Consider the following 60948-nt stretch of genomic DNA (forward strand, 5'->3'; position numbering starts at 1 on the left):
GGTCGGCAATGGGGCGATCCCAGCTGGATTGCTTATGGGCTTCAGAAGGCGGTGGTTGGGGTGCTGGTCCTGCGAGAGAGACCCATTTGGTTGTGCAGTCTGTAAAGCTGGGATCATGTACCCCTGCCTGTTGAACTAGGTGCTCAGGTAGGATTTCCTTCACCAAGTTGTCAGACCCCACTGAAGAGGACAGGAACACTGGTACAGCAATTTGTGTTGCTGTGCGCACGCCAAGGCCCCTGAGTCTGACAGGAAGGGAGGCCTGTTTCCACTGTAAGTCGCTGAGGGAAAGATTGAGGGCTTTTCCTAGTGTTGATTTCAGCAAGCTGTCGTACTCTTCTAATTTAATATTGTTGAAAGATGGCGAACATCTTAGAAAGTAGGTCAGCCTGGGGAGGGACAAGTATCTGGAGATGAGGTAAAGTGCATCATGAGCATCGATGTCTTCAATCCTCTCGTTCATCCTCTTCAGGTCAGTGATCTTCTTATCAAGGACCCCGTCGATGGCATTCCTTCCAAGAGGAGCACCTAGGAGTGTGCTGTCCTCAGGGTTGGTTGTATGAATGTCAGGCAAAACGACCTTTATTTGCTCTATTATGTGCTGGTTGGTGGAGGTTATTTCGCACTTGGAAGGGTTCAGAGTGAGGCCTAGGCTTGCTCCTTGCTCCTGAATTATTCTTATGTCGTCCAAGAGTGAGGCTGGGGAGCCGGCTAGAGTACCATCGTCCAAAAACCAAATGTTGAGCTCACTGGACAGGTTATTGGTGACTTCCTTGATAACTAGGCAGAAAAGAAAAGGAGCAAGGGGGTCACCCTGTTGGACACCTTCTTGTGATTCAATTTCATGTTCCCCAAAAAGCAGAGTTAGATTCTTGCTGTAGCATGAGTTTACAAACGGGTAGAGGGAAGGAAAAAGGCGATGAACTGCACTGAGTACTGCATCCCTTGTAACCAGATTAAAAGCATTTTGGAAGTCCAACTTTATCAGGGCTTTTTCATCCGTAATGTTGGCAATGTAGGCTCTAGCTGCATGTGCCACTGCCTCACACCCTTGGGGAATGCCAAACCCAAGCTGTTTTGGCTTCAGCATGTCGGCTGCTACCTGACTAACTGCTCTAGCAGCAGCCTTAGCGACGAGACGCCGGAGTGAATTGCCCACAGCTATCGGTCTGATTCCTCCATCTTTTTTCCTCGGGGCACAGAGGGTAGCGCCAAAAAAGAGAGGCCGTATGGTCTCTGGTATGTTGCCAGCTAGACATGTGTTGGCGAATCTAGTTAGTTCCACCAGGAGGCCCTGTGCAATGTCTCCCAGTGCAGGGTTGAGCATTTGTTTGATGTGGTTGGGTCTTAGTCCTGTGAACCCACCTGCTGATCCTGGTGGGAAGGATAAAGCTGCTTTATGCACCATGGATTCGAGCACACACAGGGGTTCTGCTCTGGTGACACCGACTAGGGGAACACTGTCGTCACGAGGAGCTCTGGGTGGGTGTTTTTCCCTCAGGGCTTGTGCTGTATCGGCATCCCTGATGGCAACTGTGTCTTCACTGGTGATGACTCTGATCGCCCCTATTGTGTTGCCTTCTTCTATTTTCTTGCAGACTGTTGCTCTGATTTTGGATGCCTCGGGTCTGCTGTTGATACCTTTCCTGCCGTGGGTGTTTTTGGCACCCACGGTTTTTGGTTATATATCTATATATATCTATATATATATATATATATATATATATATATATATATATATATATATATATATATATATATATATATATATATATATATTATATATATATTTGAGTCTGGTGTTGACAAAGGCTTTAAAAAAGCCGAAACGTTCACCTCATTTCATATTTCTCTGTGGATTTTCCGCATAAAATGATCAGTGTTTTGTGATCGTCAATTGCATATATATATATATATATATATACATATATATATATATATATATATATATATATATATATATATATATATATATATATATATATATATATATATATATATATATATATTGTTGAATATATCGTGGTTCACCTCCTGGGATATCAAGTTAAGAATGTAATCTTAAGTTATCTGCTCCTGGCTGAGCATCTGTACTAAAACATTTCTTACGTTGACGTTCGAAACAATTACTTTTATATATATATATATATATATATATATATATATATATATATATATATATATATATATATATATATATATATATATATATAAATATATACATAAATATGTATATATATATATACATGCAAACAAGCCTGAATGGTCCCCAGGACTATATACAACTGAAAACTCACACCCCAGAAGTGACTCGAACCCATACTGCCAGGAGCAACGCAACTGGTATGTACAGGGACGCCTTAATCTGCTTGACCATCACGACCGGACATAAGGAAGTGATAGCCTAAGCTATTTGAACCACTTCCCTGCCGGCACTCGGATAGTAATCTTGGGCATAGCATTTTATCAAATCACCTCATTCTTTGGGGCAACACGTGAGGAACACAAATGCAAACAAGCCTGAATGGTCCCCAGGACTATATACAACTGAAAACTCACACCCCAGAAGTGACTCGAACCCATACTGCCAGGAGCAACGCAACTGGTATGTACAGGGATGCCTTAATCCGCTTGACCATCACGACCGGACATAAGGAAGTGATAGCCTAAGCTATTTGAACCACTTCCCCGCTGGCACTCGGATAGTAATCTTGGGCATAGCATTTTATCAAATCACCTCATTCTTTGGGGCAACACGTGAGGAACACAAATGCAAACAAGCCTGAATGGTCCCCAGGACTATATACAACTGAAAACTCACACCCGAGAAGTGACTCAAACCCATACTGCCAGGAGCAACGCAACTGGTATGTACAGGGACGCCTTAATCCGCTTGACCATCACGACCGGACATAAGGAAGTGATAGCCTAAGCTATTTGAACCACTTCCCCGCCGGCACTCGGATAGTAATCTTGGGCATAGCATTTTATCAAATCATCTCATTCTTTGGGGCAACACGTGAGGAACACAAATGCAAACAAGCCTGAATGGTCCCCAGGACTATATACAACTGAAAACTCACACCCCAGAAGTGACTCGAACCCATACTGCAAGGAGCAACGCAACTGGTGTGTACAGGGACGCCTTAATCCGCTTGACCATCACGACCGGACATAAGGAAGTGATAGCCTAAGCTATTTGAACCACTTCCCCGCCGGCACTCGGATAGTAATCTTGGGCATAGCATTTTATCAAATCACCTCATTCTTTGGGGCAACACGTGAGGAACACAAATGCAAACAAGCCTGAATGGTCCCCAGGACTATATACAACTGAAAACTCACACCCCAGAAGTGACTCGAACCCATACTGCCAGGAGCAACGCAACTGGTATGTACAGGGACGCCTTAATCCGCTTGACCATCACGACCGGACATAAGGAAGTGATAGCCTAAGCTATTTGAACCACTTCCCCGCCGGCACTTGGATAGTAATCTTGGGCATAGCATTTTATCAAATCACCTCATTCTTTGGGACAACACGTGAGGAACACAAATGCAAACAAGCCTGAATGGTCCCCAGGACTATATACAACTGAAAACTCACACCCCAGAAGTGACTCGAACCCATACTGCCAGGAGCAACGCAACTGGTATGTACAGGGACGCCTTAATCCGCTTGACCATCACGACCGGACATAAGGAAGTGATAGCCTAAGCTATTTGAACCACTTCCCCGCCGGCACTCGGATAGTAATCTTGGGCATATCATTTTATCAAATCACCTCATTCTTTGGGGCAACACATGAGGAACACAAATGCAAACAAGCCTGAATGGTCTCCAGGACTATATACAACTGAAAACTCACACCCCAGAAGTGACTCGAACCCATACTGCCAGGAGCAACGCAACTGGTATGTACAGGGACGCCTTAATCCGCTTGACCATCACGACCGGACATAAGGAAGTGATAGCCTAAGCTATTTGAACCACTTCCCCGCCGGCACTTGGATAGTAATCTTGGGCATAGCATTTTATCAAATCACCTCATTCTTTGGGGCAACACGTGAGGAACACAAATGCAAACAAGCCTGAATGGTCCCCAGGACTATATACAACTGAAAACTCACACCCCAGAAGTGACTCGAACCCATACTGCCAGGAGCAACGCAACTGGTATGTACAGGGACGCCTTAATCCGCTTGACCATCACGACCGGACATAAGGATGTGATAGCCTAAGCTATTTGAACCACTTCCCGCCGGCACTCGGATAGTAATCTTGGGCATAGCATTTTATCAAATCACCTCATTCTTTGGGGCAACACGTGAGGAACACAAATGCAAACAAGCCTGAATGGTCCCCAGGACTATATACAATTTTTTGTGTTCTATATTATGTGTTCCTCACGTGTTGCCCCAAAGAATGAGGTGATTTGATAAAATGCTATGCCCAAGATTACTATCCGAGTGCCGGCGGGGAAGTGGTTCAAATAGCTTAGGCTATCACTTCCTTATGTCCGGTCGTGATGGTCAAGCGGATTAAGGCGTCCCTGTACATACCAGTTGCGTTGCTCCTGGCAGTATGGGTTCGAGTCACTTCTGGTGTGTAAGTTTTCAGTTATATATATACATATTTATATATATTTACGTATGTATATATAGTGGGGAACTAATGTAGTGTGAATCGCCTTATATGGAAGGTAATATATACTGGAACCAAAATATTGAAATTAATGCCATTGAATCTCGAGTTTATTGTTATAAATAATAAATATCATGGAATAACATGATGGCATGAAAATATACAGACTTCATCCTCTAACTAACGAAGGAGGAGTTCAATCTCACAATTACACCAAAACTCTCTCCGTAGCGTGTAGCGTGCTCTTGACCCGTCGGTGGTGGTAGGTAGTTTAGGGAATGACGGTGATATCGACAGCCATGGACTCAATGGCACACTCGTCAGTGCCTCGCCTGATCCTGAAGAAGCCGTCCTCGCCCCAGTCAGAGCCCCACGAGTTCTTCACCGTCCAGAACTTCTCCCCCGTGGTCTCCTCCACCCCGTAGCCCACCAGCAGGACGGCGTGGTTCACCTCCTGGGATATCAAGTTAAGAATGTAATCTTAAGTTATCTGCTCCTGGCTGAGCATCTGTACTAAAACATTTCTTACGTTGACGTTCGAAACAATTACTTTTATAAGAGGTTCCCAACAGAATGGATTTTATTTGTATCATTCTGTAACATTGAAAGGGAAATGGATTCTGCTGAATTTAGTTCCCAGTGATCTTGTGTGACCACTAAAAGATAACAAGGAGACAGGAGAAATGAGGCCCATGACCCAGCCTCAAGGAGACATGTATTCAGTTAGTTAAGGTCTCAAGACGATCATGACAAACTTAAAATTTAAGTAAATTCAAACCTGACGGAAGCTGTGATGACATGAATGCGTCTGGAGAAAAATATACTTCATACTGGGGGAAGGAAGTATTGTATAATTGGGCTAAAACTGTGCCTAAATGTCTTAACAGGTCTTAAGGTGTTCAACACAAGTCTTAAGGAGGTGTTCATCACAGGTCTTATGGAGGTATTCAACATAGGTCTTAAGGAGGTGATCAACACAGGTCTTAAGGAGGTGTTCAACACAGGTCTTAAGAAGGTGTTCAACACAGGTCTTAAGGAGGTGTTCAACACAAGTCTTAAGGAGGTGTTCAACACAATTCTTAAGGAGGTGTTCAACACAGGTCTTAAGGAGGTGTTCAACACAAGTCTTAAGGAGGTGTTCAACACAATTCTTAAGGAGGTGTTCAACACAGGTCTTAAGGAGGTGATCAACACAGGTCTTAAGGAGGTGATCAACACAGGTCTTAAGGAGGTGTTCAGCACAAATCTTAAAGAGGTGTTCAACACAGGTCTTAAGGAGGTGTTCAACATAAGTCTTAAGGAGGTGTTCAACACAATTCTTAAGGAGGTGTTCAGCACAAATCTTAAAGAGGTGTTCAACACAGGTCTTAAGGCGGTGTTCAACACAATTCTTAAGGAGGTGTTCATCACAGGTCTTAAGGAGATGTTCAACACAAGTCTTAAGAAGGTGTTCAACACAGGTCTTAAGACCTGTTAAACGAGACAGCAAAAGTTCACTTCGTGGAGTTAATTCCTTGAGTCAGCAAAAGACAGTTTCCTGGGCAGTACCTCGCAACTTGTCCTTCTCTCTAGATAGTAGTTTTGTAACTATGTCCAGCATAGTACAAAGATTGACGTACCAAACAATTAGATAGTAGAATTTGGTGCTATTCACTTTATAGAACCTCAAAAAAATTAAGCCAAAAAACAACTTAAATATTCCTAGGCCTAGAATAGTAGCCATATGTACTATATTAGGCCTTATATATCGTGTATTAGGCCTAGGAAGGTTAGGTTCGGTTAGTTTGTCTTTGTAACAAAAATATAAAAAAAATTCCAGTTTGTCTAAATTCCATAGTACAGATTTCTACTTTCTAATTGCGTTGTACGTCAGTATATGTACTATGGTCCGTATCATTACTGTAAGTACTACCAAAACAGGAGGATGGGCTGTACGTTGATTACAAAATGTTTGTTAATAATTTAAGGAATTGAATGAATTATCAGGGAAAAACGCCAAGCCATTACTAATATATAGCCCTGGGAAGGGGTCAGGATAAGGATTTGGGATGGGACCTGGAGAAGGAATGGTGCCCAACCACTTTGATGGTCGGGGATTGAACGCCGACCTGCATTAAGCGAGACCGTCGCTCTACCGTCCAGCCCAAGTGGTTGGACAAATAATTTAAGGAGTGTGTCAAGTCTTACTTCAAAAGGATTGAACTCGTTCTTCAGGCCCGTATGGTGGTAGATGCCGCCACTGTAGCTGGAGAAGTCGTCGAAGACCATGTAGGAGACGGACAGCGGGCCGTTCTCCACCAGGGCCACCAGCATCAGCTCCTCGTTGCAGGCTCCATAGTACCCGCCCAGGTACTCGTACCAGCTGACGTAGGTGCGGGAGCAGCTGGCGTCAGTCACGCAGGGGTCATCCTGGCAGCGAGCGGAGGCAATTCAGGTAATGTTCGATATTAAAAGAAATGTGATTATGTGAAATGCAAGAGTTTTGTGAGGGCAACTGTGTGCTGAAGGGGCGAGGCAGTACGGTAAACTACATGATAAAGCCCAATATTTCTGCTCTCAGTTTGCTTTTAAATTGTACAAAAGTCATAAGCATTTTCTGGTGTTAATTTGTGAATAATGAGTAATTATTATGTATGATCTGACGGTGAGACCTTAAGAGACGTTAGAGATAACTGCGACGTGTGTTGCTCATAAGGAGAGACTACCTTAGCGGTGTAAGGGTTGCAGGTGTCGGCGACAACTCCTTGGTCCTGGGCGTAGCGGCCAGCGATGAGGTAGTTGAAGCCTCCATCACACCCCTGGTCCAGCACTGTGCACGACACCGCGTCCTGAGGGCGACAACACCACCATTTCACTAGTGATACACATTCTCCTGCCTCACCACCTCGTATCTTGTCTCACCCACAACGTGCTTCATACAACAAAGTCAAGTTTTGCAACCAAACGCTCATTTTTATTGGGTGTTGTTGATAACATTACTGTTTCACCTCTCAGCTGTTCTCGGAGGGTAGCTAGTTGAAGGTGATAGCTACATATTACGCAGTTCAACTATTTACTTCTGGTTAATCAGATGACTCTACACAATTTCAGAATTATTGGGATTTTTACATTTTTTAGATAAAGCCAATTTCGTGTACGAAATTGTGTTGAAAAGGTCAAGGAGGTCACAGAAAGTTACTCTTTGTTGCCCTCATTCTCGGGTATTTATTATCGAAGGTCTGAAGCTACTTTAGCTTAATTAAAAAGGAATTGTTGTGATAGGTAGTCAAACACATTGTAAATAACAGTTGAAAATAGTATAACAACTCCAGTATAACCATTTTTCTGTGTTACCCATAATGGTTTGACTATTTAGCTTATACATGCAAATAATATATTAATAAGGTGCTCTACCTTGAGAAAACTGCCTGTGAAATTGGAGAAATGACACAGAAGGATCTTCAATTATTGTTCCTGATCTAGTAAAAGCATCCTGATATGCAGGACACTGTCATGGGATTTAAAATTCTCTTATCTTTTTTACAAAGTGACGATAATTAAACCTTTAATTCACACCTGTGTAGAGAAGATATCTTGACGCTGGTTGTTCGTCGCGAGTCTGACACGAGACTCCAGCTGACCCATCGACCCGAAAGTGTAGCAGGAGCCGCAGTTCCCCTGGTCCCTGACCGCTGTGACGTAGCTCTCGCCGTCCACATCACGCCAGTCGAAGTTCTCCGGCAGGAGGGCTGCACGAGCCTTCAGTTGGGGGGTGGCTGGGGCGGGCGAGGGCCGGGCCGTCAGCACTGACCCAGGACCTCCTTGGCGCCGCAGCATCTCCAGCTGGGTGTATCTGGTGGCGGTGTTGACGTTAGTCTAACCAGATAATAGTCTGGGAATTGTTCAATAGTCTGTGAGTTGTTCAATAGTCAATAGTCAGAAATTTGTTCAATCTGTTCAATAGTCAATATCCAGAGATCTGTTCAATAGTCAATATTCAGAGATCTGTTCAATAGTCAATAGTCTGGGATTTGTTCAATAGTCAATAGTCAGAGATCTGTTCAATAGTCAATAGTCTGAGATCTGTTCAATAGTCAATAGTCTGTGATCTGTTCAATAGTCAATAGTCTGTGATCTGTACAATAGTCAATAGTCTGAGATCTGTACAATAGTCAATAGTCTGTGATCTGTTCAATAGTCAATAGTCTGAGATTTATTCAATAGTCAAGTCTGTGATTTATTTGTTCAATAGTCGATAGTGTAGGATTTTTATCAATAGTCAATATTCAGTGATTTTTCCAGTTCAGCCACACTATATATTGTCTAACAGCCACACTATATATTGTCTAACAGCCACACTATATATTGTCTAACAGCCACACTATATGTTGTCTAACAGCCACACTATATGTTGTCTAACAGCCACACTATATGTTGTCTAACAGCCACACTATATGTTGTCTAACAGCCACACTATATGTTGTCTAACAGCCACACTATATATTGTCTAACAGCCACACTATATGTTGTCTAACAGCCACACTATATGTTGTCTAACAGCCACACTATATGTTGTCTAACAGCTACACTATATATTGTCTAACAGCCACACTACATGTTGTCTAACAGCCACACTATATGTTGTCCAACAGCTACACTATATGTTGTCTAACAGCCACACTATATATTGTCTAACAGCCACACTATATGTTGTCTAACAGCTACACTATATATTGTCTAACAGTCACACTATATATTGTCTAACAGCCACACTATATATTGTCTAACAGCCACACAATATATTGTCTAACAGCCACACTATATATTGTCTAACAGCCACACTATATGTTGTCTAACAGTCACACTCTATATTGTCTAACAGCCACACTATATGTTGTCTAACAGTCACACTCTATATTGTCTAACAGCCACACTATATGTGTTCTAACAGCCACACTATATGTTGTCTAACAGTCACACTATATGTTGTCTAACAGTCACACTATATATTGTCTAGCAGTCACACTATATGTTGTCTAACAGTCACACTATATGTTGTCTAACAGCCACACTATATATTATCTAACAGCCACACTATATATTGTCTAACAGTCACACTATATGTTGTCTAACAGCCACACTATATGTTGTCTAACAGTCACACTATATGTTGTCTAACAGCCACACTATATGTTGTCTAACAGTCACACTATATGTTGTCTAACAGCCACACTATATGTTGTCTAACAGTCACACTATATGTTGTCTAACAGCCACACTATATGTTGTCTAACAGCCACACTATATATTGTCTAACAGCCCCACTATATGTTGTCTAACAGCCACACTATATATTGTCTAACAGCCACACAATATATTGTCTAACAGCCCCACTATATGTTGTCTAACAGTCACACTATATGTTGTCTAACAGTCACACTATATATTGTCTAACAGCCACACTATATATTATCTAACAGCCACACTATATATTGTCTAACAGTCACACTATATGTTGTCTAACAGCCCCACTATATGTTGTCTAACAGTCACACTATATGTTGTCTAACAGCCACACTATATGTTGTCTAACAGCCACACTATATGTTGTCTAACAGCCACACTATATGTTGTCTAACAGCCCCACTATATGTTGTCTAACAGTCACACTATATATTGTCTAACAGCCACACTATATATTATCTAACAGCCACACTATATATTGTCTAACAGTCACACTATATGTTGTCTAACAGCCCCACTATATGTTGTCTAACAGTCACACTATATGTTGTCTAACAGCCACACTATATGTTGTCTAACAGCCACACTATATGTTGTCTAACAGCCACACTATATGTTGTCTAACAGCCCCACTATATGTTGTCTAACAGTCACACTATATGTTGTCTAACAGTCACACTATATGTTGTCTAACAGCCACACTATATATTGTCTAGCAGTCACACTATATATTGTCTAACAGTCACACTATATGTTGTCTAACAGCCCCACTATATGTTGTCTAACAGTCACACTATATGTTGTCTAACAGTCACACTATATGTTGTCTAACAGCCACACTATATATTGTCTAGCAGTCACACTATATATTGTCTAACAGTCACACTATATGTTGTCTAACAGCCACACTATATGTTGTCTAACAGTCACACTATATGTTGTCTAACAGCCACACTATATGTTGTCTAACAGTCACACTATATGTTGTCTAACAGCCCCACTATATGTTGTCTAACAGTCACACTATATGTTGTCTAACAGCCACACTATATGTTGTCTAACAGTCACACTATATATTGTCTAACAGTCACACTATATGTTGTCTAACAGCCACACTCTATATTGTCTAACAGCCACACTATATATTGTCTAACAGCCACACAATATGTTGTCTAACAGTCACACTATATATTGTCTAGCAGTCACACTATATATTGTCTAACAGTCACACTATATGTTGTCTAACAGCCCCACTATATGTTGTCTAACAGTCACACTATATGTTGTCTAACAGTCACACTATATGTTGTCTAACAGCCACACTATATGTTGTCTAACAGTCACACTATATGTTGTCTAACAGCCACACTATATGTTGTCTAACAGCCACACTATATATTGTCTAACAGTCACACTATATGTTGTCTAACAGCCACACTCTATATTGTCTAACAGCCACACTATATATTGTCTAACAACCACACAATATGTTGTCTAACAGCCACACTATATATTGTCTAACAGCCACACTATATGTGTTCTAACAGCCACACTCTATATTGTCTAACAGCCACACTATATATTGTCTAACAACCACACAATATGTTGTCTAACAGCCCCACTATATGTTGTCTAACAGTCACACTATATGTTGTCTAACAGCCACACTCTATATTGTCTAACAGCCACACTATATGTGTTCTAACAGCCACACTCTATATTGTCTAACAGCCACACTATATATTGTCTAACAGCCACACAATATGTTGTCTAACAGCCACACTATATGTTGTCTAACAGCCACACTATATGTTGTCTAACAGCCACACTATATGTTGTCTAACAGCCACACTCTATATTGTCTAACAGCCACACTATATATTGTCTAACAACCACACAATATGTTGTCTAACAGCCCCACTATATGTTGTCTAACAGTCACACTATATGTTGTCTAACAGCCACACTCTATATTGTCTAACAGCCACACTATATGTGTTCTAACAGCCACACTCTATATTGTCTAACAGCCACACTATATGTTGTCTAACAGCCACACTCTATATTGTCTAACAGCCACACTATATGTGTTCTAACAGCCACACTCTATATTGTCTAACAGCCACACTATATATTGTCTAACAGCCACACAATATGTTGTCTAACAGCCACACTATATGTTGTCTAACAGCCACACTATATGTTGTCTAACAGCCACACTATATGTTGTCTAACAGCCACACTATATGTTGTCTAACAGCCACACTATATGTTGTCTAACAGCCACACTATATGTTGTCTAACAGCCACACTATATGTTGTCTAACAGCCACACTATATGTTGTCTAACAGCCACACAATATGTTGTCTAACAGCCACACTATATGTTGTCTAACAGCCACACTATATATTGTCTAACAGCCACACTATATATTGTCTAACAGCCACACTATATATTGTCTAACAGCCACACTATATGTGTTCTAACAGCCACACTATATATTGTCTAACAGCCACACTATATGTGTTCTAACAGCCACACTATATATTGTCTAACAGCCACACTATATATTGTCTAACAGCCACACTATATATTGTCTAACAGCCACACTATATGTGTTCTAACAGCCACACTATATATTGTCTAACAGCCACACTATATGTTGTCTAACAGCCACACTATATATTGTCTAACAGCCACACTATATGTTGTCTAACAGCCACACTATATATTGTCTAACAGCCACACTATATGTTGTCTAACAGCCACACTATATGTTGTCTAACAGTCACACTATATGTTGTCTAACAGCCACACTCTATATTGTCTAACAGCCACACTATATGTGTTCTAACAGCCACACTCTATATTGTCTAACAGCCACACTATATATTGTCTAACAGCCACACAATATGTTGTCTAACAGCCACACTATATGTTGTCTAACAGCCACACTATATGTTGTCTAACAGCCACACTATATGTTGTCTAACAGCCACACAATATGTTGTCTAACAGCCACACTATATGTTGTCTAACAGCCACACTATATATTGTCTAACAGCCACACTATATATTGTCTAATAGCCACACTATATATTGTCTAACAGCCACACTATATGTGTTCTAACAGCCACACTATATATTGTCTAACAGCCACACTATATGTGTTCTAACAGCCACACTATATATTGTCTAACAGCCACACTATATATTGTCTAACAGCCACACTATATATTGTCTAACAGCCACACTATATGTTGTCTAACAGCCACACTATATATTGTCTAACAGCCACACTATATGTGTTCTAACAGCCACACTATATATTGTCTAACAGCCACACTATATGTGTTCTAACAGCCACACTATATATTGTCTAACAGCCACACTATATGTTGTCTAACAGCCACACTATATATTGTCTAACAGCCACACTATATGTTGTCTAACAGCCACACTATATATTGTCTAACAGCCACACTATATGTTGTCTAACAGCCACACTATATGTTGTCTAACAGCCACACTATATGTTGTCTAACAGCCACACTATATGTTGTCTAACAGCCACACTATATGTTGTCTAACAGCCACACTATATATTGTCTAACAGCCACACTATATGTTGTCTAACAGCCACACTATATATTGTCTAACAGCCACACTATATATTGTCTAACAGCCACACTATATATTGTCTAACAACCACACTAAATATTGTCTAACAGCCACACTATATGTTGTCTAACAGCCACACTATATGTTGTCTAACAGCCACACTATATATTGTCTAACAGCCACACTATATGTTGTCTAACAGCCACACTATATGTTGTCTAACAGCCACACTATATGTTGTCTAACAGCCACACTATATGTTGTCTAACAGCCACACTATATATTGTCTAACAGCCACACTATATGTTGTCTAACAGCCACACTATATGTTGTCTAACAGCCACACTATATATTGTCTAACAGCCACATTATATATTGTCTAACAGCCACACTATATGTGTTCTAACAGCCACACTATATATTGTCTAACAGCCACACAATATGTTGTCTAACAAAAAATAGAAATAAAGGTAGAAAATAAGTAAATCTAATATCAAAATATTTTCGTCCGTGTTTAGAATACATTTCGATTTATAAATCGTTTGCTCATCACTACAGTTCGTAGTTATGTGCATTCTCAAATTATTTTGTAGTACTGTTTTGGCCCAAAAATGTCAATCTGGTAACGGTTTATGAATGTATAAGGAATCAATATAATTACAATAAATATATTTATGAAATAAGGAAAAGAAGGATTACGGGAAATTATTTAGCCCTTATCTGGTGTTATGGCCTGAGTCATCAGGAACTTTAAAGTATTTTTGTAACTTATCACAATATAGTCAGTCACTTGAAGTACTCACAAATTAGCTCTCAAAACTAAGATGACTTTCATTCAACAAAGTATTTTCACCGTAAATTGTTATCTGCTTCCAGAAAACAAAATTTATATTGCATTCTAACGCTGTTTTCAAATCAAAGTCAATTGAGAGGATAACAAAAAGATAAATAGGGAGACCCATCCAATTACAAAAAAAAAAACGACTACTGACTGCTCGTGTTGAGGGTAAGCCTTGGCCCTCCAGGAGCTTTGGGCGGAGTTAATCTTGCGTATCATCTCATGGTCGTTCCTGTACGGCTGACGCAGCTGCGCCGCCGGGACCGTCAGCTTCCTGGTCTCCCGCGGTACAACCTACAGAAGGGCATTTGTTGTATTAAATACGTTTAGTTCATTGATTATTTCTCAGACGTGCATATGATGGGATTATTTGAGAGTCGAGCAGCTTTACAAAGCTGAGGCGTCGTGGAGGTGAAACACAGGAGTGCTCATTGAGAAGTAATTAGCTAATCTAAAAATGTATGGTCGCCCACGAGTGAATACAGCGTTAGAAATTAATTATATAATTAGATAAGTCACAAAAAACATTGCCTGGTTTGTGTTCATTCATAAGTGTTGTTCTGTTCAATTGCATATTTACTGTATTAAATTTTATACTTATTTTGTTATTTTGTACCTGGTAAAAAAAATTATAAACCGTAACTAAGCTGGTCACTGAGAACATTGTTCACCACTGAACATAAATATTTACATTTGTGATCATTATAAAGTACCAGCTACAATATGCTTGATTAATATCATGTCTAATCGTCAGTGTTCCTCCAAGAATTAACTACTAACCTCCCTATGACTCCATAGCACTTCGTAGTCCTCCCTAGCACGCACTAGTCCTTCATAGCACTTGCTAGTCCTCCCTAGCACTCACAAGAAGTCTACAGTATCATTGACTGGAGGGCCCCAGTCAATGATACCAGCGTTCGTGTTGTCTCTGTGATCAGGAACTGGGCCATAGTCTCTAACATTACATTATTGTCATGATACCTGTCAAATATGTCGGAATGAAGTGGGTGAAGTTGTACAATGACTTCGTCCGCTCTAGTGTTCTTGTTTATAGTCCCCCATTATATATGTGAAGTTCTAGTGCTAGATTATAGACTTCGTGATTGTCTATGACGCTCCTGAAAGTTCTTTCAGATATGCCAAACGAAAAATTGGATAATGCCTGGTCTTAGAACAGTTATTTAGATCATATAACTGACAATGACCCAAAAAATTAGTGACAGTCTACTCAAGTCCTTTGTTTCTGCACTTGCTATGCATTATACCTATGTCTGAACAAACCTACTTCTGTAATGAAACACACAAGATGAATTTCTTAATTGTTACCAGAAAGAAAATTATTAAACTCATAAAAAAATTAAAGCCGAACTAGTCCCAAATGCCCTATTAGAATGCAAGAACTAGTTAAATGAACCTATAACCTACATATTTTATAAATCATTAATGTCGATCTTGGTACCTAAATCATGGAAACAGGCAAATGTTTTGCCAGTATTTAGGAAGAAGAATAGATAACCTGTGTCAAACGTTTGGCCAATTGATGTCTATTGTCAAAAAATTGTTTTATTCAATAATTGCAAAATTCATTTATCTACATCTAGAAAAACATAATGCTCTATTGTTATATCTGTATTTATGAAAGATTTAGCATATTTGAGTGACGAACGTAACTTGTAACCTATACATATAGGTTATATGTAACATATATTCAACATTTATGCAAATATATGTTAGAATTTTTTAAGGGAATATTCCTGTGCGAGCCCTAAGCAATGAATAATAACATATAAACACTTATATGCTACATAATATTTAAAATGTTAGCACATCTGCTACGTGATAATTAACATGTGAACTCATGTATATCGCATTATAAGTAACATATACATGCCTGCAACGTGATAAAAAAAATTAACTACATACATGTTACTTGATAATCACATAATATGAAATATTACATGATATATTATATGATTATATAATCATATAATGTGATACTTAACATATGAGTACATATATGCTACATGATATCTAACAAGTAAACATATATAAATGTTTAACGATTACTAACATTACCAACATACCCGGGACATGCAGAGAATAAGTCACAATACGATGGCTAACAACAAATAACTCAAACATATGTAATGAAAGGAAAGTTATATTCTTCAACTTGCTATGCAAAACCTTATCTGGCTTAGCCATTTGCCTCTCTCTCTGCTTTCTTATCTCCTCTATCTCTTCCTCTTGTTTCCTTTACTTTCATTTTCTCATTTTTTTCCAGTTTCCTCTTTTTAGTAATTGTTTTCGGATCTCTACTTACTATATTTAGATTTTCCTTTCTTCTTGATTTCCATACATTATTATTTTACTTACTCTCAATCGTTTATTAGCTTCCTTTTCGTTTATTTATCGGTCTGATTTGATGAGTCTAGGCGGGACCGATACGTTGTAACTTTCCTTTCATTTCATATCTGTGAGTTGATTTTTAACATGAATTAGCAACGAAAAATATTTAGTATAATGGATAGTATACCTCTGTGTTTTTCTGGGCACTGAAGCAGGACCAGTTCCTGATGGTCTTATCTCGTGACCAGCCATTGAATGTTCGGTCACAATAAGACGTAGATGACGTAAAGTCTCCCTCGTAGTAGGAGAACGCGAAGTACGACCGTTCGTTGATATTCACCTGAAATAAAGTGAAGGTATTTTTAAGCCTTAAAGACTCAAAATTGTCTTATACTATATATTTTTTATGTAAATCATATAGTTAATTGTGCTTAACAAATGGGTGAAGTGCCCACCTCGAAGCCCTGGTTGTAGATCATAGTCCAGGTTCCCTCGTTGCCATACTCATCAGCAGCAGTGTTGGGGAAGCTGAGGGTGAAGGTCTTGGTGTGGACGATGGGGCCCAGCTCGTCACAGTTGATGGTGTTGTCGCCCGTCCGCTCCGTCTCCGCGAAGGTCCAGGTGCCCTTGATGTCCTCGTAGAGGCAGTTGGCCGGCGTGTCCGCCAGGGCCGCAGCCACACAACACAGCAACACGACTCCAGTCTTATGAAAACAAAATTTTATACATATATATATATATATATATATATATATATATATATATATATATATATATATATATATATATATATATATATATATATATATATATATATATATATATATATATATATATATATATATATATATATATATATAACAAAAAACACAAACAATCAAGTTGGGACCACCCACTAGTAAAAAATCATTTGATGCCATGCTCAGCGCTGCAACATCAGACAAGGAGAAAGCCCACCTCAGAGCAGTGCGTGCCCCCCCCCCCCCATGCAGGAGACTTCCTCCAGGCAGTACCCACGTCGGCATCGGGCATGCACCTAGATCCATATTCACTTCGTGTAGCAGTGGCCCTCCGCCATGGTGCCCCAATTCACACTGAATACAAGTGTATTTGCAACAGGATGGAAGCAGACCAAAATGAACTGCATGGGTTGCACTGCGGAAGCACAAAGGGCTGGTATGCAAGATGCAAAGAGGTTAATGACATCATCAAGAGGAACCTGGTCTCAGCTCAGTGCCCAGAAGAGAGAAAACCTCGCCTCCTAGAGGACCAAAATCCGGATGACCCCGCACTTCACCTAGATGGCATCACAATATACCCATGGAAAAGGGGCAGACAGTTGGTGTGGGACTACACATGTGAATCCACCCTGGCGTTCACTTATATACACTTCGGTGCTGATCAAGCAGGTGGGGCGGCCAACCACAGGGAAACAGCAAAATCAATCATGTACAGGCGACTGGATGGTCAATACACCTTTATTCCCATAGCATCTGAGACGCATGGCCACTGGGTAGGAGATCCTAGGGATTTCTCAAAGACTTGGGTTCCAGGCTCATTGACATCACCAGAGACCTAAGGGAGACAGAGACCCAGAGACCAGAGGGAGGTAATAAAGTCCATTCAACAAGGTGTAGGAGAGATAGTAGAACAAAGTAATCCGAGAATAGTGAGAGCGGTATGAAGAAAAGACAAACAGGTGAGTAGAAATTGGAACTGAAGAATAAAAATCAGAATTATTAAAAAAGTATTTTCTATGCTTTCACTTAATGATATATAACATAAACTTATGGGCTCCCTCCTGTTGTCAAATAATTGACACAAATTGAACCAATCCACGAGAGACGCTCTCCGGGGGGAGTCAGCCAAGACTGCCAAGTTAGAATGTAAACAGAGGCAGGCATATTGAGTGGTGTTGTGAACTTGTCGGGAACTTGTCGTTGTTGGGAGTCCGACAACAGAGGGCCTCCCACAACACTAATTTACTCCCACCGTGTCCTAGAAAGCAGTGTGACACCTAATTAGTCACTATTTACTGCCGAGTCTATACAACTAAAGAATAAGGGAAGATCAGCTTTCGGTATTTCTATTACACATAATTTTGGCCATTATTAGTGTCGGAATTTATCGTTATGCTGTAAGGAGACAACACCCACAAGGGTGAGCCTCATTTTAACAGCAACCCAAATTTAATGTGTCACACCTGTACTTTACATGTTATTGAGAGTTTTTATGGTGTAACTTGTTGGCAGGTAAATTGTGATCCATGAAGAAATTCCAGACAGCTGGCTACCTGCAAGATATTGTTCAGACGCCAGCCTTACTCTAACAAAGACCAACAGCCGCCATTACCAGGGCCACGACGGTCCACATGTGGCAATCCAAAGTTTGATGTTAGAGAGCCAGCTTTCACACCACATTACAGCAGAGAACAATTTAACCACTTAACTAATCATAGTAGTTGTAATACTAACCCATTTTAACAATAACATTATTCAGTAGTTTATTACAATTATCATTTATTTTATAAATAGGCCATGTATATTAATTTTGTAGCTTATCAATATCCACTATTTGTGGTATAAACTATAGGTACATTTAACCCCCCAACTTGTGATCAGGTAAACACCTAGCAGAACAACTTTAAAATATACAGTTCACTTTGAAGTAATAAAATAATAATGTAAAGTAAATTAAAGCAATTCAAGAAATCAATATTTAAACAAGGATAAAAAAAACAATTAAATGCCTGCTAGGAGATATCACACAAAAGTTATAGTTGTTCTTATAAACAAGATTAATATTGAATTTTTTTGTTAATGTGAGAGTTTTGCTAGATGCTGCTAGTTTTGCTGTTAGGCAGAACCAATCATTTTTTGAACACCTAATTGGTTTTCGGTGCATTATTCTATAAAACTTTTATGCATGTCAGAGACGTGTCAATCGCTGAGCTAGGATACTGCAACTTCGTCGTGATTTCACAGATCTTGGTAATTTCCTTGTCAATAAATTAGGGACTACACGTACTCAAGGCCCTGAGAAGCATTGAGGAAAATATTGAATTTTTGACTCTGATGAGATGACTGGAGACTTACATCTCAACGTCTAATCAATCGTTAATTAGACGTTGAGATGTAAGTTTCAGCCTAATCACACACTCAGACCGTGATAAAGCACTCAGGAAAGTGCGAAAGACTTGGTGTAAATTCCTTGCATAAATTTCACAAATACAAAAGTATGGGGGTTTTATCTTATGCTATTATACTTATGAGAAGACATTACCATTACTAATAACAATAATAGTAATAATAGTTTCTTACATAGATAAAATAAACATTAGAGTATTAAGTAAACAGACTGGAGACCAGAGAAGAAACTCACCAACATGATGCCAGACAATGGTGAGCCAGCGCTCTCCCTCTCCCCTTATATAACCAGGACCCACCCTTACCCTACCCTAGGGGCACCACAGTGCTCTTCCCTGCCACAGGGGGCCCCCATGAACACTCCTCCTCTCCCAGGGACCACGTGCACACCACACCCCTTTCCCCCCACAACGTCCCCTCCCATCGCCCAGTTGGATGTGGGAGCCTGCAGGTGTCTGAGGCCTGGACGCCAGGCTATCAGCTCCCAGGTGTTGTCTGTCTATCACCGGGCGCTTATCACAGTGCACCAAATATAACAGTTTTTTTGGCACGAGATTCGTTGTTCCCTGGTACATTGAACCGTCCAAAATAGAATGGGAAAAGAAGCCCTTTCAGTGCTATTAAAGCAAGGCGATGGCTTGTTCTAGATTTTAGAAACAAGCCATTTTAGAAATAAACCATTTTAGAAACAAGCCATTGAAATATACCACTCAAATTTGTGTGATCTGTTGCAATACAAACGGTAGGATGGAAGGTACAAAACTTTAGTAATAAATCACAAAAGCTCTACGAGCTTCATATATTTCCGGGTAGCGAGACCGGTTGAGCAAGCTTCGTGTGGAGTGGTACCCAGTGAGGCTAACTGTCGCCTGTTAATGCGAGGAGCCGCAATAATGCCAACACCTTCAGCAACATCACCCTGATGCATAGTGGGACATTCCAAAATGTAAACAAATACTCATCATGAGCAAGGATTGTACATTGGTATGGAAAAGGTCACATGCGATGGTGTGCTGTCTGCATACAGAAGGGGGTCTTTAACTTTAATTTTTAATTTATTGTGTCACGGGACAGGAAGCCAGAGAGCATGCATACCCGTTGGGCTTATATCGAGGTCCCCCCCTACCCCCCCCCCCCCAGGTCGACTTACTGACCCCGCCAAGGAGGCCCCCCACAACAAGCTGACTAACTCCTGAGTACCTACTCACTGCTTCACTGCTAGGTGAACAGAGGCATTAGGTGATAGGAAATGCACCCAACCATTTCTGTACTTGTGCTCGTGATACTCGTGATAAAGCAATCAACACAATGTATTAACAAATACAACCATTATTAAGGTTGAGTGTGAAGCATGTTTTTTTGTTTTTTTTGTTTTTTAGTTTAATTCATTTTATGCACCCCATACCCATCTTGTGGGCGGTAGTGGAAAGTGTTACAGAGGCACATAATGGGCTCAGGGACTGAACCCCACAATTCAGTTACCTAACCAAGTTACAATCTTGATGAGCTATTTATAAACTTTAATGCACATCTTCCCATCAACAACGGGCTCGAGACCGACCACAAGTCCAGTTTCTAAATTTACCAACTGACATATGTGGAGACTTAATGTCATAATGTAATGTCATCTGACGTGTGGAGAGTGAGTGTCACATCTGACGGGTGGAGAGTTAGTGTCACAACTGACGGGTGGAGAGTGAGTGTCATAACTGACGTGTGGAGAGTTAGTGTCACAACTGACGTGTGGAGAGTTAGTGTCACAACTGACGTGTGGAGAGTTAGTGTCATAACTGACGTGTGGAGAGTTAGTGTCACAACTGACGTGTGGAGAATTAGTGTTACAACTGACGTGTGGAGAGTTAGTGTCACAACTGACGTGTGGAGAGTTAGTGTCACAACTGACGTGTGGAGAGTTAGTGTCACAACTGACGTGTGGAGAGTGTCACAACTGACGTGTGGAGAGTTAGTGTCACAACTGACGTGTGGAGAGTGTCACAACTGACGTGTGGAGAGTGTCACAACTGACGTGTGGAGAGTTAGTGTCACAACTGACGTGTGGAGAGTTAGTGTCACAACTGACGTGTGGAGAGTTAGTGTCACAATTGTTGTTTGTCCTGCACACCGCCCCCACGCCCAGTGGGCTGCGGTGGATGTGTGTGTTTTGATGAGGTTCTCAATTGGGAGAAGAGTGTCACACTCACACTGGAGATAACACAGTGCGGAAATGACTATACAAGTCATGTCAGTCAGGGATTCTTCCAAAAAAGTTATTTAAATTCAAGATGGCGGCCAAATTTCAAAATGGCAGACTAAATCTCGGAAATTTTATATATTTGTGGTATCGTTTCAATTTTTATTCCATAAATTTGTTTTTAACTATTAAAACGTTTATTTTCATACATATGCGTCTAAAAAAAAGTAAAGAATATCGCTATAAAATTAAAAAGGTATTAATTATGTCAATTGATTTTTTTTGACTAATGGAATGATTTATACATCTAGCAATGTTAAGACAGATTCGTTTTGTATTTATGTAGCAAAAACCAATGTGCCCAACTCATATAACAGAAATCCTCATCATATAATTCACTTTGTAATACTTTTGCATATATCACTTTGCTGGAACTGAACAAGAAATCATAAATGAATAAAATCAATGGTCTTGATGTGGATCTTAAACATTACAATGTAGTATCAATTCCCTCAAACTGTTCTACTATTGGTGGAGTAGACGTTAAGCAATTTGCCCGTTCACAGTTGTGTACATGGGACGGTTGTATGTGCACAGCTGCAGTGTGACTGCCATGTACAGCTGTGTACATGGGACGGTTGTATGTGTACAGCTGCAGTGTGACTGCCATGTACAGCTGTGTACATGGGACGGTTGTATGTGTACAGCTGCAGGGTGACTGATGACTTTTGTTCGAACGAAATAAATGCTTCACCCGTGTACTACAAATACAAATAATCGCCAACAGAACCTAAACACCTAACCTAACCTATGCCTATATATGCACAATATGCTAATATATAATAATATTAATTAATATTTGAGAAAATTCCTGTTTTGAATGAACAGCAAGTTAAAATTTATGAATATGTCTGTGGGGTCGACCACTGGATGCAACCCGTCCTCGATTCAAGTCCATTCCATCAATATGTTTGTTCTCATATATAAATGTATACATTACTTTTCTTCGTATAGTTGGGATAAGTAAGGTGTTTTGGTTCTTTGGGCGATTATTTGTACTGTATTTGCCAACCTGTCCTCGACTCAGGTCCTTTACATCCAGCGGTCAACCCCACAGACGCATTCAACAATTTTAATATGTTGTTCATTCTAAACTGGAATTTTCTCAAATATCAATTAATATTATAATATATTAGCATATTGTGCTTATATATATACGTATAGGTTAGGTTATGTGTTTAGGTTCTGTTGACGATTATTTGTATTTGTAGTACGTGGGTAAAGCATTTACAGCGTTGTGGTTCGAACAAAATTCGTCAGTGAAGCACTTGTTCCCAAAGTGTTCGAACGTCAACAGTTGTGAGCCGTGTGTAAACCGTTTATCAGTCATACACAGCGGGTTTGGCGGGTGCATGGAATAATTTTTGGGTCTTTGTTTAGAGGACGGGCTGCTGGATGTAATGGACTTGAGTTGAGGACGCGTTGATATAAATGCTTCACCCACGTACTTCATACACAAATAATCACCAACAGAACCTAATCACCTAACCTAACCAATGCCTAAATATGCATAATATGCTAATATATAACAATAATAATTCATATTTGAGAAAAATCCTGTTTTGAATGAACAGCATCTTAAAACTGATGAATGCGTCTTTAGGGTCAACCGCTGGATGGAATGGACTTGGTATGAGGACGGGTTGCATTTTAGACCACAACTTTTTTTTGGGGGGGGGAATGTTCCCAATATGTCCTTGGCAACAGAGTCATTCATCAACTTAAGTTTAGAAAGTGGACTTTAACAATAGATTGATTTCAGTTAAATTTTAAAATCAGATTGCTTTGCTCTCCGAGAAATAAGATTGTAACTCCATTCGCAGGGGAGAGAGAGGTGCCCACACTTGCTGCACAATTTGTAGTTTTCTAGTATGTTGTCTGTCATCATGTACCCCACTAAAGTGTTCAAACATGTTTAGGTTTTTTGTCTCTGACCTCCCATTCCTAGAGCTCCTGTTTCATGTCAAACGAATTGAGTTTGTTCATGAAACAAATCACTGGTGAACTTATTTTTTGAAGTCATAATTTAAAAGTGTTTTGACAAGAATTTTTTTTTTCAAGTATACCAGCTTCACGAGTCACTTGATATATGACAAATTCTTGATAAACTCAAGCGACTGACAACCACTTGGGATGGACCATAGAGCGACGGTCTCGTTTCATGCAGGTCGGTGTTCAATCTCCGGCTATCCAAGTGGTTGGGCCACCATTTCTTGCCCCCGTCCCATCCTTATCCTGAACACTTGCTAGCGCTACACAGTTGTAATGGCTTGACGCTGTCTCCTGTCCCCTTCTTTCTCAAGCAACAACATATGTTTTCACTTTTGAATAATTAAAAAAGTTGATCTTTCAGTGACTACTTTTCAAATCACATTTTCCCCGTGACAGCGAACCTCTGTGTAAGGAGGAAACACTTCTTCGTCTGTACCGAAGTCTTGGAGCATTTAGTGGAAGGGTCGAATATTGAAGGCTCTTGACTTGATGGTATTTACCAAGTGCACACCATCATCAAGTACTAACCTCAGCTTGGAGGAGAAGCTGTTCCTTTAGGAGAGTTTTATAGGTGAGACAGATTCTGCAGGAAACTTTTCAAGGGCTTACAAAATAGAGGAGAATCGTGAAAGAAATCATTGTCAGAAACATAACCAACAGCCACACAAACCAGGAGATCCAGTTCACAATTAGCTACAAAACCTAGAAGATTGCCAACTCATTTATCAAGGACTCTCCCGACACCAAGTAAAATGCCTTGGAGGAGACGAATGTCATCTATGTCTTCACATGCCAAATTGGGAACGTCAGCCCTAAAGACGTTAACCTAACTGCATGACAACATATCTTTCAAAGCGTCAATCAAGAAAAGACATGATTCCATCGACACTCGCATAGTTTCATCACACAAGCAAACTATTACCAAAGACATCATGACCAACAACAATGACATAATCAATAGACAGCGATAGAAGATTCAACATAGAAGAGGCACTATATAAAAATCCTCATCCAAATATCTACAGGTAGCCTAGGTACACCAAGCCTTCCTCACGACAGAGAGAGAGAGAACTTATTTTAACATAAATTCCAACGTAAATAAATGTTTTCTTTGAAGATTCAATGATATGATTAAAAAGAAAAGCTGAGCGAAATACAGGCTCAGAATATAGGTGACAATAAATGGGCTGATAACGAGTAACCCAACCACACACACATGAAACAATGGCGTTTCAACCCGCCCTGGCTTTTATAGAGTCGTTTAACTTGTGAGAGTTCTGTTATTTGTTTATTTAATAAAAGGATTATTCATTTGTGCTAATTATACAACCAAATAAAGTTATGGATTAGTGTAGTTCATTATTATTATTCTTGATTCAGTGTTCAACATACCACTGGTGTTTCGTCCCATGGGAATCCCTTAGCCTAGCCTGGGAGCGCCAATATGTGTGCTTGTGATGAGAATATAGCAGCCGTCAGATGATATATAGAAGCTCCATCACTACAGTAGATCTCTATCAGTCTCCGAGATCTGTGCTAGTAGGTTACTCCGTCTCCACGAACCATGCTGGTAGGTCACACTCCGTCACCAAGTACCATGCTGGTAGGTCACACTCCGTCACCAAGTACCATGCTGGTAGGTCACACTCCGTCACCAAGTACCATGCTGGTAGGTCACACTCCGTCACCAAGTACCATGCTGGTAGGTCACACTCCGTCACCAAGTACCATGCTGGTAGGTCACACTCCGTCACCAAGTACCATGCTGGTAGGTCACACTCCGTCACCAAGTACCATGCTGGTAGATCACACTCCGTCACCAAGTACCATGCTGGTAGGTCACACTCCGTCACCAAGTACCATGCTGGTAGGTCACACTCCGTCACCAAGTACCATGCTGGTAGGTCACACTCCGTCACCAAGTACCATGCTGGTAGGTCACACTCCGTCACCAAGTACCATGCTGGTAGGTCACACTCCGTCACCAAGTACCATGCTGGTAGGTCACACTCCGTCACCAAGTACCATGCTGGTAGGTCACACTCCGTCACCAAGTACCATGCTGGTAGGTCACACTCCGTCACCAAGTACCATGCTGGTAGATCACACTCCGTCACCAAGTACCATGCTGGTAGGTCACACTCCGTCACCAAGTACCATGCTGGTAGGTCACACTCCGTCACCAAGTACCATGCTGGTAGGTCACACTCCGTCACCAAGTACCATGCTGGTAGGTCACACTCCGTCACCAAGTACCATGCTGGTAGATCACACTCCGTCACCAAGTACCATGCTGGTAGGTCACACTCCGTCACCAAGTACCATGCTGGTAGGTCACACTCCGTCACCAAGTACCATGCTGGTAGGTCACACTCCGTCACCAAGTACCATGCTGGTAGGTCACACTCCGTCACCAAGTACCATGCTGGTAGGTCACACTCCGTCACCAAGTACCATGCTGGTAGGTCACACTCCGTCTCCAAGAAACATGGTGGCTGTGAGAAAAAATTCCCACATCACCCATAAATTGTTAATGCAACGTGTAGTAATAAATTGCCGCTAGTTTTGTGTATTTCCAGAATAAATAATAAACACATTAGTTAGTCATGAAAGAGATAGAAAATGATGACTTTACTCCAGAAAATGTGGTTAATTTCCCCGCGTCGTCATCATTTTGTCACATAATCTACTTAGTTAATGTTACACTAAAATCATCAATCTCTGGACTGAAACCAAAATAAAAGAAATCTACTAATTTAACTATATAGTCAATAAAGATTTGACAACGAGCCCATTTCCCCTTCCGAATCTCAATGAAAACGAGTTGAATATGACGCCGAGGCAGGAGGAGGAGCGAAGCCATTGTTGCTGTTGGTGAAACTTAAGCTGTGAAAGAGCGCGCCTCCCACAATGGAGAAAATTACTCCAGCAAGTCCCAGAAAGCAGCATGACTACATTAGTCACTATTTGTTGACAAAACTAAGGAAAGTGCAGAGTTATTTTTTTCTAATAGTCCATAATTTTTGGCAAATAATATGTATCTAGGATTAAATTGTTACGATGCAGGAAAACACTACCCCGAAAGGGTAAGGTTTATTCATTAATAATTACCTAAATTTCATGTGCAACACCTGTGCTTTACACGTTATCATCAGTTTTTATGGTGTAACTTATTAGCAGGTAAACTGTGACTGCACGAAACATCAATTGAGCTGGTACATCCCAGAACCACGAGGATGCCATTAATACACATGTCCGAGGGTATCTGATGTAGGGTGACCAGCCAACACTACCGAATCAGCTGAGACCACTTTAACCTATAACTAACACATTTGTAGCGTACTACTAACTATTTAATTACAGTTTAGTACATAAATTTATATCAACTGTTTCATTACAGTGTTATAACTGAATTATGACCCCCATCCCCCCCCAAATATGTGAAGGGAAGTATACTGGTGATAATAAATTATACAAATTATACAGTCCACTCACAAGTAATAAATAAGTAATAAATACAATTAAATACAATCTCTTGAATTTATAATCAAATCAATCACCAATAGATTTCTCCACATATGTTATGGTCCTTCGAACCAGATGGATCCCTTAATGATCCTATAAGTCTACATTATTTTCTTGGTCCATCAATTAACAATCAGTACAATAAATAATCAAACAAATACATAGCCGGTCAAAGTAGACTGCTAAAATTAGCAAGTAGCCTAGCCTCATTAAATCTCAGTATATCAGTGCACAGCAGTGCCACTAAAATTAAATAAATATCTAGCATCATTATTGTTCTAAACTTCAATATAGGTGAAATAAGGAACTGAAATACGGCGATAAAATAATAAGGCGAGTAGAATATCACCAAAATTTACCGCTGCATTTTCGTAGAGTTTTAAACCACTAAATTTGTGGCGTATAATATCCGCGTACTGTTAACGCGTAAATGAAATCCAACTAAATTTTGGCTACATTTCCACGGAGTTTATCCACTAGTTTGTGGTGAATAATTTTTCGAACGGTCACTAATAAAATAATTAATACTATTATATAACACCAGAGGTTAATAGAGGTTACCAACACCAATTGTATATATAATTTATCTGAGTAGAGAATTATTTAACATATAAACTAAAAACACAATTAACATATATTGCATCTTTGTCTCTACTGCACAATATATTCTAGTAGCTAGTTGCCAATCAGCATTAGGGTAGGATATTATTAGTGACTAGTATTGAACTAAATATTGATCAACCTAGTCCTTATATATAACTACCAACCCCCCATTAGGGTAGGATATATTACCTTACCCTAGTGTTGTTATGAATAGTGAACAACCTAGCAACCATTAATTAATTGTGCAGATTCAATTAATTAATTATGCATTTTACTATTTTATTTGCCAACCTCCACGGAGGTAGGATAATAGCCTAGTGGTAGATAATCTGACCCTAGGCTACTATCATTAGTACTTGCTCAGGATTTATGATCAAGTATCTTAGCTACATTAATAACTATATTATGGGCCCTACAAAGTCTAATCAAACAGCCAGCATGGCTGATCCAGAAACAAAACTGAAGTGAACCGTGGAATGAGTTAAGTGTCAATTAATCTGTCTTAACAAGACAGATCAATAAATGCAATGATATGTCACAACACTCTCCAGTTGATCATGTTCAACTGGAAACCTACTTTCAAGTAGGAACTAGTAAGTTTGAGCAAGTTAAACGCCAGATAGAAAAGTATTTGTCAGAACTTTCCAACACCAACTTAACTACAGATGAATTATATGATATAATGGCTGATCTGGATCAATATGAGGGCGATACTCAGGCCAAGTTGGATCCTTTCATCAAATTAGTTGATGAAGGTAAACCTGAAGTGTAACTACTACTCAACCTGAAGTTAAACTGCCTGCAATCAGTTTACCCACATTCTCTGGATCAGAGGATGAAAGTTGGGACAACTTCTGGAATCAACTCTGTGGATTCAAAACCCACAATTCCTAAAACCCTCAAATTCACATACCTTCAGGATCAACTTAAAAGTGAAGCTGAAAAGATGGTAACAAATATAACCCTAAACAGTGACGGCTATGATCTCGCAGCTCAGCTCCTTAAGGATAATTATGCTAACAAAGAGAGAGAGCTGTTACACACTTAGTCCGTAAATTGTGACTTACCCTCAACTAATTCAAACACTGACTCACTCCAAGCATTCAGATTGGAGCTTGAGTCATTACTTAAAGTGCTCAGCCTTAAGGTTGATATAACCAGTGCTGATTGGATGACTAAAGTTGTCATCCAGTCAAACTGCCTAGTGAAATAATGGACAGGTTGTTCTCCCTTTATAACAAAAACACCCTGACATTTCTGGAGATTACTCAAGGTTTACGCTCTGTTGTGGAAAGACAGCGTTCAAATAAGGATTGTAAACTACCTACTAAACCTTCAGAAAATATCCATAATAACAAAAGAAAGAGTACTTCAAATACTCTAACTAAACCTAAAACAACTACCTTCCCTCCTAAGTGGAAATCTGGCTCTGTGGGCACATGCATCAACCTGTCCTCTTACAAATTACGTCTGAATTTAGCCGTATTGCCGAAAATGGACGTAATTTGAAAATGAAAATAATTGAAAATAAGTTTTAAATTATTTTTGTCCCGCCCGGGATTCACCCATTTTTGTTCTGTCCGGAATTCGAACCCGGAATTTTCGATTGTACGTTGGATATAATATAATAAAATATAATAGTACGCACCTCAATTCACCGATTTTGGGAAAAATAACAGATATTACCTGTTTTACATAATTTTCCCTTATTCGCATAAAACCAACGATCCTCCCACAATTTCAACGGTTTCTCAAACCCCATTTTTTTCTGTGAGTGGAGGGATAACTATTCCTTGTTTACTCCACCCACGCATTAGTCGGTTTGTTGTTTTAATAAGTGAGAAAGTAGAGAAATGGATAGATAGATGGATGGAAGGATAGATATATGAGTAGACTGGTGGATAGAAAGATATTGCATGAATAGATAGACGGGTTCATGGAAGGAGAGCTAGATGAATAGGTCTCCTGTCAGTATTGGCAGTATGTATTGTCAGTATTGACAGTACTCTTCTGACAGGTGACAGTGTTCACCTGTTAGTGAATACTGACAGGTAATAAATGCTGACACCTGATGCATATTCTCACACATAATAAATACTGAAATGTCATTCATACGCACCCAGTTCATACTTAGAGATCATACTGACTCGTCACACATACAGTCACAGGTGGTAAATAATGACACACTCGCTTAGAGCGACCTAGTCACCTGGTCGACCAGGACTTCCAGCACTTAAGTGGCACAACTTTTGGGGTCAACCCAGTTACCCAGTCTACCAGGGCACAGCCAGGATACCCCACCTAGTGTGTGGGTAGTGGGTAGAATCTATCGAAACTGATGCAGCTTCATTTTCGATAGATTCTCTGGACAGCCGAAGATTGACTAACCTTCAATCAGTTTAATCAGTCAATCTTCTGCTATCCAGAGAATCTATCGAATACTCGCATGTGTGAGTAAAGACTGAATGGTCCCCAAGCTACAGTTGTTTCAACAGTAAACTCAAATGACCCCTCAAGGGAGCTAGCCCAGGCCGCCAGGGCAGAAGCGCAGTACTGTGTCCACTCGACCAACGGTTTCATTAATGGAAGGTTATTACACCTGCATGCTGCCACTATACTGGTGAACATAGGCCGCAGATGTTTCATCGATGCTTTGAACATGTTAGGACCGCGCAGAGTATCGTGTTCTTGGTCTTCAGTTAGCTCATTAACAAAGCATTTATATAAAATTTAACTTTATTCAGAATTTACGTATTTTCAGGCAGCAGGTGTAGTTGTGTTGTGTTGTGTGGCTGCGGCCCTAGCGGACACGCCGGCCAACTGCCTCTACGAGGACATCAGGGGCACCTGGACCTTCTCGGAGACGGAGCGGACGGGCGACAACACCATCAACTGTGACGAGCTGGGCCCCATCGTCCACACCAAGACCTTCACCCTCAGCTTCCCCAACACTGCTGCTGATGAGTATGGCAACGAGGGAACCTGGACTATGATCTACAACCAGGGCTTCGAGGTGAGCTTACGAAGTTTACAGCATTATGAAACTTTACAAAATAGAACTTCGAAGCAACAATGAATGAACAATATGTGTGTGTGTGTGTGTGTGTACACACCTAGTTGTGCTTGCCATTCTTTTTTGTTCCAATGGCTCTATCTCTTTGGTCCCGCATCTCAACTGTCAATCAACTCAACCCGTCATCTTAAAAATAACGTCACTTTTGGCTGGTATGCGCGCTATGGCCAAATTTGGACGTAATTTGAAATGAAATCGACTCACAAAAGTGACGTACTGTTCCGTTTTCTGTTTGAGTTGTCCCGCTTACTCAGCAAGCTTAGAAGAGGAAACTTTCCATTAACGTTTTTCATAACGTTTTGAAACTTTATGAGAATTTCCTGCCCACCTAACCTATCAGAGGACCCTTAACTTACTGTTGTTGAAGAAAAAAATCCCAAATTTATTTAATTTTTTTTTTCATTTTCAAATTACGTCCATATTCGGCCATACGGGCAAACGGCCAAAAGCGACGTTCTTTTTAAGAGGACAGGTTGATCAACTGCTGTATAGGTTCCTGAGCCTGTTGCGTTATATCATATCTACAGCTGGAACTATGTATGGAGTCTGCCTCCACCACATCACTTCCTAAAGCATTCCATTTGTCAACTACTCTGACCCTAAACAAATTCTTTCTAATGTCTCTATGGTTCATTTTGGCACTCAATTTCCGCCTGTGTCCTCTAGTGCATATGCCCCTTGTCTTAAATAATGTCTTTATCTACCCTATCAGTTCCTTTGAGAATCTTGTACGTGGTGATCATGTCCCCACTAACTCTTCTGTCTTCCAGCTATGTGAGGTTTAATTCCCGTAGTCTCTCCTCGTAGGTCATACCCCTCAGTTTGGGTACTGGTCTAGTGGCAAACCTTTGAACCTTCTTCAATTTAGTCTTATGCTTGCGTGTGTGTGTGTGTGTGTGTGTGTGTGTGTGTGTGTGTGTGTGTGTGTGTGTATGTGTGAGTGTATTCACCTAGTTGAAATCACCTAGTTGTGCTTGCTGGGGTTGATCTCTGCTCTTTCGGCCCGTCTCACAAGTATCAATCAACTGTTACTAACTACTATATTTTTTTCACACACACGCACCCCCCCAAAGGAAGCAGGCCATAATTGCTGTTTAACTCCCAGGTACCTATTTACTGCAAGGTAACAGGGGCATCAGGGTGAAAGAAACTCTGCCCATCTGTTTCCGCCGGTGGCTGGGATCGAACCTGGACCCTGGAATTACGAGTCATAAGCGTTGTCCATTCAACCACGGCCACACACACACAATGTGTGTGTGTGGGTGTGTCGGGGTGCGGGAGAGTGACCCCGAACCAAATCAACCTGTCCTCTTAAAAATAACGTCGCTTTTGGCCGTTTGCCCGTATAGCCGAAAGTGGACGTAATTTGAAAATGAAAAATAAATGAAAATGAATTTGGGATTTTTTTTTCAACAACAGTAAGTTAAGGGTCCTCTGATAGGTTAGGTGGGCAGGAAATTCTCATAAAGTTTCAAAACGTTATGAAAAACGTTAATTGAAAGTTTCCTCTCCTAACCTTACCGAGTAAGCCGGACGACTCAAACAGAAAACGGGACAATACGTCACTTTTGTGAGTCGATTTCATTTCAAATTACGTCCAAATTTGGCCATAGCGCGCATACAAGTGAAAAGCGACGTTATTTTTAAGAGGACGGGTTGCTTCCCCACCCCAATTAGCCCTTTTCTCCTTCATAAAATATAATATTATGGAAAAGTGTAACTAATTTGTGTGTTTAAAGAAATCATCTTTTATATGACAAAAAATGTCTTTGGACATCGCAACGAGTATTTCACAACATTTAATTCACTTGATGAGAATTAAATTCGTGAGAATTGAGTGAGGGATGAACAATTAATAATTTTTCTTAAATTTTTAACTTAGGCCCACCCAGACCTGCCTACGTTTGTCCTATGACCAGCCTTTATTCTATATATGACTTAAACTCCTGATATAACATTATATATGGCTAGCATATAAAATTGTATGTTACATCTCACTAAACTTGTACTTTTTCCACTGATGAGGTGAACATCAACGAGCGCTCATACTTCGCCTTCTCCTACTACGAAGGTGACTTCAGCTCCTCGGTGTCCTACTGTGACCGCACCTTGAACGGTTGGTCAAGAGACAAGACGGTCAGGAACTGGTCCTGCTTTACAGCCAACAAAGTTAACCAGGTATATTATTTATATTTATTTAATAATCCTTCAAATAGCCCTGAAAGTTGTTTCAACCTTACTGACATTCATTTTCATTCATTATATTTATTTTTTTAACCTTTGGAAATATTTAATATATAAACTTCATCATAAAAAGTAGAGATTGCACTCCACTTAACTATATATCTGAACTTTGGTCGGTAGAGCGTCTTGCCTTCTTTCTTGCAAGTCTGCGTTCGATCCCCGATGGTCCAAGTGGATGGACGCCGTTCCTTCACTTCGTCCCCTGTAATGCGTACCCTATTCTAGTGCTTGATATGGGGTCCCTGTTCTCTTTTAGTGGCTACTTATTTACATAATTGTCATTAGTCTACAGTGCTACTGGGCTAACATAGTAATGTTATGATCTAGCAAGCCCCCAGTCGGTATGAAGGGAGCGTCGCGCCCCTAGGAAAGTTGCTGCCAAAATTAACCCGTTCAGAGGTATGATTACCTCACCCCACACTGGGCACAGGATAACACTCATACCTTTTATTATTTTATTTCACCGCAGACTCCTTCTCATTACAACAAATCTTGTACAACCTACCTACATCTACGTTATGCACTCCACTTGGACAGGTGTAAGACTTACACAGTATTCTAGATAGGTCTGCACCTCTGAAGGAGGTAATACTTGGAATACCTCCTTAACCCCCAGAATATGAGAACTCTTTGGCTTTACTCCCAGAAATACAATAACATGCGATATTTCCTGAGCACATTAATATTACAGTAATGAAATAAGAATGGTGGCCATTGCATTAACAGTGAGGAAGACGTAACTTTAGGTGAAATTCCCACCAGCCCTCAAGAACCGTCCTCTGCAGACTGTGGTCACAACGGCACATGAAAACAAGTTCCTACACTGTCAAGAGAAACTCAAATTTCATACTGTAACGGCTCTTTTTTGGCAACAACTCAACCACCACCAATCTCTTACAAAATAATATTGTATGTGATGCAACCTTCTGGCTGTCTTTTAGTTAGCTAATTTACGCACTACTCTTAAAACGAGCCAGGAGCTTATGATACTTTAATAAGTCATCCGTCTGGCAGTATTCTAGTTTTAACGCCTCCTACTCTGCAGATACACTCTATTTGTTTGCAATAGACTTTGTTCGTCAATCTGAGAACAACTTGGGTAGTAACTTCCCATTATTCCAACTCCTATTATGTTTTCATATCCCTTTCATTTGCTATGCAGTCATACTGGTTTAGCACTTTCTCCCCGTGATTTCCTTTCCCCTTCTGAAAAAACACATCTTTGCCTTCAGAGCAGTGCTGACAAAACTTCCATACTCCCGATGTATATATATAAGAACTGGTTACAGAGAGCACGAGGTTATGTTGTAGATTGTAGACGAAGCTAACAGTAGACTATTTATTAAATGTTTCCCCCTTGTAATTGCTCTTTCAGAAAACATAAAAACCAAACATTTATATACAAAGTCTTTTCTCGAACTTGTGATTCTCGACACTTGCAAGAACTGCTAAGTATTACGAATATCAATTGTTACGCACTCATCACTAGTCTCAAGTTCTCGATATCTTATCTTATCATCAACCATGTCTGTTATTCGCCTGCCACGGATCCCACAGTGGTCATGTGGAACGTTACTCTCAGCGGCCCAGGGCGTTTGTGACCCAATTATTGCCCCCAATTATTGCCCTCCATTGTATTGCCAATTAATAATTGTTTACCCCCTCACACCATGAGGTGTCGGCCTCACCCTGCCGGAGTCATTGCACCAGCTGGTTGCTTGTAACTCTGACTGCGTCAATTCCTCTGGTAACAGTTACAGTCATTTCAGCTCATAACTGCTTGATACCTGGTTGATGGGGTTCTGGGAGTTCTTCTACTCCCCAAGCCCGGCCAGAGGCCAGGCTCGACTTGTGAGAGTTTGGTCCACCAGGCTGTTGCTTGGAGCGGCCCGCAGGCCCACATACCCACCACAGCCCAGCTGATCCGGAATTTCTGTGTAGATTTGGGACCTGGCCCTCCAGTATTTTCCATGTGTATATTATTTGGTATCTCTCTCGTCTCCTTTCTAGAGAGTACATTTGGAGAGCTTTGAGACGATCCCAATAATTTAGGTGTTTTATCTCGTCTATGCGTGCCGTATATGTTCTCTGTATTCCCTCTATTTCAGCAATCTCTCCTGCTCTGAAGGAAGAAATGAGTACTGAGCAGTACTCGAGACGGAACAACACAAGTGACTTGAAGAGTACAACCAGAGTAATGGGATCCCTGGATTTGAAAGTTCTCGTAATCCATCCTATCATTTTTCTGGCTGAAGCATATTTGCTTGGTTATGCTCCCTAAACGTTATATCGTCAGACTTCATTATTCCCAAATCCTTGACATGCTGTTTTTCTATTATGGGAAGATTCGATTGTGTTTTGTACCCTGAATTATGTTTCAGATTCTCATTTTTGCCGTACCTGAGTACCTGAAATTTATCACTGTTAAACATCATGTTATTTTCTGCTGCCCAATCGAAAACTTTGTTGACATCTGCTTGTAATTTTTCAATGTCTTCAGCAGAGGTAATTTTCATGCTGATTTTTGTGTCATCTGCGAAGGATGACACGAAGCTGTGACGTGTATTTTTGTCTATATCTGATATGAGAATAAGGAACAGAATAATAATAACTGTAATTATTCACACCCAAATTCATACAGATTTCAAATGAATTTCATTATTTCTTCTTCGTTACCTTGAAGTAGCCGTCGTTTGCTTTTTATTGATTGTTCCCTGAACATACCTCCCGTTATTCTGTTATACTGAGGCTGTTGATTGTTCCATGGATATACCTCCTGTTATTCTGTCTGGCTCTCCTCTCACATGTACCAAGTCTGTTATTGTCTTATATATATATATATATATATATATATATATATATATATATATGTTCATATATATATATATATATATATATATGACACGAGTTCTCTCACATTGACAGTGGCTTGACGAAAAATGCAGACTGACCCCTCACTCATCTGGTGCCTTCGGGAGGTAGAGATGTTTGAGATATATATATCTCGAACTATCTACTTCTTTTGTAAGGTCTGATGGCGTAGTGGGTTAAAGCATACTAGTTATGCCAGCTACTGGAAGGTAGTTGTGCTTTCTGGGTTCGAGTCCCACTGGTGGGTGTTGTCCAAAGATTGTTTATCTTCACTTGTGGTTTATGCAAGTATAGGCTTATAAGCTGGACACGAGTTCTCTCACATTGACAGTGGCTTGACGAAAAATGCAGACTGACCCCTCACTCATCTGGTGCCTTCGGGAGGTAGAGATGTTTGAGATATATATATCTCGAACTATCTACTTCTTTTGTAAGGTCTGATGGCGTAGTGGGTTAAAGCATACTAGTTATGCCAGCTACTGGAAGGTAGTTGTGCTTTCTGGGTTCGAGTCCCACTGGTGGGTGTTGTCCAAAGATTGTTTATCTTCACTTGTGGTTTATGCAAGTATAGGCTTATAAGCTGGACACGAGTTCTCTCACATTGACAGTGGCTTGACGAAAAATGCAGACTGACCCCTCACTCATCTGGTGCCTTCGGGAGGTAGAGATGTTTGAGATATATATATCTCGAACTATCTACTTCTTTTGTAAGGTCTGATGGCGTAGTGGGTTAAAGCATACTAGTTATGCCAGCTACTGGAAGGTAGTTGTGCTTTCTGGGTTCGAGTCCCACTGGTGGGTGTTGTCCAAAGATTGTTTATCTTCACTTGTGGTTTATGCAAGTATAGGCTTATAAGCTGGACACGAGTTCTCTCACATTGACAGTGGCTTGACGAAAAATGCAGACTGACCCCTCACTCATCTGGTGCCTTCGGGAGGTAGAGATGTTTGAGATATATATATCTCGAACTATCTACTTCTTTTGTAAGGTCTGATGGCGTAGTGGGTTAAAGCATACTAGTTATGCCAGCTACTGGAAGGTAGTTGTGCTTTCTGGGTTCGAGTCCCACTGGTGGGTGTTGTCCAAAGATTGTTTATCTTCACTTGTGGTTTATGCAAGTATAGGCTTATAAGCTGGACACGAGTTCTCTCACATTGACAGTGGCTTGACGAAAAATGCAGACTGACCCCTCACTCATCTGGTGCCTTCGGGAGGTAGAGATGTTTGAGATATATATATCTCGAACTATCTACTTCTTTTGTAAGGTCTGATGGCGTAGTGGGTTAAAGCATACTAGTTATGCCAGCTACTGGAAGGTAGTTGTGCTTTCTGGGTTCGAGTCCCACTGGTGGGTGTTGTCCAAAGATTGTTTATCTTCACTTGTGGTTTATGCAAGTATAGGCTTATAAGCTGGACACGAGTTCTCTCACATTGACAGTGGCTTGACGAAAAATGCAGACTGACCCCTCACTCATCTGGTGCCTTCGGGAGGTAGAGATGTTTGAGATATATATATCTCGAACTATCTACTTCTTTTGTAAGGTCTGATGGCGTAGTGGGTTAAAGCATACTAGTTATGCCAGCTACTGGAAGGTAGTTGTGCTTTCTGGGTTCGAGTCCCACTGGTGGGTGTTGTCCAAAGATTGTTTATCTTCACTTGTGGTTTATGCAAGTATAGGCTTATAAGCTGGACACGAGTTCTCTCAAATTGACAGTGGCTTGACGAAAAATGCAGACTGACCCCTCACTCATCTGGTGCCTTCGGGAGGTAGAGATGTTTGAGATATATATATCTCGAACTATCTACTTCTTTTGTAAGGTCTGATGGCGTAGTGGGTTAAAGCATACTAGTTATGCCAGCTACTGGAAGGTAGTTGTGCTTTCTGGGTTCGAGTCCCACTGGTGGGTGTTGTCCAAAGATTGTTTATCTTCACTTGTGGTTTATGCAAGTATAGGCTTATAAGCTGGACACGAGTTCTCTCACATTGACAGTGGCTTGACGAAAAATGCAGACTGACCCCTCACTCATCTGGTGCCTTCGGGAGGTAGAGATGTTTGAGATATATATATCTCGAACTATCTACTTCTTTTGTAAGGTCTGATGGCGTAGTGGGTTAAAGCATACTAGTTATGCCAGCTACTGGAAGGTAGTTGTGCTTTCTGGGTTCGAGTCCCACTGGTGGGTGTTGTCCAAAGATTGTTTATATATATATATATATATATATATATATATATATATATATATATATATATATATATATATATATATATAAATATATATATATATATATATATATATATATATATATAAATATATATATATATATATATATAAATATATATATAAATATATATATATATATATATATATATATATATATATATATATATATATATAAATATATATATAAATATATATATATATATATATATATATATATATATATATATATATTTATATATATATATATATATATATATATATTAGTATATTTTGGTAGCAGTCTTTCCTGTAGACATATATTATTAAATATGACCGAAAAAGTAAGATTAATAATTCTAACACGAATTTTCTCAATCTTTCGTACATTACGCTTCACTGTTGGAGGTAAATCAAAAATCACTTCTCCAAAATTCATTTTTATTTCTAGTCTGACGCGACACGGGCGCGTTTCGTAAAACTTATTACATTTTCAAAGACTTCACAAATACACAACTGATTAGAACTTGCGTTTCCCTGATTTTATATCTACATTTGAGTGAGGTGGGAAGGGTGATGTGGCATTACATTTGAGTGAGGTGGGAAGGGTGATGTGGCATTAACACAAGACAGAACACTAGGGGATATTAATAGGGTATTAAAAGTATCAACACAAGACAGAACAGAAACAATGGGTATTGAATAGAAGTGTTTGTAGAAAGCCTATTGGTCCATATTTCTTGATGCTTCTATATTGGAGCGGAGTCTTGAGGTGGGTAGAATATAGTTGTGCAATAATTGGCTGTTGATTGCTGGTGTTGACTTCTTGATGTGTAGTGCCTCGCAAACGTCAAGCCGCCTGCTATCGCTGTATCTATCGATGATTTCTGTGTTGTTTACTAGGATTTCTCTGGCGATGGTTTGGTTATGGGAAGAGATTATATGTTCCTTAATGGAGCCCTGTTGTTTATGCATCGTTAAACGCCTAGAAAGAGATGTTGTTGTCTTGCCTATATACTGGGTTTTTTGGAGCTTACAGTCCCCAAGTGGGCATTTGAAGGCATAGACGACGTTAGTCTCTTTTAAAGCGTTCTGTTTTGTGTCTGGAGAGTTTCTCATGAGTAGGCTGGCCGTTTTTCTGGTTTTATAGTAAATCGTCAGTTGTATCCTCTGATTTTTGTCTGTAGGGATAACGTTTCTATTAACAATATCTTTCAGGACCCTTTCCTCTGTTTTATGAGCTGTGGAAAAGAAGTTCCTGTAAAATAGTCTAATAGGGGGTATAGGTGTTGTGTTAGTTGTCTCTTCGGAGGTTGCATGGCTTTTCACTTTCCTTCTTATGATGTCTTCGATGAAACCATTGGAAACCCTATTAATATCCCCTAGTGTTCTGTCTTGTGTTAATGCCACATCACCCTTCCCACCTCACTCAAATGTAATGCCACATCACCCTTCCCACCTCACTCAAATGTAGATATAAAATCAGGGAAACGCAAGTTCTAATCAGTTGTGTATTTGTGAAGTCTTTGAAAATGTAATAAGTTTTACGAAACGCGCCCGTGTCGCGTCAGACTAGAAATAAAAATGAATTTTGGAGAAGTGATTTTTGATTTACCTCCAACAGTGAAGCGTAATGTACGAAAGATTGAGAAAATTCGTGTTAGAATTATTAATCTTACTTTTTCGGTCATATTTAATAATAATATATATATATATATATATATATATATATATATATATATATATATATATATATATATATATATATATATATATATATATATATATATATATATATATATATATATATATTGGTTCAACTAATCAATATTTTTTAAAACTCTCCACTTATTGTAAAGTTATTTATTATTGATAACTATATTTTAATACTTTATTTATTAGCGTCTTATCTTCCATATTTATTTTTATTTGTTATTATTCCCTCATACTAATATTTTATATTTATTATTCCTTAATAATTAGTTTTGATTAGTTATTCTTGTGTACTTTATAAGTCATTATTTTCCAATACTTATCTTAGTTGATACTCTTCTTTTCTCTTTTTATAGTTATTATTCTCCCATTATTATCTTTATTAGTCTTAATGTTCTTACACTTATCTTTATTAATAATATTTCTCTCATACTTATATTTATTCATTGACATTTACATTTTAATCTTCCTAACTTCGAATTATTTCCTTACGTTTCGTCCTCATAGCCTTTTTCATACATAGTGGTCATTATATTTCACGCACACAGTACTAAATATATTTCACACACACAGGGCTCAATATATTTCTCACACACGGTGTTTAATATATTTCACATACACAGTGCTAAATATATTTCTCACACATGGTGCTCACTCTATATATCAATATATTTCACACACACACAGTTCTCAATATATTTCAAACACACACTGCTCAATATATTTCACACATATAAAGCTAAATATATTTCACACATACAGTGCTCGATATATTTCACAGTGCTCAATATATTTCACAGACACGGTGCTCAATATATTTCACACATACAGTGCTCGATATATTTCACAGCGCTCAATATATTTCAAATACATGGTGCTCAATATGTTTAAGCCCACACGTTGCTCAATATATTTCACACACACTGTGCTCAATATATTTCACACAAATAGTGCTTAATATATTTCTCACACAAAGTGCTCAATAAATTTCACATACACAGTGCTCAATATATTTCACACACAGATTGCTCAATATATTTTACATACACTATGCTCAATATATTTTATATACACTGTGCTCAATATATTTCACACAACACTTTGTGTAAGACATTTTCCAGATCTAAAAAATAATTCTGCCATCCTATATATTTACACACAATCATACATATTTGCATTTGTTTTTAGGGAAAATCTAGCGCCACACCTCAGCCTCATGTATGCAAATGAGGAATATTGATCTCAACCCAAATTTTAATTATTTTTCTTTCTGGTGCTTTATATATATATATATATATATATATATATATATATATATATATATATATATATATATATATATATATATATATATATATATACATAATCTTTGGACAACACCCACCAGTGGGACTCGAACCCAGAAAGCACAACTACCTTCCAGTAGCTGGCATAACTAGTATGCTTTAACCCACTACGCCATCAGACCTTACAAAAGAAGTAGATAGTTCGAGATATATATCTCAAACATCTCTACCTCCCGAAGGCACCAGATGAGTGAGGGGTCAGTCTGCATTTTTCGTCAAGCCACTGTCAATGTGAGAGAACTCGTGTCCAGCTTATAAGCCTATACTTGCATAAACCACAAGTGAAGATAAACAATCTTTGGACAACACCCACCAGTGGGACTCGAACCCAGAAAGCACAACTACCTTCCAGTAGCTGGCATAACTAGTATGCTTTAACCCACTACGCCATCAGACCTTACAAAAGAAGTAGATAGTTCGAGATATATATCTCAAACATCTCTACCTCCCGAAGGCACCAGATGAGTGAGGGGTCAGTCTGCATTTTTCGTCAAGCCACTGTCAATGTGAGAGAACTCGTGTCCAGCTTATAAGCCTATACTTGCATAAACCACAAGTGAAGATAAACAATCTTTGGACAACACCCACCAGTGGGACTCGAACCCAGAAAGCACAACTACCTTCCAGTAGCTGGCATAACTAGTATGCTTTAACCCACTACGCCATCAGACCTTACAAAAGAAGTAGATAGTTCGAGATATATATCTCAAACATCTCTACCTCCCGAAGGCACCAGATGAGTGAGGGGTCAGTCTGCATTTTTCGTCAAGCCACTGTCAATGTGAGAGAACTCGTGTCCAGCTTATAAGCCTATACTTGCATAAACCACAAGTGAAGATAAACAATCTTTGGACAACACCCACCAGTGGGACTCGAACCCAGAAAGCACAACTACCTTCCAGTAGCTGGCATAACTAGTATGCTTTAACCCACTACGCCATCAGACCTTACAAAAGAAGTAGATAGTTCGAGATATATATCTCAAACATCTCTACCTCCCGAAGGCACCAGATGAGTGAGGGGTCAGTCTGCATTTTTCGTCAAGCCACTGTCAATGTGAGAGAACTCGTGTCCAGCTTATAAGCCTATACTTGCATAAACCACAAGTGAAGATAAACAATCTTTGGACAACACCCACCAGTGGGACTCGAACCCAGAAAGCACAACTACCTTCCAGTAGCTGGCATAACTAGTATGCTTTAACCCACTACGCCATCAGACCTTACAAAAGAAGTAGATAGTTCGAGATATATATCTCAAACATCTCTACCTCCCGAAGGCACCAGATGAGTGAGGGGTCAGTCTGCATTTTTCGTCAAGCCACTGTCAATGTGAGAGAACTCGTGTCCAGCTTATAAGCCTATACTTGCATAAACCACAAGTGAAGATAAACAATCTTTGGACAACACCCACCAGTGGGACTCGAACCCAGAAAGCACAACTACCTTCCAGTAGCTGGCATAACTAGTATGCTTTAACCCACTACGCCATCAGACCTTACAAAAGAAGTAGATAGTTCGAGATATATATCTCAAACATCTCTACCTCCCGAAGGCACCAGATGAGTGAGGTAGCTACTTCTACTGCTACATAACTACTTCTTTTGTAAGGTCTGATGGCGTAGTGGGTTAAAGCATACTAGTTATGCCAGCTACTGGAAGGTAGTTGTGCTTTCTGGGTTCGAGTCCCACTGGTGGGTGTTGTCCAAAGATTGTTTATCTTCACTTGTGGTTTATGCAAGTATAGGCTTATAAGCTGGACACGAGTTCTCTCACATTGACAGTGGCTTGACGAAAAATGCAGACTGACCCCTCACTCATCTGGTGCCTTCGGGAGGTAGAGATGTTTGAGATATATATCTCGAACTATCTACTTCTTTTGTAAGGTCTGATGGCGTAGTGGGTTAAAGCATACTAGTTATGCCAGCTACTGGAAGGTAGTTGTGCTTTCTGGGTTCGAGTCCCACTGGTGGGTGTTGTCCAAAGATTGTTTATCTTCACTTGTGGTTTATGCAAGTATAGGCTTATAAGCTGGACACGAGTTCTCTCACATTGACAGTGGCTTGACGAAAAATGCAGACTGACCCCTCACTCATCTGGTGCCTTCGGGAGGTAGAGATGTTTGAGATATATATCTCGAACTATCTACTTCTTTTGTAAGGTCTGATGGCGTAGTGGGTTAAAGCATACTAGTTATGCCAGCTACTGGAAGGTAGTTGTGCTTTCTGGGTTCGAGTCCCACTGGTGGGTGTTGTCCAAAGATTGTTTATCTTCACTTGTGGTTTATGCAAGTATAGGCTTATAAGCTGGACACGAGTTCTCTCACATTGACAGTGGCTTGACGAAAAATGCAGACTGACCCCTCACTCATCTGGTGCCTTCGGGAGGTAGAGATGTTTGAGATATATATCTCGAACTATCTACTTCTTTTGTAAGGTCTGATGGCGTAGTGGGTTAAAGCATACTAGTTATGCCAGCTACTGGAAGGTAGTTGTGCTTTCTGGGTTCGAGTCCCACTGGTGGGTGTTGTCCAAAGATTGTTTATCTTCACTTGTGGTTTATGCAAGTATAGGCTTATAAGCTGGACACGAGTTCTCTCACATTGACAGTGGCTTGACGAAAAATGCAGACTGACCCCTCACTCATCTGGTGCCTTCGGGAGGTAGAGATGTTTGAGATATATATCTCGAACTATCTACTTCTTTTGTAAGGTCTGATGGCGTAGTGGGTTAAAGCATACTAGTTATGCCAGCTACTGGAAGGTAGTTGTGCTTTCTGGGTTCGAGTCCCACTGGTGGGTGTTGTCCAAAGATTGTTTATCTTCACTTGTGGTTTATGCAAGTATAGGCATATATATACATATATATATATATATATATATATATATATATACAGATTGCTCAATATATTTTGTTTTTTGTTCAATATATTTTTGTGTTTTTCAAGAGATCCATAACCTTTAAGCACCTTTTTGCATTATTATTTTTGTATCAACCCATGTATATCTTGTAACCATCAAATGCATAATAAAGTACAAAAAATAAAAAAGGAAGGGGGTGGTAGGAGAAAAGCACACAGAAACTGTATTGGAGGGGATCTAAACATTCCCTCTAATGCGTTATGCGTGGTTTCCTCCGAGGCTATGGGTCCCCCTTCTTCCAGCTAGAGGTGGTACTCCCTTCCATTTATATATATATATATATATATATATATATATATATATATATATATATATATATATATATATATATACATATATATATATATATATATATATATATATATATATATATATATATATATATATATATATATATATATATTATTAAATATGACCGAAAAAGTAAGATTAATTCGGTCATATTTAATAATATATGTCTACAGGAAAGACTGCTACCAAAATATACTAATATATATATATATATATATATATATATATATATATATATATATATATATATATATATATATATATATACATATATATATATATATATATATATATACATATATATATATATATATATATATATATATATATATATATATATATATATATATATATATAGATATATATATATATATGGTTGATATATTTATTTTTCTTGTCACTGTTGATGAAGACAACTCCCCGCACGTCCAAAAATCTGATGAAGGTGTCTTCGACACAACTCTTCAAGAATGACCATAAGATGATAGAGGATATCAACACCTCTCAGAGCTCCTGGCGGGCCAAAGCCTACCCCAAGCACGAGAGGTGAGACTAAAACTGACTTGACTGACAGACGTCTTAAATTCCAGAGGTGATATTTCTAGGTCAGATCAAATTCGTTCCATACACCAATATGTGTTTTCAGACATTTTATTAAATGTCAGTTCTTAGTGGATGCTAAGTTTTGTCAATATTTGTAAGTTATTAAAATTCTGCAAGCAAAAAACTTGTTAAACATAGTCTTAAAAGGTATAAAAAATATAAGAGTAAACTTAAAGATATTGAATTTCAAGATGTATAAGATACCTAGTTCACTTAAATTAAAATTTCACTGGGATTGTAACCGGAATATGGAATGCCCAGAAATATTGAATATTAATATTTTTACTAAATATAAATAACTACGTAGATATACAGTGGGAGAGATGCAGAAGCGCGCCGGCGCCACGGGAGCGCCCCGCCACGCATCGCCCAAGCCGGCGCCGGCCACCCCTGAGCAGAAGGCCCGCGCTGCCTTTCTACCTGAGAACTTCGACTGGCGGGACGTGGATGGCGTTAACTACGTGTCTGATGTGAGAGATCAAGAGTCCTGCGGCTCCTGCTTTGCCTTCGCCTCCTTGGGTATGCTGGAAGCCAGGGTCAGGATCGCCACCCGTAACCAGCGTCAGGATGTCTTCTCCACCCAGGTGAGTGGTTACTTTCTTGTAGGCTCGCTCGTTGGAGTAAAAGCCTGGCCGGGTAAGGAGTCATTAGGATAAACGACTCAACCGGTCACTGGTCTCTAGTAACAAGCTCTATGGGTTTGGATCCCTTTCGCTGTGAGGTGGTCGTGGTTGGCAATTACTCAAGTAAGAGACCCATCAAGTTCGGGTCTACTTATTAAGTAACAGGCGTGAAAGTTAAGTCTTGTTAACTCAGTCTAAGTAACTCTGCCTTGGATTGAAATCAACCAGACAAAAGGCAGCAATGGAGTTAACGACGTGATACTTCTGGGAGCGGAGTGTCATATAAGAAGCCGCCATGATGAAAATCTTCTCATATACTGTCATATACTGGGGTACCTATAAGAGACGAGGCGTGTGGGGGACCAACAACATTAAGGTACACGCAGGGGAGCGCATACTTGTGTAAGTAATCATATAGGGAAGGGAAGGGTGAGAGTCTGTACAGGTGACGGGCCACAAGATCTTCAGGTGAGGCGTGACCAAGGAGACTGACCAGAGGCATGACAGTACAAATTAGGGTACCAGGCGATTGCATTAAATAAAATACTATTCACATCGAATGAGAAAGATCACGAATTGAGAGACGACGAAGGCGAGGGACTACCAGTGTGAATCACACTATGAGACTACAAGACAATTAGCAACAAAAGTCAGGGGCAGCAAGGTGAGAAGCCACGCGGGTGAAGAGATACAAAGGTAAACGACCTTGCTTGAAGGAGGCTATAACGCAACTGACCTTTCAGACGATGGTCAGTAAGGTAATCCCCCCTCGCAAGGAAGGGATTTCACGATAGTTGGCCCCTCATATGGGGCAATATAGCAAGTGGCCAGATAGGCGCGGACTATCACCATCACCGAAGATGTTGACCATTCAGGTAAAAGACAATAATTTGAGGGATTACGAAGATGATGCATCATGACCCGAGAGATGAGTATGGTGAGAGAGATGAGTATGGTCAATCACATATAGGGTCCCTGAAGAAGATTCATAAATAAACCAAACCGGTGCATGTGCTGTATTATCAGGATATAGAACATGATATTACATTCCAGTCTTGCATTACTCAGACCTCTTTGAGATACACTCATCAACAGCTAACACGAGGGACAGCCAATTAATATTTGTTTGGTTTGGATATCTGATTTTTTGTAATTTTGTGCAAACAAAATGTTGTTTTTCCCTTGTCAACTCTCTACAAGTGATGTGACCTGATGTAGTCACTGGGAGGCGACCTGTGAGATAATGCATCAACGAGCCCCTCCTGTAATTGGGTCGTAAGTCATCACTTGGATGACTGTCGTGGAAATACTTGCCCTCTGATGCACTATGGTCAACGAGTCTTTAACCACATTTGAAGTGTCATATGCCGGGCAGTTTAATAGATGGAACAGAGATGATCTAATTTATGACAGCAATATCGGAAGACCTACTTTTTTAAATACTTTTCAGCAATAAGAAAAACTGCAAGGCTGAAAGCAAGTGGCAAGTGTGATGTGCCGAGCGTAAAGGAATTACTAGTCATAGTTATCCTAGGTTCACCAATACGTAATTTATGTTACTGCTTGTGTCCACGCCAGACATCCAGCTATTGGGAGAACATTGAGGAAGGGGAGGGAATTATCAGGAGAAAACACCAAGCCATTACGACTATATAGAATTTGGAAGGGATCGGGATAAGGATTTGGGATGGGACGAAGGGAAGGAATGGTGCCCAACCACTTGGATGGTCTGGGATTGAACGCTGACCTGTATGATGTGAATCCGTCGCTCTACCGTCCAGCCAAAGTGGTTAAGTGATTACACTTATTGTTATATGGTAGATGAATACTTACTGCTAATCCTAGTCACTGTTATGGAAGTCGAATTGCATCGTCAATCCTTATCCTGACAGGTCAAGATAGTCACAGTAGAATAGAACGTCCACTATTAATTATCATGAGGAATTACTCATAAAGTGCAAGTAATCAACTGTAATACGTACATTTTACACGAGATTAATTCCATTTATAATAGCATGTTGTGTAGTGGTGCGGACTAGTGATTGTCTGTGACAATCCAGTGACAATCTTCCTGCCACTGATTCTAGTGGCAGGAAGAGTCCTGATAGACTCTGAGACTAAGTAGGCATGTGTGATATATCAAAAGTATTAATTATGGACCAACTAAAAGTGAGTGGTGTGTCTTGCATGTATATTATTGTTAATGCTCTGTGACACTTTTATGGTGGAGTGGTAATGATATATCTATACTATAAGAAAGGTGGTTTGCCTATATGTTTGTCTCTGTCCCTTGCGGTAGGCTCACCCAAATTAGCAGAGGGAATGGTCTGGGGTACGGGATAAACATAGGCTGGTCGGGGGTCACCAAAATGCTAAAGGGAACAGCGTGCCAGAGTCACATTCAGATCCCCACGATGATTTTTGGCACTGGCTGCCGGTTAACCCTGTATATATTTTGAAAACAAAAATTTCAAATCAATGATTTTTCTTATAATTAACTGGTGCTGGGGAAACGACAGAATATTCAGGAAATCAGTATTTTGGTTGTAGTCCAATAAAACATGTAAATCAACACCCACCAAACTAAATTGTTTACAGTAATATACAACATTTTTGACTGATTTCAGGAAAACCAAAATAAATTTTCAAATTTTCAAACTTTAGCCATACTACCATAAATACACAACTTCAAAACTGCTTTTTCTTCTCATCGCCGCACTTCACTAACGTCTCAAAGTTGCAAACTAATAGGATAACTATTTAATTTGAAAATAAACAAATTTAAAATTTTCGTTTCGTATAAAGATAGAGATGAAAAGAGAGATACAGATATATAGACGAGTAATTGGAGGGACAGATGTTTGGATAGATGGATGGATAGATAGATGGGTAGACAGAAGGGTAGATATATAGATGGATGGATTGAGGGATAGCTACATGGATGAATAGATAAATGGATGAATAGATCGATAGATGGATAGATAGATAGATGAACAGGTAGACAGATGGATTGAGGGATTGATATGTGGATGGATAGATATGTAGATGAATAGATCGGTAGATGGACGGATAGATCGGTGGATAGAAGCCCAATTAAATAACATTAATATGATGTATCAGTGAGGAAATTTGTTGGATCCAAGGGTAGGATTTGAACCTGCTTGGGAGAACCAAGTGAGTGGGTTTGAATCCCCCTCATAGATCCTACGGATTTTCTCAGATGGATGAATAGATGGACAGAATAAAGGATGGATGGATGTATAAATGAATGGATAGATGGATGTATAAATGAATGGATAGATGGATATATAAATGAATGGATAGATGGATGTATAAATGAATGGATAGATGGATGCAGAGATGGATGGATAGAAAGATAGATGAATAGATGGATGGATAGATATATATATGTGGAAAGATGGATGTATAGATTGATGGACAGATGGATAGATTAATGCATAGATGGACATATAGATGGATGAATATATGGATAGATGATAAATCGATGGATTGACAGAAAGACAGATGTATATATATTTATATGTAATATTAGTGTGTTAATAATGGTCATTTGAAATCGACATCCATTAATAGCTGAGCGAGCATCAATTTTTATTTTTTACATTCATATTTCTTGATCTAATATTTTTTATAAGCTATAAACGTACTTCAGTGCTATGACATAGTGTACAGCTCACGGGCTCACCATAGCCCGTGCTACTTGGAACTTTTGTTCGGAGTAACTGAATCTAAAGCAACAACAACAATTGTGCAGCTCACACGACTCGTCTGTAGTTATATTTTCCCAGCGTGGCTTGTGTGCTATTATTACTGACTAGGGGCTAGATTCACGAAGCAGTTACGCAAACACTTACGAACCTGTTCATCTTTTCTCAATCTTTGGCGGCTTTGTTTACAATTATTAAACAGTTAATGAGTTCCGAAGCACCAGGAGGCTGTTTATAACAATAACAACAGTTAATTGGCAAGTTTTCATGTTTGTAAACTGTTTAATAAAAGTAACCAAAGCCGTTAAAGATTGAGGAAAGATGTACACGTTCGTAAGTACTTGCGTAACTGCTTCGTGAATCGGGCCCTAGGATTACTCTGCCTTTATTATGTTTTGACATGACCTTAATATTTTATAGTTTATTAAGTATTATTTCTGGTATAGCGTTAGTAAATTTATACTAATATATATTGAATATGTCCAGTAGAATTCCCACTCTCTGTTACTCTAGGCTACACAGGTTCATGGTGTGGGAGCTACATTGTTGTTAATAACTCATATGTGAAGATATGGGAGCAGATTGCTCTCCTGTGATTTTATTGCATTGTTACTTTGCTTTACTTCTTCTTTGTCAAAAAGGGTTTCACCACAGTTGTGCAAAAATGATTATATTTAATCAAAACCCAGTAAAATCTTCTTTTTTTATTTTAACATTTCCCAAACAAAGAATTTAGTTGGGTGTCGTTCTTCAGGACGTGGTGTCGTGCTCTCTGCTGTCTCAAGGCTGTGACGGAGGCTTTGGCTACCTTATTGCAGGCAGATACTCCCAAGACCAGGGAGTGGTCGCCGAGGAGTGCAACCCCTACACTGCTCAGGTGGGCAACACTTAAGTATAAAGTGGTGAGGTATATAGGTGAGGAATTTCATGGTAACTAACCATTTCAGGTAACAAACTTACCATGAAATGGACTGCAGCTCTACGAAAAAAACACTTACCTTCCTTAATGGAATCAAAAATATAACTGGCATTGCTTTAAATAGGTGAAACTTGATAATTGAAAACAGCTGATACTCAATTATTGTAATGTAATACAACACAACACAAATTATTAGGAACAAGCGTAATTAGTCTATCAACATTAATCTCCACACACAACCAGATCACCACCAGAGACATCTTGACAAACAACACTGAAATAATCGACAGATATAAAGACAGCAGAAGACTGGACATCAGCGAGGCGCGACATAATAAGAAGTTCAGACCAGCAATCAACAACCAGCTAACACATAATTATAGTGTACTCACTTCAAGACCCGGAGCCAACGCAGAGACTGCATCCAATTACCCTACTTAAGGAACATAAGCTGCCCTGTTGATACATTGAATACCCAATTAATACCCCTGATCCATTTATTCATTGAGACATTTAATACCCATTTAATACCCCCATGTTATGACATTCATCCACCACCTCATCCAAAGAGTATATAATTCGCTGTTAAACACGGTAAAATTGTCTTTGAAAATGTAAGGTGTACCTTGCGAAATGCATCCCCAAGCGTCAGATTATAATGGAGTGTAAAAGGGAACCTTTGAGAGTTAATTTTTCAACTTTCCTTGACAGTGAAGAAAAACAAGACATATTGAGAAGATTCGTGTTAGAATCATTAATCTTACCCTTTCGGTCATATTCAACATTATATGTTTGCAAGAAAGATTGCTACCAAAATATACTAATATATATATATATATATATATATATATATATATATATATATATATATATATATATATATATATATATATATATATATATATATATATATATATATATATATATATAAGGTCTCCTCTGAATACTTTTTATTTTCTTCTCCGAGGCTATGGGTCCCCACATTGGCACCAGAGGTGGTACCCTCACAAACTTTTATATATATATATATATATATATATATATATATATATATATATATATATATATATATATATATATATATATATATATATATATATATATATATATATATATATATATATATATATATATATATATAAGACTAAATATTGCAGGATGACCCGTGTAACACCAACAAGAGCTGCCCGCGTACCTACGTCAGCGAGTACCACTATGTGGGCGACTTCTTCGGAGGTTGCAACGAGGAGGCGATGTTGGAGGCTCTCGTTGATGGCGGACCCTTTAATTTGGCCTTCATGGTCTACGACGACTTCGTGAGCTACAGCGGAGGCATCTACCATCACACCGGCTTGTCCAACGGTTTCAACCCCCTGCAGGTATGGCAGCTCAGCGTCATTGTATTTTCTTAAAGTAAATTTTCTTCAAATTATAGTACCTACAGGCGTAAATATTTAGTATTTGGCTTCGTTTAGCGGGTTCATTTGCAAAAAATTTTGTCTGCAATTAAGGCAGAAAATATTGGTTTCTGTCGTTTTGTCAAGGCACCTTGAAACATTTTTTAAAGCAAATGACATATTTGATCTGGAGACTCAAAGATCTTGAGAGAGAGAGAGTTACGGACGGATAGACAGAGAGATACAGATAGAGACAGACACAAGCACACAGGTAGACGGAGACAGACACCATCTTGGTGAGTACATCTTGGTGAGTACATCTTGGTGAGTACATCTTGGTGAGAACATCTTGGTGAGTACATCTAGGTGAGTACATCTTGGTGACTACATCTAGGTGAGTACATCTTGGTGAGTACATCTAAATGAGTACATCTGGTGTGCTCATATTTTGGTGAGCACATCTAGGTGAGTACATCTTGGTGAGAATGTACATATTTCAACTCCGTCAACTGATTTCCTTAGTTATGCAATTATTTTTCACAAATTATTTATGCAATTATAATATAACTATATGAGAGCCTCATGATGCAGTATTAAAGAAATTATCTATAAAAACTCGAATTATATCTCTCATGTGATAATTGAATTATTAAATAGTTATTTTAGAACCATTATTTGGAAAAAAAAACAATCTAAATTGTATTTTCACCATTTTTAGAGAAAAAATTATGGAATTTTATAAAACGTTCTTATTTTTCCAACCTTGCAATACCAATTTCAGTTGGTTTAGACCAGTTTATAATCCCACAAAGCATAAGTTTTACGCACATATATGCCTAACTACCTGTATGGCTTACGTAGTTTGTCAATAACATTTACTGGGGATTTCCTATCACTTGAATCCAAGACGAAACAGGCACTGAAACCCACTTTCATCCCTACAATATTTACCCACGTTCTCTGGGTGTTGCCAGGACACTAACCACGAGGTGCTGCTGGTGGGCTACGGGGTGGAGGAGACCACGGGGGAGAAGTTCTGGGCGGTGAAGAACTCGTGGGGCGCTGACTGGGGCGAGGACGGCTTCTTCAGGGTCAGGCGAGGCACTGACGAGTGTGGCATCGAGTCTGAGGCCATCCAGGCCACTGTCATCCCATGAGGAAGTTCATCACCATAACATATAGTGAACGTAATGTTACGGCATCATGTGTTATAAGCTGTAATCATCTATCTTAAATAAATGCCTTAAATAAATGCTTCAGGTCTTTCAAGAATAATGTATTGCCATAATTTATATATATATATATATATATATATATATATATATATATATATATATATATATATATATATATATATATAAATTTATATATATAAAAATTATATATATATATATAAATTAAAAAAAAAAACAAAAAAAAAAAATATATATATATATATATATATATATATATATATATATATATGTCGTACCTAGTAGCCAGAACGCACTTATCAGCCTACTATGCAAGGCCCGATTTGCCTAATAAGCCAAGTTTTCATGAATTAATGTTTTTTCGACAACCTAACCTACCTAACCTAACCTAACCTAATTTTTTCCGCTACCTAACCTAACCTAACCTATGAAGATAGGTTAGGTTAGGTTAGGTAGGGTTGGTTAGGTTCGATCATATATCTACGTTAATTTTAACTCCAATAAAAAAAATTTGACCTCATACATAATGAAATGGGTAGCTTTATCATTTCATAAGAAAAAAATTAGAGAAAATATATTTATTCAGGAAAACTTGGCTTATTAGGCAAATCGGGCCTTGCATAGTAGGCTGATAAGTGCGTTCTGGCTACTAGGTACGACATATATATATATATATATATATATATATATATATATATATATATATATATATATATATATATATATATATATATATATATATATATATATATATTAAATATGACCGAAAAAGTAAGATTAATTATTCTGACACGAACTTTCTCGATCTTTCTTATGTTCCTTTTCACTGTTGATGGTAATTGAAAAATCAACTCTCCAAAATTCATTTTTATTTCTAGTCTGACGCGACACTTGAGCGCGTTTCGTAAAACTTATTACATTTTCAAAGACTTTAGTTTACACACACACAACTGAACTATAACTGAATAGAGCTTAAACATCTTCGATTTTTTTTTTATACCTGCATTTGGGTGAGGTGATATGTTACAACAGTTTTGGATGAGATGAAAACAAACTTTCAACACAAGACAGAATACGAAATAATGGGTATTGAAGGTAAGAATGGAAGTAATTGCAGAGGGCCTATTGGCCCATATTTCTTGATGCTTCTATATTGGAGCGGAGTCTTGAAGTGGGTAGAATATAGCTGTGCATTAATTGGCTGTTGATTGCTGGTGTTGACTTCTCGATGTGTAGTGCCTCGCAGATGTCAAGCCGCCTGCTATCGCTGTATCTATCGATGATTTCTGTGTTGTTTGCTAAGATTTCTCTGGTGATGGTTTGGTTGTGGGAAGAGATTATATGTTCCTTAATGGAGCCCGATTGCTTATGCATCGTTAAACGCCTGGAAAGAGATGTTGTTGTCTTGCCTATATACTGGGTTTTTTAGGCTTACAGTCCCCAAGAGGGCATTTGAAGGCATAGACGACGTTGGTCCCTTTTAAAGCGTTCTGCTTTGTGTTTGGAGAGTTTCTCATGAGTAGGCTGGCCGTTTTTTTGGTTTTATAGTAAATTGTCAGTTGTATCCTCTGATTTTTGTCTGTAGGTAATTTTTATTCTAACACTTATTATTTTATTCTCTCTCTCTCTCTCTCTCTCTCTCTCTATATATATATATATATATATATATATATATATATATATATATATATATATATATATATATATATATATATATATATATATATATGTCGTACCTAGTAGCCAGAATGCACTTCTCAGCTTATTATGCAAGGCCCGATTTGCCTAATAAGCCAAGTTTTCATGAATTGTTTTTCGACTACCTAACCTACCTAACCTAACCTAACCTATCTTTTTCAGCTACCTAACCCAACCTTACCTATAAAGATTGGTTAGGTTAGGTTAGGTAGGGTTGGTTAGGTTCGGTCATATATCTACGTTAATTTTAACTCCAATAAAAAAATTGACCTCATACATAATGAAATGGGTAGCTCTATCATTTCATAAGAAAAAAATTAGAGAAAATATATTAATTCGTGAAAACTTGGCTTATTAGGCAAATTGGGCCTTGCATAGTAGGCTGAGAAGTGCGTTCTGGCTACTAGGTACGACATATATATATATATGTCGTACCTAGTAGCCAGAACGCACTTCTCAGCCTACTATGCAAGGCCCGATTTGCCTAATAAGCCAAGTTTTCCTAAATTTCAATATTTTTCTAATTTTTTTCTTATGAAGTGATAAAGCTATCCATTTCATTATGTATGACTTAATTTTTTAAAATTTGAGTTACAACTAACGGAGATATATGACCGAACCCAACCTACCCTAACCTAAACTAAGATAATTAAATCAATAATTTATGTTCTTAAGGGGGGTTATTAGATCCCAATTTGCCCCAAATATGCAATAAATGAAAACTCGTTCGATTTCAATCAAACTTTTTTGACAAGTTGTATTTAAAAAGGGTTTCATCTGGTCCAAGTCTCAGCATCGTAGCATAAATAGGAAGGGATAATAAAAATATGTGAAGTACCTTACCTTGAGGTTACCTTGAGGTGCTTCCGGGGCTTAGCGTCCCCGCGGCCCGGTCGTCGACCAGGCCTCCTCATATATATATATATATATATATATATATATATATATATATATATATATATATATATATATATATATATATATATATATATATATATATATATATATATATATATATATATATATATATATATATATATAAGTGTCAAAATTATTCCAAAATGGTCAAAAACGATTATCAAACACAAGTGTCAACTGAAATCATATCTATGACTCTTAGCTGTCACAATAGCATATATTAAAAATATATTATAATTAGTTTGATTAGAAAAAAAAATTAAGTTAAAAAAAATTAGTTTCTTTTTTTTCATTTTTTTTTTATCCAACGATTTGCATGAAACTTATACACCAGACTGCACATAAGCCTATCTGTAAGGGAGCCAATTTTGGAGAAAACTGGTTGATGTCAACCTCAGCTACAGATGGTAGCACTTTAAACTTTATTATTTTCTTATTTATTTTCAAGTAACATAAACGTTACCCTAACTTTTTCATTTTTTATTCAATTTACATGACACTTATATCGTATATGCAGAGTGCATGTCTCTAAAATTGGTAGTAATTTTTTTTCTAAGTTCATTTATTGATTTTATAATAGAAATAAACATGACATATTTGCATAATTTTGGGGGGAACTTTGACTATTTGTATTAGGAAAACTAAAGATGGTTTAGAACTTATCCTACTACTCATCTTTTATTATATGCTAATGTGTCAGAAAAGTGTCATAGAAAGATTATATCTGAAAGGTGTGTTTATTTATTTACACTTGAATGTGTGCAAAAGTCGTTGAAAAAAAACAAAAAGCAGAAAAATCTTCCTTTCTATTTCAGCTGCAGTACTGAGACTTGGAACAATTGCAGCCCTTTTAATATACAACTAGTCAAAAGATATTGTTTGACATTGAACAACTTTGAGTAAACAATCTAATGGTCCCTTAATATAATATAATAAAAATATTTAAAATAAACCAACTGGAAACATTTTATTGAAAATAAAAAAAATCACTCGGCCTATTAGGCAAATCTGGCCTTGCATAGTAGGCCGAGAAGTGCGTTCTGGCTACTAGGTACGACATATATATATATATATATATATATATATATATATATGACAGTGTCAGACTATAATATATGACAGTGTTTTAATCACGTGTTTATTTTCGTGATATATATATATATATATATATATATATATATATATATATATATATATATATATATATATATATATATATATATATATATATTGTGACGATAATCTCCTTCAAGAGATTGAGCCTGCTCTTCCCTCCAAAATTACGTCTTCACAATTATATAAAAAGACTATGGAAGAAATGTCCAACAACGACAACAACACCATCAAGGCTTGCAGGGTGAGCAGAAACGTATGCAACCAGCCACCTGTTCGAACTCCAACCACCAAACTACCCGTTGATCGCTACGGCTCCGCTGATTGGTCGCCGGTCTGGCTGCACCTGCACTCGCCCCCCAATACTACCCGATGTCTGGGGTCGCCCCAACATCAGTCTTCAGAATGTTCCGTGCTTTCGTAGCCAGCACACCTCCCAGCTAGACTCTAGAGTGTACTGAGAGAGGTGGTGGCTTTAAGCCAATATTCCAGCACCTCCCACTTACTGTTGTATTGCACTTCTTGTTATTTTGCCTTAACGTAACTTTTCATTTTGTCATTTAAGAATTCTTATTATTTTGATTCATTGATTTTATTATAAGTATTTGTTTGTGCATTATTTTCATGTTTTGATTTATTTAACGTAATTAAAATTTCATTGTTAAAGTTTTACTTGTGTTTTGTGTGTCTTCTCCTTACCTTACCACAGACGAAGTTCCAGTTTTTTCTATTTTTTTTTATAACTATGTGACGAGGCCATACCCCTAGCCTTAAACAGCCGAACACCAACGCGTTACCGTCACAAGTTTTATGGGGGCCTGTCCTAGGAGCCTCACTCAGGTACTGGTGCCAAGTGGTAATTTATGGTAAGCGTATTTAACTCTGTTAACGTAGCTTTACTATTTTTCATTCAATTTCATTTTTTATAAGGTGCGGTGTATTGTGCATTACGAGAGTAACATATAGTGAAGGTGAGACAACTTTGGATTACGTGGTGACTGTAGGCCTCAGTCATACTCTTAATTGGTCATCTCTCCCTCCATGTTATTACTCGTATTTACCATCTATGTCCCTTGAATATTTCTCATTCTGACAGATCATCATATTGGTACCCTGGTACTGTGGTCTGCCCCGGGTCAAGAGTACCCAATCTTCTGCAATCTGACTGTAGGAGGACAAAGAGGGCCATAGTTCCTCTAGCTCGAACTTTAGTTGCTGAATTGGGACCTCAGCAGCAGTTCTCGTCACCAGTTGACACCTCGCACCCCTACACGTCAGTCAGAGATGATGATACATACAACGGTAGGGAATTAGCTTATTTTTTCAGAGCACAAAAGTTCGCTAATTCTGTAAGTATCATATTAAATTCAGTAGGAAAAACTTGCTTTATGTCCTTTAGAGACTTGGCAAGGTATGCCTACATCCTTGGACTACCAATTTTACTTTTGAAGCATTTAACTGTTTCATTTGTTTTCGAAACTTTGTTTCATTTGTTAGTAGGATTTTCTTGCCCTTATTCTCTTACATGAGTACCGGGTACAAGATTTCCTGCGCCCTTGATTTAATTTAATCATTTAATATCTTTCACTTAACGTTAATTGTTAAAGATCACACAGGATAGGTACCAGTTGCCACGTTGTCCTGTTTCTGACATTTCATTATTGAACATTCGTGTACCTTTATTTGCTAATTTCACCATGTTTCGTCTCCAAACTTTCCGTGCAAATCCAGCAGGTGAAATAGGGACTTTGAGTCGTGCCAAGAGGACTGAACTACAAACTCTTGCACACGAGTATCAACTAGAAGTTCCCTACCAAGCCAACAAAAATGACCTACACAACCTGTTGCTGGATTACTATTTAGAGCAAGGTAAGATAGACTCTGAAACTCATGAAACTTACTATATTGCAGATAAAACTGATTTGGCAACGCTGAAACTCAAACTAGAGCTGGCCAAGATTGAACGTGAGCAGCAAAGGGAAGCCCTCGAACAACAAGAACGAGCTGCTGCCATACGAAGAGAGGAACAAGAACGAGAAATCACCCTCAGAGAACGTGAAGCTGCCTTGAGGAGAGAAGAACACGAACGTGGACTCGCCCTCCAGGAACGTGAGGTTGCACTACTCCAGGAGCGGGAAAGAGTACAGCTTGAAACCAAACAACGCGAGTTGGAAATACAACGCGAACATGACAAGCAACAAGCGACTCTGGCTCTAGAGTGTCGTCAACGGGAATACACGTTGGAAACTTCACACCTCGCTCAACGCCAGCAAGCTACTGCCAATCTTCCCGTCAGTTTTAATATATCACATGCAAGTAAGTTAATGCCATCCTTTGTAGAAGCAGAAGTTGATGTGTTCTTTACCACCTTTGAAACCCTTGCTAATCAACTCAGTTGGCCTGTCGACCAATGGGCCACACTTCTCAGAGTCCATCTTACAGGTAGAGCTGCAGTCACACTCAGTACTTTGGCGTCTGAGAATGACTACTACACTCTGAAACAAGCAGTGTTGGACGCCTACCTCCTCTCTACTGAAAGTTATAGAAGGAAATTTCGTGACCACCTGAAGGCAAGTACCACTACCTTCCTTGAGTTTGCTAACACGAAACGGAGGTATTTCATGAAATGGCTGGAAGCAGCACATGTCTCTACTTTTACAGAACTCGTCAACCTGATGCTTGTTGAAGAATTCTTGAGACGTGTGCCGCCTCCTGTCCGCCTCTACTTAGCAGATAAAGAAGAAACCGACTACCTGAAGTGTGCTAAGTCGGCTGACACTTACAGCCTCATCCACCGGCTGACACCTGAACCATCCTCCAGTAAGAAGTCGTGGTACAGTTACGAGAAGGTGAGCCCCGATCAAGCTGGTTCACAACTGTACTGCAAATATTGTAGACTCTATGGACATACCATAGACAAGTGTGGTAAGTCTCAATACAAGGGAACCACTGACCAACAACGACCCAAACCAACTCCTCCTAAGTCCGGTAAGCCTGTGATGAATGTTGGTGTTGATGTTAATGATCTTTCTCTTTTCAGTAACCACCTGTATACTGGAACTGTCTCTGCCAACGGTTCAAATCCGGAGGGACGTTTCAAATTGAAGATCTTGAGGGACACAGCGGCTCTACAATCGATCATCTTGAAGTCGGCTGTGCCCAACATAGTCTACACCGGGGAAACAGTCTTCATCACTGACCTCACTGCTACCACTCCATACCCTCTCGCCAGAGTCCACCTGGATTGTCCCTACGTGAACGGGGAAGTCCAAGTCGCCGTCAGGGAAAAGCCTTTTCCCATGCCTGGAGTGCAACTTCTCCTAGGCAACGACTTGGCAGAAGACCTGCAACCGACCAACCTGATCGTCATGGACAAACCCCAGGTGTGTAACTCTGTGCCCAGAAACCCTATTCTCGAGTATGTTCCAGCAGAGGTTCAAGAGAGTGATGAAGTTTCTCCTCCGGTTCTCGTGACCACCCGTGCACAAGCCGCACGTCCACAGCCAGCTGACTCTACTGCTACCGCTGTCCCTCAAGACCCTCAGAAACTACCCCCGCATCTGACCAAGTTGGAGTTCCGTAAGTTGCAGAGGGAAGATCTTACTTTAACACCATTGTTTTTCCAGGCTGAGACTCAACCCGACAGTATTCCTGGGTTCTTCCTAGAGAACGACTTGCTCTACCGCAGATATAGACCCAGTAAACTGAAGGAGGAGGACGATTGGGCCAACACCGAACAACTTGTGATTCCCACCAGCCTGCGGCCCACTATTCTACACCTGGCCCATGGAGCATTCTCCCACTACGGCTTCAACAAGACTTACCATGGGATTCGCCAAGACTACTACTGGCCAGGTATGGTAAATAACGTCAAACAGTACGTAAAACAGTGTCATACATGTCA

At 39.2% G+C, this 60948-nt stretch overlaps 2 protein-coding genes across 4 annotated transcripts; one reads left to right on the top strand and one right to left on the bottom strand.

Moving 5' to 3' along the window:
- Positions 1-4742: 4742 nt before the first annotated feature.
- LOC123749606 (dipeptidyl peptidase 1) lies at positions 4743-20179 on the bottom strand. The gene is made up of 8 exons (XM_045731721.2): positions 20059-20179; positions 17133-17381; positions 16865-17017; positions 14483-14622; positions 8201-8477; positions 7351-7473; positions 6833-7054; positions 4743-5099 (listed from the first exon to the last, which is right to left on the bottom strand). Exons 1-8 carry the CDS (start codon positions 20062-20064, stop codon positions 4917-4919), a joined length of 1353 nt encoding a protein of 450 aa, XP_045587677.2. The 5' UTR covers positions 20065-20179; the 3' UTR covers positions 4743-4916.
- Positions 20180-25490: 5311 nt separating this feature from the next.
- Positions 25491-53377, top strand: LOC123749605 (dipeptidyl peptidase 1). Of its 3 annotated transcripts, none has more exons than XM_045731720.2 (8): positions 25491-25636; positions 30956-31207; positions 33293-33445; positions 45265-45398; positions 45763-46039; positions 50561-50683; positions 51883-52104; positions 53097-53377. In XM_045731720.2, the coding sequence occupies exons 1-8, from the start codon at positions 25631-25633 to the stop codon at positions 53277-53279; spliced, it is 1350 nt and encodes a 449-aa protein (XP_045587676.2). In that variant the 5' UTR covers positions 25491-25630; the 3' UTR covers positions 53280-53377. The 3 variants fall into 3 exon arrangements, with proteins under 3 accessions (XP_045587676.2, XP_045587674.2, XP_069189059.1); XM_045731718.2 differs by having other exon boundaries at positions 25616-25669; XM_069332958.1 differs by lacking the exon at positions 25491-25636 and adding an exon at positions 26421-26527.
- Positions 53378-60948: the final 7571 nt, after the last annotated feature.

The sequence above is a fragment of the Procambarus clarkii genome, chromosome 4 (genome assembly GCF_040958095.1).
Source record: "Procambarus clarkii isolate CNS0578487 chromosome 4, FALCON_Pclarkii_2.0, whole genome shotgun sequence".
Taxonomy (NCBI): Eukaryota; Metazoa; Arthropoda; class Malacostraca; order Decapoda; family Cambaridae; genus Procambarus; species Procambarus clarkii.

What these genes read in the sequence shown, in the direction of transcription:
- LOC123749606 (XM_045731721.2), bottom strand. An exon ending in TCTACAACCAGGGCTTCGAG is followed by an intron (nt 17,018 to 17,132) that starts GTGGGCACTTCA and finishes ACTTTATTTCAG; the next exon opens with GTGAATATCAACGAACGGTC. An exon ending in GTGCCCAGAAAAACACAGAG is followed by an intron (nt 14,623 to 16,864) that starts GTATACTATCCA and finishes GCCCTTCTGTAG; the next exon opens with GTTGTACCGCGGGAGACCAG.
- LOC123749605 (XM_069332958.1), top strand. Translation starts at nt 26,423, where the DNA reads ATGCTGGTAGGTCACACTCCGTCACCAAGTACCATGCTGGTAGGTCAC. An exon ending in GCCTACCCCAAGCACGAGAG is followed by an intron (nt 45,399 to 45,762) that starts GTGAGACTAAAA and finishes ATAACTACGTAG; the next exon opens with ATATACAGTGGGAGAGATGC. An exon ending in AGGATGTCTTCTCCACCCAG is followed by an intron (nt 46,040 to 50,560) that starts GTGAGTGGTTAC and finishes GTCGTTCTTCAG; the next exon opens with GACGTGGTGTCGTGCTCTCT.